This window comes from Equus caballus, chromosome 6 (assembly GCF_041296265.1).
Source record: "Equus caballus isolate H_3958 breed thoroughbred chromosome 6, TB-T2T, whole genome shotgun sequence".
NCBI lineage: Eukaryota > Metazoa > Chordata > Mammalia > Perissodactyla > Equidae > Equus > Equus caballus.
Genome location: NC_091689.1, coordinates 47,740,301 through 47,812,389, shown reverse-complemented (window position 1 = coordinate 47,812,389; position 72,089 = coordinate 47,740,301). Strand labels below are relative to the sequence as shown.

At 36.7% G+C, this 72,089-nt stretch overlaps 1 protein-coding gene across 2 annotated transcripts; it reads left to right on the top strand.

The window, feature by feature from the left end:
- Nucleotides 1–15,261: 15,261 nt before the first annotated feature.
- On the top strand, nucleotides 15,262–69,847 carry CD163L1 (CD163 molecule like 1). Of its 2 annotated transcripts, XM_005610905.4 has the most exons (20): nucleotides 15,262–15,452; nucleotides 18,720–18,812; nucleotides 25,254–25,574; nucleotides 27,125–27,445; nucleotides 34,212–34,532; nucleotides 36,759–37,079; nucleotides 40,351–40,671; nucleotides 44,704–45,024; nucleotides 48,962–49,282; nucleotides 52,489–52,803; nucleotides 52,907–53,221; nucleotides 53,584–53,676; nucleotides 53,754–54,068; nucleotides 54,697–55,014; nucleotides 59,145–59,453; nucleotides 60,017–60,046; nucleotides 60,670–60,777; nucleotides 61,552–61,647; nucleotides 66,512–66,617; nucleotides 69,268–69,847. In XM_005610905.4, exons 1-19 carry the CDS (start codon nucleotides 15,422–15,424, stop codon nucleotides 66,592–66,594), a joined length of 4,353 nt encoding a protein of 1,450 aa, XP_005610962.3. In that variant the 5' UTR covers nucleotides 15,262–15,421; the 3' UTR covers nucleotides 66,595–66,617; nucleotides 69,268–69,847. The 2 variants fall into 2 exon arrangements, with proteins under 2 accessions (XP_005610962.3, XP_070127059.1); XM_070270958.1 differs by lacking the exon at nucleotides 66,512–66,617.
- Nucleotides 69,848–72,089: the final 2,242 nt, after the last annotated feature.

Genomic DNA, 72,089 nt, shown 5'->3' with positions numbered 1-72,089 from the left:
ATCTCGGAGAGGACCGGGGCGGGGGAACTTTCAAAGGCGGGTCCGGCGACCCGGTGGGGAAGCGCCGGAGCTCCGCCAGGCAGCAGACAAAACTCTCTGTCTGCCGGTAGCAGAGGGGCCACGCTGAGCACTCAGGGCTCCCGGCAGAGGCCCGGACAGAAGCCCAGAGGGCGGGGCGACCCCCAGCTGCCGTTGCCCGCCCCGGGGGACTAGGGATTGCTGGAGATCTCGGAGAGGACCGGGGCGGGGGAACTTTCAAAGGCGGGTCCGGCGACCCGGAGGGGAAGCGCCGGAGCTCCCCCAGGCAGCAGACAAAACTCTCTGTCTGCCATTAGCAGAGGGGCCACGCCCAGCATTCAGGGCTCCCGGCAGAGGCCCAGAGGGCGGGGCGTCCCCCAGCTGCTGTTGCCCGCCCCGTGGGACTAGGGATTGCCGGAGATCTCGGAGAGGACCGGGGCGGGGGAACTTTCAAAGGCGGGTCCGGCGACCCGGAGGGGAAGCGCCGGAGCTCCCCCAGGCAGCAGACAAAACTCTCTGTCTGCCGGTAGCAGAGGGGCCACGCTGAGCATTCAGGGCTCCCGGCAGAGGCCCAGACAGAAGCCCAGAGGGCGGGGCGACCCCCAGCTGCCGTTGCCCACCCGGTGAGGCTAGGGATTGCCGGAGATCTCGGAGAGGACTGGGGCTGGAGAGAGTTCCAGAGACCCAGCTTAGTAGCCTAGGGGGAAACCCTACAGGCTCACAGAAGCCTTAGGGAAAGCCTCTGCACAGCACCAGTAGAAGGCACCCAGCCGCCAGCCACAAGGCTGGAAGACCCCAGGGCAAAAGCAGCATAGCTAGGTGTACTAACCACAGACTGTAGAAGATGCCAATAGCTCTCCTGCGACCCATAGAGGACAAGTGAGATTTGGTGGGTGCCGACAGCAACGGAGCGACAAATATAAGTGATCCCACCCCTGGCCGCTGGAAAAGCCCATAACACCGTTGCAGACCCCAAGGAGAGAGCGCATCTAGGTGGGCAACAACAGTAGGCCCCTGCAGCCTGAAGCCCCCCGTGACGGCCCCCACGGCAGAGGAGGGAATCCAAAGGGCCACTGTGGCTACGAAGAGGGGCCCAGGCCCAGTTAGCAACTACGGACAGGGTTCCTGGTTGGTGAAGTATAAACAGCTGCTCCCCCCACCGCAGCAGCTGAAACAAGTGAAAGGAGCAACTAAACTCTATCTCCATGCGGAGGCACAAATCAACATCATCAAGCAATATGAAAAAATACATTAAATCTCCAGAACAGAAAGAAAGTAACAAATACACAGAAAACAATCCCAAAGAAAATGAGATATATAACCTAAATGATGATGACTTCAAAACAGCCATCATCAAAATACTCACTGAGTTAAGAGAGAATTCTGACCGACAACTCAACGAGTTCAGGAGCTATGTCACAAAAGAGTTTGATACGATAAAGAAGAACCAAACAGAAATATTGGAAATGAAGAACACAATAGAGGAGATTAAGAAAAATCTAGATGCTCTGAACAGTAGGGCCGATAATATGGAGGAAAGAATTAGCAATTTGGAAGATGGCAATATAGAATTGTTGCAGGCAGAGGAGGAGAGAGAAGCAAGACTTAAAAGAAATGAAGAAACTCTCCGAGAATTATCAGACACAATTAGGAGATGCAACGTAAGGATTATAGGTATACCAGAGGGAGAAGAGAAGGAGAAAGGGGCAGAAAACCTATTCAAAGAAATAATGGCTGAGAACTTCCCAAATCTGGTGAGGGAGATGGATCTTCAGGTGACAGAAGCCAATAGATCTCCAAACTTTATCAATGCAAGAAGACCAACTCCACGGCATATAGTAGTGAAGCTAGCAAAAGTCAACGACAAGGAGAAAATATTAAGGACAGCCAGGCAAAAGAAACTAACCTACAAAGGAACCCCCATCAGGCTATCAGCAGATTTCTCAGCAGAAACTTTACAGGCTAGAAGAGAGTGGAATGATATATTCAAAAATCTGAAGGACAAAAACCTACAGCCGAGAATTCTCTACCCAGCGAAAATATCCTTCAAATACGATGGAGAAATAAAAACTTTCCCAGATAAACAAAAATTAAGGGAGTTCATTGCCACAAAACCTCCTCTTCAGGAAATCCTCAGGAAAACCCTCATTCCTGAAAAATCCAAAAAAGGAAAGGGGCTACAAAACCAAGAGCAGAGGAGATAAGTAGAAGGACAACAACAGAGAGTAGCAGCTCTACATCAGAACAGATTAAACCATGGGACGAGAAACAAAGGAAACTGAAGAAAACCGGAAAACAAGACACAAAATGGTAGTGGTAGGCCCCCACGTCTCAATAATCACTCTAAATGTAAACGGATTGAACTCCCCAATCAAAAGACACAGAGTGGCAGGATGGATCAAAGAACAAGATCCAACAATATGCTGCCTCCAGGAAACACACCTCAGCCCCAAAGACAAACACAGACTCAGAGTGAAGGGATGGAGAACAATACTCCAAGCTAATAATGAACAAAAGAAAGCAGGTGTCGCTATACTAATATCAGACAAGGTAGATTTCAAAGCAAAACAGATAAAGAAAGACAAAGAGGGACAGTATATAATGATAAAAGGGACTCTCCACCAAGAAGACATAACACTTATAAATATATACGCACCCAACACAGGAGCACCAAAATTTGTAAAGCAACTCTTAATAGAACTAAAAGAAGACATCAACAACAATACAATAATAGTAGGGGACCTCAACACACCATTAACACCAATGGACAGAACATCCAGACAGAAAATCAACAAGGAAATAATAGAATTAAATGAAAAATTAGACCAGATGGACTTAATAGATATATATAGAACACTTCATCCAAAAACAGCAGGTTACACATTCTTCTCAAGTGCACATGGAACATTCTCAAGGATTGACCATATTTTGGGAACCAAAGCAAACATCAATAAATACAAGAGAGTTGAAATAATATCAAGCATCTTTTCTGATCATAACGCTATTAAACTAGAAATCAACTACAAGAAAAAAGCAGAGAAAGGTGCAAAAATGTGGAGACTAAACAACACGCTTCTCAACAAACAATGGATCATTGAAGAAATTAAAGAAGAAATCAAATATTATCTGGAGACAAATGAAAATGAGAACACGACATACCAAATCATTTGGGATGCAGCAAAAGCAGTCCTAAGAGGGAAATTCATCGCAATACAGGCTCACCTCACTAAACAAGAAAAAGCTCACGTAAGCAACCTCAAACGACACCTAACAGAACTAGAAAAAGAAGAACAAACAAGGCCCAGAGTCAGTAGAAGGAGGGAAATAATAAAAATAAGAGCAGAAATAAACGATATTGAAACAAAAAAGACAATAGAAAGGATCAATGAAACAAAGAGTTGGTTCTTCGAAAGAATTAACAAAATTGACAAACCCCTAGCCAGACTCACCAAGAAAAGAAGAGAGAAATCGCAAATTAATAAAATCAGGAATGACAGAGGAGAAATCACAACAGATACCAATGAAATACAAGAGATCATAAGAGAATACTATGAAAAACTATATGCCAACAAATTGAACAACCTGGAAGAAATGGACAAATTCCTAGACTCCTACAATCTCCCCAAACTGAATCAGGAAGAAATGGAGAATCTGAATAGACCAATCACAAGTAAGGAAATAGAAACGGTAATCAAAAACCTCCCCAAAAATAAGAGTCCAGGACCAGACGGCTTCTCTGGAGAATTCTACCAAACATTCAAAGAAGACTTAATACCTATTCTCCTCAAACTGTTCCAGAAAATTGAGAAAGATGGAGAACTCCCTAACACATTCTATGAAGCCAACATCACTCTGATCCCCAAACCTGACAAGGACAACACAAAGAAGGAGAACTACAGGCCGATATCACTGATGAACATAGATGCAAAAATCCTCAACAAAATTTTGGCTAACCGATTACAGCAATACATCAAAAAGATTATACACCATGATCAAGTGGGATTTATACCAGGGACACAGGGATGGTTCAACATCCGCAAGTCAATCAACGTGATACACTACATCAACAAAATGAAAACCAAAAACCACATGATCATCTCAATAGATGCAGAGAAAGCATTCGACAAGATCCAACACCCATTTATGATAAAAACCCTCAGTAAAATGGGTATAGAAGGAAAGTACCTCAACATAATAAAGGCCATATATGATAGACCCACAGCCAACATCATACTCAATGGACAAAAGCTGAAAGCCATCCCTCTGAGGACAGGAACAAGACAAGGGTGCCCACTTTCACCACTCCTATTCAACATAGTTCTGGAGGTGCTGGCCAGAGCAATTCGGCAGGAAAAAGAAATAAAAGGAATCCAAATAGGTAACGAAGAAGTAAAACTCTCGTTGTTTGCAGACGACATGATCTTATACATAGAAAACCCCAAAGAATCCACAGAAAAACTATTAGAAATAATCAACAACTACAGCAAAGTAGCAGGGTATAAAATTAACGTGCATAAATCAGTAGCATTTCTATACACTAACAATAAACTAACAGAAAAAGAACTCAAGAACTCTATCCCATTCACAATCGCAACGAAAAGAATAAAATACCTTGGGATAAACTTAACCAAGGAAGTGAAGGATCTATACAATGAAAACTACAAGACTTTCTTGAAAGAAATAGGCGATGACATAAAGAGATGGAAAAACATTCCTTGCACATGGATTGGAAGAATAAACATAGTTAAAATGTCCATACTACCTAAAGCAATATACAGGTTCAATGCTATCCCAATCAGAATCCCAAGAACATTCTTCACAGAAATTGAACAAACAATCCTAAAATTCATATGGGGCAACAAAAGACCGCGAATTGCTAAAGCAATCCTGAGCAAGAAAAACAAAGCCGGCGGAATCACAATCCCCGATTTCAAAACATACTACAAAGCTACAGTGATCAAAACAGCATGGTACTGGTACAAAAACAGGTCCACAGATCAATGGAACAGAATTGAAAGCCCAGAGATAAAACCACACATCTATGGACAGCTAATCTTCGACAAAGGAGCAGAGGGCCTACAATGGAGAAAAGAAAGTCTCTTCAACAAATGGTGCTGGGAAAACTGGACAGCCACATGCAAAAGATTGAAAATTGACCATTCTTTTTCACCACACACCAAAATAAACTCAAAATGGATCAAAGACCTAAAGATTAGGCCTGAGACAATAAGTCTTTTGGAAGAGAATATAGGCAGTACACTCTTTGACATCAGTTTCAAAAGAATCTTTTCGGACACTGTAACTCCTCAGTTGAGGGAAACAATAGAAAGAATAAACAAATGGGACTTCATCAGACTAAAGAGCTTCTTCAAGGCAAGGGAAAACAGGATTGAAACAAAAAAACAGCTCACTAATTGGGAAAAAATATTTACAAGCCACTTATCCGACAAAGGGTTAATCTCCATAATATACAAAGAACTCACACTGCTTAACAACAAAAAAACAAACAACCCGATCAAAAAATGGGCAGAGGACATGAACAGACATTTCTCAAAAGAAGATATGAATATGGCCAATAGACACATGAAAAGATGTTCATCATCGCTAATCATCAGGGAAATGCAAATCAAAACTACACTAAGATATCACCTTACCCCCGTTAGATTGGCAAAAACATCCAAAACCAAGAACGACAAATGTTGGAGAGGTTGTGGAGAAAGAGGAACCCTCATACACTGTTGGTGGGAATGCAAACTGGTACAGCCACTATGGAAAACAGTATGGAGATTTCTCAAAAAGTTAAAAATAGAAATACCCTATGACCCAGCCATCCCATTACTGGGTATCTATCCTAAGAACCTGATATCAGATATCTCAAGAGTCCGTTGCACCCCTATGTTCATCGCAGCATTATTTACAATAGCCAAGACGTGGAACCAGCCTACATGCCCAGAAACTGATGATTGGATAAAGAAGATGTGGTATATATACACAATGGAATACTACTCAGCCATAAAAAAAGACGAAATTGGCCCATTCACAACAATGTGGATGGACCTCGAGGGCATGATGTTAAGCGAAATAAGTCAGTCAGAGAAAGACGAACTCTATATGACTCCACTCATAGGTGGAAATTAGCATATTGATAAGGAGATCTGATCGGTGGTTACCAGGGAAAAGGGGGGGTGGGGGGAGGGTACGGAGGGGGAAGTGGTGTACCCACAACATGACTAACAAAAATGTACAACTGAAATCTCACAAGGTTGTAATCTATCATAACATTAATAAAAAAAAAAAAAAAAAAAAGATAGTCCATTTTCTGATGGCCTCTTATTTCTTTAGACTAAACCAATTCAGTCTCTTTCCTCTTCCACTCCTAAGTTGTTTTTCTCACATCTTGTTCCATTTTGTGTTGTGTTTGTGATTAAAATTACAGGATTACCTTTGGTTTTGGTGTTTTCCTTCCCTTTATCTTTAATGCTATTCTTGAGCATTTGCTAACCCGTTCTGATGTATAGCTACAATTTTCTGATTTTGTCTACCTATTCATCTCATTGCTCCATGCTTTGTAACCCCTTTCTCTCTCTCTCTCTTTTTTTTTTCAGGTATGAAGGTCTTCTTGAGGATTTCTCATAGAGGGAATCTTGTGGCTACAAACTCCCTTAGCTTTTGTTTATTTGGGAAAGTTTTTATTTCTCCATCATATCTGTGTAGCCGCCCCTGATGCAGGAAGGGTTAATAATCACTGGAAAAGGCTTGCCAACAAACTGTGACCCAGAGGTGAGAAGACCGGTCAGCCAATGATGGGTAAGACCTCCAGGGCAGGGCAACCTAAGACAGGCGTGGTTGCCTGGGGGCACAGATGGAGACACGATATCGATATTGGGAGCAGGAGGGGCCGTTGCCTAGGAGACCTTGCCTGCTCCAAGATAAAAATATACGAGCACAACAATAGCATGATAATATCGAAACAGAGGCCCAGGGAGGGCTCCTTGAGAAATCACTAAGATTTCTTGGCGTTCGCTAATTACTTCATCCAGAACACCTGTGTATGTTTAACAGATGTAAGCTATGTATATATTGAAACGCTGGTTATAATAAACTCAGAGTGGCCATCAGCCCTCTCTGCATCTATCCTGATGTGTACATTGGATTGCGACACCGACAATCTGAAGGATATTTTCACTTGATAGAGTATTCTTGGCTGAAAGTTTTTTCTTTCAAAGATCTGGATATGTCATTCCAGTCTCTCCTAACCTGTAAGTTTTCTGCAGAGAACTCCACTGAAAGCCTGATAGGGGTTCCTTTGGAGGTTATTTTCTTCTGCCTTGCTGCCCTTAGTATTTTTCCTTTGTCATTCACTTTTGCCAGTTTCACTACTATATGCCCTTCAGTAGGTCTTTTTACATTGACATATTTAGGAGATCTGGTAGTCTATTCCAAATGGATTTCCATCTCCTTCCCTAGGTTTGAGAAGTTCTCTGCTATTATTGCTTTGAACAAGTTTTCTGCTCCATTCTCCTCCTCCTCTCCCTCTTGAATACCTATAATTCTTATGTTGCATTTCCCTGTTGAGTTGGATATTTCTCAGAGACTTTCTTCATTTATTTTTAATCTTAGTTCTCACTCCTCCTCTATCTGGAATGTTTCAACACATCTATCCTCGATTATGCTGATTCACTCCTCTATGATGTCTGCTCGAGCCTTCAGGTAATCCATGTTTTTTTTAATCTCTTCCATTGTGTCTTCCATCTCCAATATTTCTGATTAGTTCTTCTTTATAATTTCAATCTCTTTTGTGAAGTAGCTCCTGAACTTGCTGAATTGTTTCTTTACATTCTCTTTTAACTCACTGTGTTTTTTGATGGTAGTTATTTTGAATTATCTGTCTTGTAGATTACATATTTCTGTGTCCTCAGGACTGATTTCTGGATACTTGTCATCTTCTCTCTGGTCTGGAGATTTAATATAATTTTTGATACTGCTAGAGGGTGTGGCTCTGCTTTTGCACATCATGGTATTATTTGGTCATAGTTACCACCTATCGCCACTGGGTGGGGTTCAAGAGTCATGTGTTCTGATCTCTCTGGGTTCTGCTGAGGTCCCAGGCACTGGAGCTGTGCTGGGTGCATGGGGGGAAGGGTCACTTTCTTCTGCGTGCTCTTGGGATTTTCTCCCTCTACCCTCTCTATCTGCTGTCCTGGGGTGTTGACTTGATGAGGTCACTCCTGTGTTAGATTTCACCTCTGTAGGGGCTTTCTCCTCAGCTGCAAGGGCTCTCAGGGATCTTTGATGTCTCCACAAATGAATGTCCACATCCCTCTTGGAGGCCATCTGTGGTCCCAGATCCCAGTCTTCCCAGGAGGGAGTGAAGTTTTCTCTTACCCTCTTCCACCTCCTCCAAGGAGAGTGTCATCCTCTCTGCCCTCTGTTTTATGGCTGCGTGGGCCCCTCAGATATCTTTTGTGTTGTGTTTGGATGTCCTCTGTTGGAGTATGAATATCTTTTTCATTGTATGATGGAGCAGAGAGATTACCAGGAAAGCTCACTCCACCATGATGCTTACGTTCTCTTTCTTTTACTTTTAAAAATTATTTTATTGAAGTCACATTGGTTTATAATGTGTAAATTTCAGGTTCACATCATTATATTTCAGCTTCTGTATAGACTGCATCATATTCACCACCAAAGGTCTAGTTTCCATCTATCACTATACACATGTGCCCCTTTACCGTTTTTACCCTCCCTTCATCCACTTGTCCTCTGGTAACCACCAATCTATTCCCCTTATCTATTTGTTTGTTTACCTTTCACATTTGAGTGAAATCATACAGTACTTGCCTTTTTCTGTCTGATTAATTTCACTTAGCATAACACCCTCAAAGTCCATCCATGTTGTTGCAAATGGTATGATTTTCTTTTTTAAGGCTGAGTATTATTCCATTGTGGTGGGTGCACGTATATATATATCTTCTTTATCCACTCATCTATTGTTGGGCACTTGGGTTTCTTCTAGGCCTTGGTTATTGTAATTCTGAAATCAACATGGGGTACATATATCTTTTCAAATCAGTGTTTTCTTATTCTTTGGATGAATACCCAGAAATGGAATAGCTGGATCAAAAGTTATTTCTATTTTTAACTTTTTGAGAAGTCTCCATACTGTTTTCCAAAGTGGCTGCACCAATTTGCATTCCAAGCAGCAGTGTATTAGCATTCCCTTTTCTCCACATCCTCTCAGATATGTGGGGTTTCTCATCTTGGTAATTATAGCCATTCTAACAGGTGTAAGGTGATGTCTCATTGTAGTTTTAATTTGCATTTCCCTAATGATTAGTGAGGTTGAACAACTTTTCAAGTGCCTGTTGCCCATCTGTATATCTTCTTTGGAAAAATGTTCATATCTTATGCCCATTTTTTGATCGAGTTGTTATTTTTGTTGTTGTTGAGTTGTATAGGTTCTTTATATATTTTGGAAATTAATCCCTTGTTGGATATATAATTTGCAAATATTTTCTCCAAGTTGGTGGGTTGTCTTTTCATTTTGTTAATGGTTTCCTTTGTTAGGCACAAGCTTTTTAGTTTGATGTAGTCCCATTTGTTTATTTTTTCTATGTTTCCCCTGCCTGAAGAGACATGGTATTCAGAAAGATACTGCTAAGACTGATGTCAAAGAGCATACTGCCTATGTTTTTCCTATGAGTTTTATGGTTTCATGTCTTATCTTCAAGCCTTTGATCCATTTTGAGTTAAGTTTTATGTACGGTGTAAGATAATGGTCTACTTTCATTTTTTTGCATGGGGCCTTCCAGTTTTCCCGACACCATTCATTGAGGAGACTTTCATTTCTCCGTTGTATCTTCTTGGCTCCTCTATGGAAGATTGGCTGTTCGTAAATGTGTGGTTTTATTTCTGGGTTCTCAACCCTGTTCTGTGGATCTCTGTGTCTGTTTTTGTGTCAGTACCATAATGTTTTGATTACTATAGTTTTGTAGTACATTTTGAAGTCTGCCAGTGTGATACTTCAAGCATTGTTATTTTTTTCTCAGGATTGCTTCAGCTATTCGGGGTCTTTTGTTGTTCCATATAAGTTTTAGGATTCTTTGTTCTATTTCTGTGAAGAATGTCATCAGGATTTTGATTGGGATTGCATTCAATCTGTAGATTACTTTAGGTAATATGGACATTTTAACTATATTTATTCTTCAAATCCGTGACCACGGAATATCTTTCCATTTCTTAATGTCCTCAATTTCTTTCAATAATGTCTTACAATTTTTATTGAATAAGTCTCCACTTCCTTGGCTAAATTTATTTTTAGGTATTTTATTCTTTTTGTTGCAATTGTAAATAGTATTGAATTCTTGATTTCTCTTTCTGCTAGTACATTGTTAGTATATAGAAATGCCACTGATTTTTGTATGTTGATTTGGTATCCTGCAATGTTATTGTATTCATTAATTATTTCCCACATTTTTTTGTGGATTCTCTGGGGTTTTCTCTGTATAGAATCATGTCATCTGCAAATAGTAACAGTGACAGTTTTACTTCTTCTTTTCCAAGCTGGATCTCTTTTATTTCCTTTCCTGACCTGATTGTTCTGGCTAGGACTTCCAATAGTATGAGAGTGGTGAGCGTGGGCATCTTGTTCCTGCTCTTAGAGGAATAACTTTCAGTTTTCATCATTGAGTATGATGTTGGCTGTGGGTTTGTCATAAATGGCCTTTATTGTGTTGAGGTACTTCCCTTTTATATCCATTTTATTTGGAGTTTTTATAAGTGGATGTTGGATCTTGTCAAATGTTTTCTCTACCTCTATTGAGATGATCATGTGATTTCTATACTTCACTTTATTAGTGTGGTGTATCACATGGATTGATTTGTGGATGTTCAACCATTCCTGCATGCCCGGAATCAATCCCACTTGATTGTGCTGTTTGATCCTTTTAATGTATTGTTTTATTTGCTTTGCTGATTTGCATCTACCTTCATCAGTGGCATTGGCCTGTAATTTTCCTTTTTTCTGTTTCCGTTGTCTGGTTTTGGTATCAGGGTAATGTTGGCATCACAAAATAAGTTAGGACGCATCCTGTTCTCTTTGATTTGTTGGAAGAGTTTGAGAAAGGCAGGTATTAAATATTCTTTGGATTTTTGGTGGAATTCACAAGAGAAGCTGTTTAGTCCTGGACTTTTGTTTTTTAGGAAGTTTTTTATTATTGTTTCGATCTCTTTACTTGTGATTCATTTATTCAGGTTCCCTATTTCTTCTGGATTCAGCTTGGGAAGTTGCATAATTCTAAGAATTTATCCATTTGTTCTATATTATCCAATTTGTTGGCATACAGGTTTTCATAGTAGTCTCATAATCCTTTGTATATCTGTGGTTTCCACTGTAATTTCTTCTTCTTCATTTCTGATTTTATTTATTTGAGCCTTCTCTTTTTTTCTTGGTAAGTCTAGTTAAAGATTTGTCCATTTTGTTTATGTTTATAAAGAACCAGCTCTTGCATTCATTGATCATTTTTATAGTTTTTCTTTTTTTGAAGCTATGCTTTTTGGTGAGGAAGATTGCCCCTGAGCTAACATCTGTTGCTAATCTTCCTCTTTTTTTTTTTTCTCCCCAAGCTCCAGTACATAGCTGTATATCCTAGTTGTAAGTCCTTCTAGCTCTTCTACGTGGGATCCCACCACAGCCTAGCTTGATGAGTGGTGTGTAGGTCTTCACCCAGGATCCAAACCAGCAAACCCTGGGCTTCCAAAGCAGAGAGCGTGAACTTAACTACTATGCTACTGGACCAGCCCCTATTTTTTTTTAGTCTCTATTTCATTTATTTGTGCTCTGTCTTATATAATTTCCTTCCTTTTACTGACTTTAGGCTTTTTTTTTTTCTAGTTTCTTTAGGTATAGTGTTAAGATTGTTTATTTGAGGTTTTTCTTGTTTTTTTATGTAGGCTTTAATTGCTACAAACTTCCTTCCTAGTACTACTTTTGCTGTATCCCATACGTTTTGGTATGCTGTGTTTTTATTTTCATTTGTCTCCAGATTTTTTTATATCTCTTTTGATTTCTTCATCAATGCAATAATTGTTCAGCAGCATGTTATTTAGTCTGCACATATTTATGACTTTTCTAGTTTTCTTCTTGTAGTTGACTTCTAGTTTCACACTATTGTGGTTAGAAAAGTGGCTTGATATGATTTCAATCTTCTTAAATTTCTTGAGGCTTGTTTTGTTTCCCAATATACAGTCTATCTTTGAGAATGTTCCATGTGCACTTGAGAAGAATGTGTATTTTGCTGCATTGGATGAAATGTTCTCTCTCTATATATCTATTAAGTCCATCTGGTCTAGTGTTTCATTTAAAGCCACTGTTTCCCCGTCTTTCTGTCTGGATGATCTATCCATTGATATAAGTGGAGTGTTAAAGTCCCCTACTGTTATTGCGTTACTCTCAACTTCTCCCTTTAGCTCTGTTAATAGTTGCTTTATATACTTTGATGCTCCTGGGTTAGGTACATATATATTAATAAGTGTTATATCTTCTTGGTCGAATGTCCCTTTCATCATTATATAATGTCCATCATTGTCTCTTGATATCAGATGAATGTATTATACCCAGGTAGAGTATGTGAGTGTGTGTGTGTGTCTTTGTGTGTTTATTTTCTTCCTTGATGTTCTTTAAGTATGTTGAACCTGTGGTTTGGTGTCTGTCATTAATTCTCAACCCCCATTTCTTCAAATATTTCTTCTGCCCCATTCTGTCACTATTTTCCTCCTGGTATTCCAGTTACAAATATGTTGCAATGTTACATGCTGTCCCATAGCTTTTGGGTGTCCTGCTCAATTTTTCTTCACTCTTAGTTGTAAGTTCCTTACAAAATGGTTCCCAATTATGTCTCCAAGTATACATGCCTTGTATAATCCTCTCTGGGCTATACCTAGTGACTTGTTTCAAATTAGTGGAATATGGAAAAGTGCTGAGATGTCACTTTCAATATTTGGTTATAAATTACTGTGATTCTACCTTTCTAGTACTCTCTCACTTGCAGCAGGAGCTCACACTCTCTCTGCCCTGTGGAGAGGTCAATATGACAGGGAATTTAATGCAGCCTCCATCTAATTCTGCAAGAAACTGAGTCCTCCAGTACAACAGCCCATGAGGAACTGAATCCTGCCAACAACTTCATTAGTGACTGTTAGTCTGTTGGGCTGCTGTAACAGAATGCCACAGATTGGGTAATTTAAACAATGGACATTTATTTTCTCACAGTTCAGAAAATTAGAAGTCCATGATCAAAGTGCTGGCATATTTGGTGTATACTGAGAGCTCTCTTCCTAGCTTGTAGATGGATACCTTCTCAGTGTGTCATCACATGGCTTTTCCTCTGTATGTGTGCAAAAATACAGAGAGCATTCTGGTGTCTCTTCGTCTACTTATAAGGACACCAATTTTATTGGATTGGAGCCCCACCCTTATAACCTCACTTAAACTTATTACCTCCCTAAAGGCCCTATCTCCAAATACAGTCACACTGGGGGTTATAGCTTCAACCTATAAATTTTGGGAGGACTCAATTCAGTACATAATAGTGACTATGGAAACAACGTTGTGAATTTGCCAAGGTAGCATGAGTCAAGTCTTCAAGTGAAACCACAACCCCAGTTGACAACTTGATTACAGCCTTATGAGAGATCCAGCTACTGCCCAAAAGAGAAAGTTATCACATTCGTGATGCCTTCCCATTCCAAAGATAAGAAAGAGACTCAAATATTTAGGTTAGGATCAGCTGCCAAGTGTGTGAGTGAGATAACTTTGGAGACTGGAAATGGAAGAAGCCAAAAACAGAAGCAAATGTGTTGTGGAGGCAGGTCAAAGAACATCAATAGGTTCTGTCAGGTTCTATCAAAGAATAACAATAACCAGGTTTCACTGTTTTGGTTTTAGTTCTCACTTCTGTAGTTCAACGTTCAAGCATTTACCAGCAACAGTTTGCTCTGGATTGTGTCAGCATAAATATCAAAGAAGTGAAAATTTTCCAGTCATCCTGTATTTTGAAATTTTCAAGAAGTTGTGGCTGAGAAACAAGGTATCAGACCAAGTTTCAGTACCCTCCTCTTGTATCCTCCATTCCTTTGATCATATGACTTTGTCCTAGATAGTAAATCATATTTCTCCAATGTCTTGTTTCATTTCAAGCTTTCCTAGAAAAAGTTCTCCCTGTTTTTCTTCTGACTGCTTCTGACTTGAAGCAGTTACCTCTGCTCTGAGAAGATAGAAAGAGACTATGTCAGAGGCACAGCTAGTTCATACCTAGTAAGCCCTAAGATTTAATTAGACTTCTTAATAATACATTTGGTGTTAATTGCAACATAATTTTATTTAACCTTTGTTATGTGGTCTGCCATGTATCCAGGTTGACAAGAAAGGAAAAAGTTTTTGAATTTATCAATGGACATTTATAAGGGCTAAGTTATTTATCTGAAGTCTTTATTTTCTTACATCCTTTTAATTTCTATATGTTAGCTTCATTTTTATTAATCAACCTTCTCCACATGGAAGTATGCTATGAAAAATCTTGACAAGCGCTCTGACAGGCTTGTTGGCTTTTCCTTGGACCTGTCACTGTAATCAGGGAGACATGGGCTTGTAAGAAGATGTGAGCTCTAATTATTAACATATCAAACATGGAGAAGAAAAATAAATTTTCCCAAAGAAGTAGGGTAGGACATACAGGCCCGTGAGAACATAAAACAATAACTGTGAGCTGAGAAGCCATTTCTGGTTTTCTGCCAAATGCTTTAAAAATCATTTAAATTGATGTTTTCCAAACTCATTTGATAACTAAATAGCATTTTCTTTCATATTATCATTAACATTAAAAAATTAATTTTCCAAGGATTTCATTTTAAACATTTTCAAAGATTACCAAATATTTTCAAATGTGTTTATCCATGCCCATATTATCAGCAAGACTTTCATAGAAAATCCAGCTTTGAGCAATGTAATTTCCCTCTGGGACCTTTAACATAGACTGTTGTTATATGTAAGCTAAAGTAAACAAATCTGGCGATACATTTTTATCCTTTAAATAAATTCCATATAAATCTTTTAACACAAAATATGAATCTTTTTGAAAGTTTATAGTTCCCCTTTTCTGTGGGAGTTTTTAGGCAGATTCTTTAACTTCCTTTGTTGTCCCATATCCTGACATGATAAGGAAGTAACAAGGAAAAACCAACCTCAGCTTTTATAATGACTTCTCCTTTCAAGTACCAGTAGCTCAATTTTAGGGTCTTATTTCCAATGAACAGATCTGTTCGTACATCATGAGCACACCTCTGAGGGCATATATAAGAGGATCCAGGAATCACTTCTTAAGACTCAGGAAGAGAAATTCTCATAATGATGCTTCCTCAAAACTCTTGGCATATTGGTAAGGGTTTGCTTTTATTTTGTTCTGCCATTTGGGAGAGGGTGGATATAGTAGGGGTATGCATGTCAAAAGAGAGATATAAATATCATACAGTAAGGAAAAAATAGAGGGAAAATGAGAAATATAAAAACTATTGGAAGTTTTCTGAAGCTTATAGTAACAGAATGTTGGAGGCAGAACTGAAATCCAAGAAAAGGGAAAATAATTAATAAAGTCAACAAAAGTGTATAATAAAGGCTGGAGATTAGAAGTCACACAAGGATATGAAGTTGTGAAATGAAAAAGTAGTAGAAGTGAGAAACACATATTTATTGTTACCAAATGCCAGCTACTATGTTAAATACTTCATATCATTTCAATTTAATTATCACACGTAATCTATGAAGTAGATATCTTTGTCCCCATTGTTAGATAGAAAATGAACATTTATAAAGACTAACCAATATGTGTAAGGTCATATAGTAAATTCTAAAATGTAATTTAAACCAAAGACTAGCTAAGTCCAAACCCTTGATCTTTCTGCTATAAATTTTAGTAAGGACGAGAAATAAAATGGAAATTATGATGAGAAAACAAAGGACAAATCTTTAATGGACTCTGAAGAGTAAGGACAGAGAAAGAAAAATATAGTTAAGAAATGTTTCAGAATGCATTTGAAATTAGTGAAAATCTTTAAATTTACACTTCATAGACATTTAGTGGAAATAAGGAATGGTGAAGCATTATGGGGCTGAAGGAGGTTTTTTGCTGCATTTGGGACTTATTAGGCTTAAACAGCGTAAAGGCTTTTGAAAATGCAACACTGCTGTTAGTGCTGTGTCTCTATGCCACCACACCAGTGCACCATTACTGAGTCAATTTAAAATTTTGTGACTATTTTGATTATGGTTGAAAACCAGCAAATTTCTAGAAAATCAGCAGACTGTCTCATTTTTTTCAAAGACTCCTTTATGAGGAAGACCTATATAGTTTAAGAGCCATGGCTCGCTCATACCTAGCAAAGTTCAACTTAATGGACTACAGATCTTCATAATTCATGTGTGTTACTTAAAGGGTTACTTTAACCTTTAGCATGTTGTATGTCTTGTCTCTAATTAGAAAATGAACAAGGAAGATGAAAGTTGTGAATTTGGCAAGATGGCATTAGCTATACAGAGGACCACAAGTCTGGCAATAATACTTTAATAGTTGTCTCTCTTCTCTTATCTTCATTACTGCCCTACTTGTTCACATTCTCATCAGTTTTTGCATATGTTGGTATCAGATCATACTAACTAGCCTCCTTACAGCTTGTCTTCTGCTCTAACCACTTATGGATAGCCACTCATAGTTTTCTGGAGGAATTTGGGCGGGCAAAATGGCCTCCTAAGATAAACTTACCCATGAGGTTTGACAGAACTAAATATTCCTGTAATTAGGAACTGAAAAATAAGAGGAAAAAAAAGACCAACTTAATAATCATTTTGGACAATGATGGAAAAGAAGGACATTGGGGCACTAGTTGTGCATTCCACATCTTTTGTTTCTCCATCTTTGGTTCTATAGGGAGAGTTTTCTAACAGTTTGGGTACTCTTTCTGAGACTGATGGATTATAGTGATTGATGATAGTTATAACAATAATGTATTTTCTCTGGTTATTATCGATTGTTGCAGGAATCCAATTTGGGGTTACTTGTTCTTAGACAAGCCCTCGGGATCAGTTTCAGTCTCAAAGCATCATCTGGAAAAATAAAATGTGAGCCAAAGCAGTGCCACTCCAGGTTAGGGCTCAGAACTCTTAGTGCTTCTCATCCCGCCTTCTTCACAGCCCCAGTTGGTTGGGCCTTTCTCCTACTGGTCCTCCTCTCTGTGCTCTCCTACGGTTTCCATTTTCATTATCTGAAATTAAGTATATTCAGTTTAACTCTTGCTTCATCTTTCCTATAAGTACTAATAAAAATACTATTTAAAATAGTTCTTTAACAATTACAGATTTTCTATACCCCTCAAGTAAATATGATAATGTTTTACACTACCCTTGTGAATTTACCTTTATCCCTGTAAATCCCCATGAATTAATCCTCCTATCTACTTTGAAAGCAATCTTTCTAAAATGTTATTTATCATATCCTGATTAAATTCCTTGAAGTCACTAAATTACTGTCAGAATAAAGTCTTGATCCCTTTGGTTGTATGTTGCTTTTGCCTATCTCAACTTATTCTTTTCCCATATATTAACATATACTTTGCTAGGTGCAGAACTGAGAACAAATTGGAAAGGGAGAGAGAAGTGAGGAAAGTGACAAGATTCTGTAGATAAAATAGTGAGATGAGTTTTTGAGATATAATCAACATTTTGATTTGATACAATTATATACGCAGCAAAATGATTACCCCCATAACATGAGCTAAAATCTCCATCATGTGACATAATTACTATTTCTTTTTTGTGGTGAAAACATTTACAATCTACTCTCTTAGCAACTCTCAGGTACATAGTGCAGTATTACCAAATAATCGCCATGCTGTGCATTAGATCCCCTGAATTTATTCATCTCAAAAAAAAGCTGTAGAAAGAAAGAAAAAAAGGAAAGAGAGTGAGAGAGGAAGAGAGAGGGAAGGAAGAAAGTAGGGAGGGAGGAAGAAAGAAAGAAACGGCAGCTATTAAATTAAAAAAAATAGTGAGATGGAAGAAAAGTGGGTAGTTCTGGTAAATCATCATGACGTTAATCAGCAGTGATCATTAGAGTGAGCTACAAATGTTGGCTTGTTTGTACATTCCAGTCCGAAGCCACTGCGTAGAATGCAGGGAAGAATACTTTTAATCATCCTTCTATTCCCATAACAAAGTGTCAAATCTGGTGCATACTTCATACTCAATAAATGAGTAAACGAATGAACAAAGTGGAGTGATAAGGTCAGGAGGAAAAACATGGTAATAAAACTGAGGAGAAGGCAGACCAAAGAGCTGAGAAGTAAAAACAACTAGCCCAAAATACTAATTAAATTACCCCCAAAAAGCCACAAAATAGATTTGGACACAGAATGTAAACTTCTAACATCACATGCTAAAATACCCTGATGTAAACCATGTGGTGGCTTTGCATCACAAACAGGATCTAATCCTGCGACATTTTCCTAGGATAAAAGAAGTTTTTGTGCCATTTTCTTGACAGTTGGAAGAATCCTTTCACTGCTCCTACTCCGTTGTGGGTTTAAATGACTGAAGTCATCCACATTCCTCAGAAAGGCATGGAATTCCATCTCGCTATATTTTGTTCCTACAGGTTTTGGAAGATGCTGCTTTCGTCAGAGTCTTTTGCCCACTGTGGTAGTTTACATCCTGCTCCTGAATTCCTGCTTTCTCACCAGCTGTTTTAGTGAGTTCTGTGAGATGACTACTTTTGGGCTGTCTCTCCTTCACCCGACCTTTTCCCTACTCACTACCCAAAATAACTATTTTGAGGTCAATAGAACATGTGAAAATAATTTTGGAAGTCTCATGGAAAAAATACGGATATATAAACATAGTGTATTTTTGTAACTGGAAAAAGTTAATAAAGATTTGAAAAATACAGAAATCAGAGAGAATTAGACAAAATAAAACATAGGTAATATTAACACCCAGAGAAAAACACACCTCAGAATTTGAAATACCAATTTGTGGTATATTTTTATATGAATATACAATATTTGAGAGAAAGTTAATATTATACTATACTACAAGTTACTATCTGTATAGTTCTTTAACATTTTTATTACATCACATATTCACCTATGATACACAGTTTTATTGACTGTGAATGTTTCCATCACCTGGAAATACTCGAATGATTTAAATAAGACTCTACAGGTGATTATTGAAGTTCTTTCATTAAATTTTATATTTTAATAATCTTGCAAATACGTTATATTTCATAGATCTGACACAGTATCATTAAACAGTAATTATCTAACATGATACAGAAATTATCATTTTTATATGCTTTTCATATTTTCTATAATTTTAATTAATGCCAAAGTTACAGCCTGAATGTATTGTATTGTTTTAAGTGAACATTTTAAATGCTTTTGAGATTGAATCATGATATTAAAATGCTTATTTTAATTAAATTTTTAGTTTTTTCATGTATTTTTAATATTTCTATTTAACATTAGAATAGTATGAAAACAGTATTTCTTCTCATCATATATGTTTCAAATATTTTCCACTCATTTATTTGCTTTTTAAATTGCTTTAAATTCCTTTCTGCTGAATATAATATTTGATTAGACAAAAATGTCCATAACATATATACAATTTATTAACCCACAATGCACCAAATGCACAAAAACCCACCATTCAAACAGGAAACTGGATCTTTGCCAACCTCTTTTTTCTACCAGTTTCCTTCCTCTCTTCACTCTATCTGCCACCACCTCTAGAGGTTACTTCTATCCTGAATGGTGTATTTCTCATTATCTTGCTTACTAATATACTACACATAGATATATTTATAAGTAAATAATGTGTTGTTTAGTTTTGCTTGTCTTAAGCTTTATAAAATATCAAACTGCATTTAGTGTTCTGGGATTACTTTTATTTTTCAATATTATATTTCTAAGTTTCATCTCTGTTGTTACAATAGCTATAGTTAATTTAGTCTTCAGTCACGTAAGTTTACTTCACTCACAATATTCTCTTGTATAAGTAAAAATTCCCAATGAATTTATCTATTATCCTGTCAACAGTCGCTTGGATTGTTTATTACTATTATCAAATGTGCTGGTATAAATATTCTTGTACTACATATCTCTGGTGCATATTTTTAGGAGTTTATCTAAGATCTACAGGTAGTAGTGACATTGCCAGATGCTAGGATGCACGTCTTCAACCTTTCCAAGTAGGATGACTTCCACCCACAATGTATGTGTTTCCTATGATCCAAATCCTCTCTAACATTGAAATATTCAGAGGGCTTTGTTTTGCTAAACTAGAGAGTATAAAGCTATATCATGTTATCTTAATTTTCAGCCTCTAAAATGTTAAAGAGTTTCAGATCTCTTTATGTATTAATGGTCAGGTCTTTTGTTTCCTTCTGTGAAGTGTCTGTTCAAGTCATTTGCTCACTTTGTATGTTTTTATAAATATATGTATTTTTTAAATATAATATAAATACTAATCCATAGTCATAATTTATGTTGTAGATATATTCTCCAAGTTTGGACTTGTCTGTTCGCTTTTTAAATGATGTCTTTTGAAGAGCAGAAGTTCTTAATTAAAGAATCATTTTACTTAATAATTAGTACTCTTTGCATCTTGTTTAAAGAAAAGCTTATTTACCCAAGGTCAAAATGAATATTGCTTTTTACCCTCTAAATGTCATAAGGTGTTGTTTTTCACATATCTGCAAAGATCCAAATTAGATTTTCTAATGCATGAAATAAGACACTAATTTAATTTAATTTCTTCCAAGTAGATAATCTATTTTCCTAGCACAATTTATTGTAGACACTCTTTTTCATGCTAATTTGAATCACTGTCTGTACCCTATATCGTAGTATATGTTGTGTGAAACTCTTTGAAGACAGTCTATTTTCTTCCAATTAGTTGTTGTCTAATTCTACACCGATATCCCACTGTTTTAATTACTCTAGTTTTCTAATATATACTAGACTAGTTTTTATATATACTAGACCATGTACACCAAATTAATTTCATTTGCATATAATTCTTTATAACAGTCCCTTATGATCCTTTTTATTTCTGAGGCATCCATTGTAATGTCTCCTCTGTCATTTCCAAGTTTATTTATTTAATTTTTCTCCCTTTTTTCCCTGTCTAGCTAAGGGTTTGTCAATTTTGCTTATTTTTTTTAAAAAGCCAACTCTTAGTTTTGTTGACTTTTTCTATTGTTTTTCTATTCTCTATTTGATTTATTTCTGCTTTGATCTTTTTATTTCGTTTCTTCTGCTAACTTTGGTTTTAATTTGTTCTTCTTTTTCTAGTTGTAAATGTAAAATTAGGTTGCTTATTTGAGATCTTTCTTCTTTTTTTAATTTAGGCATTTGTCTGTATAAGTTTCCTTTTTAGTATTTCTTTTGCTGCATCATGTAAGGTTTAGTAAGTTGTATGTTCATTTTTATTTGTCTCAAGATATTTGTTAAATTCCCTGTCAATTTCCCCTTTGACCCAATGGTTGCTTAAGAGCGTGTTATTTAGTTTCCACATATTTATGAGTTTTCCTGTTTTCTTACTATTGTTGATTTCTAGTATCATTCCATTGTAGTTGGAAAAGATACTTGGTATGATTTCTATCCTTTTAAATTTGTTAAGACTTGTTTTGTGACATAACATTTGATCTATCCTGGAAAATGTTCCATGTGCACTTGAGAAGAATTTGTATTTTTCTGCTGTTGGGTTAAACGTTTTGTATACATAGTATGTTAGGTACATTTGGTCTAGGGTGTTTTTCAAGTCCACTGTTTCTTTACTGATTTTCTGTTTGCATGTTCTATCCTTTATTGAAAGTGGGGTATTGAAGCCTCCTATTATTATTGTGTTGCTGTCTATTTCTCCTTTCAGCTTTGTCAAGATTTCTTTTATATATTTAGGTACTCTGATTTGGGGTGCATATGTATTTACAATTATTATATCTTTCTGTTGAATTCATCTTTTGATCATTATTTAATGACCTTCTTTTTCTCTAGATACAGTTTTTAACTTAAAGTCTACTTTATCTGATTTAAGTATAGCCACTCTTGCTTTCTTTGGGTTATCATTTGCATGGAATATCTTTTTCCATTCCTTCACTTTAAGTCTACATGTGTCCTTGAATCTAAAGGGAGTTTCTCATAGACAGCATATAGTTGGAACTAAGTTTCATATCCATTAAGCCACTCTCTATCTTTTTATTGGGAAGTTTAGTCCATTTACATTTAAAATAATTATTGATAAGGGAATGTTTACTGTTGACATTTTGTTAATTGCTTTCTGTTTGTCTTGTAGTTCTTTTGTCTCTCTTCTTTTCTCTTTCTGTCTTCCTTTGTGCTTCTTTTTTTATGTATTGATAGGTTTTGATTCCTTTCTCTTTTTCCTTTATGTAACTTCTATAGGTATTTTCTCTAAGGTTACCAAAGCACTGACATAAAATACCTTAAGTTATACCAGTCTATTTTAAGCTGATATCAACTTAACTTCACTTGGACACAAGAACTCTCATTTTTCCTCTCTTCTTTCCACTTTATATGCTATTGATGTCACAATTACATCTATTTATGTTATGTATCCATTAACATAACCTAGTTATAGTTGTTTTTAATACTTTATCTCTTAATTTTTGTAGTAGAATTAAAAGAGGTTTACCCACCACTCTTATAGTAATACAATATTCTGCTTTGTCCATATATATGCCTCTACCAATGAGTTTCATCCTTTTTTATGCTCTCATGTTACTGTTTAGCAGTCTTCTTTTTAACTTGAAGATCTTCCTTTATAATTCTTGTAAGACAAGTCTATGGTGATAAACTTTCTCAGCTTTCGTTTGTCTGAGAAAGTCTTTTTCTGAAGTCCTCTTCATTTTTGAAGGATAGGTTTGCTGGGTATAATATTCTTCATTAGCACTTTGAATATGTCATCCTACTCCCTTCTGGCCTGCAAGATTTCTGCTGAAAAAAAACCACTAATAGTTCTATGGGGATTCCTTTGTACATAACAAGTCACTTTTCTCTTGCTGCTTTCAAAATTCTCCCTTTGTCTTTAACTTTTGACAATTTAATTATAATGTGTCCCAGTGTGGGTCTCTTTGAATTCATATTATGTGGTGTTCTTTTCACTTCCTGCATCTAGATATCTATTTCTCACCCCAGGTTTGGGAAGTTTTCAGCCATTATTTCTTTGAATAAGATTTCTGCCCCTTTTTCGCTCTCTTCTCCTTCTGGAACTCCCATAATGCATATTTGGTCCACTTATGATGTCCCCTAAGCTATGTTCACTCTTTTATATCTTTTTTTCTTTTTGTTCCTCTGATTGCATGATTGCCAATGACTTGTCTTTGAATTTGCTAATCTTTCCTTCTGATTGATCTAGTCTGCTGTTAAACTTTGCTACTGAATTTTTCAGTTCACTTATGTATTCTTCAGCTTTATAATTTCTATTTGGTACTTTTTACATTTTCTGTCACTTTCTTAAAAACTCACTTTATTCATACATTCTCTCTTGATCTCAGTGAGTGATCTTATGACCCTATTTTGAATTTCCTGTCAGATAAATCACTTATCTCTGTTTCTGGAGATTTATCTTGTTCTTCTTTTGGAACATGTTTCCATGTTACTTCATTTTACCTGACTCTCCATGTACATTTCTCTGCATTAGATGAAACAGCCACCTTTCCCAGTCGTGAGAGACTGGCCTTGTTTAGGAGATAAATGTCACCAATTAGCCCAGCCAGATATTCTGGGTGCCTCTCAAACCTTTGTGCTTGTCAAACTGCCATCTTTGATCTTATTGACCCCAACAGATTAGAGTTTGTTCAGTCCCATTGATGTCCTGAAGGCAAAGGAAGTGCCCATAGGCCCTTCATGCTCTGGAGGAGTACTAATTGCCTGCTCTATCAACTCCAAGCTACAGGCTAATTGGAAGCCCAACCTTCAGACAGAGGCTGGGAAAGTCAGGACAGTAGACATTCAGTCTAGCCCTTTCAGGGAGAAATATGGATGTGGGTAGGTTTGCCTACTGGCCCTGTGCTGAGTCATGGGAAATATCCACTGGAAGTGCTTATACAACCATTTAAAACCACTTCTTTCTTCTCTTTGTTTCAGAAGGATTTGAAAATGTTCTATGTGTCTCTCTCTTCCTTTTTCCTTCCCCTCTCTTTCTTCCTCTTTATCGCTTGTCTTTCTCCCTTTTCCTCACTTACTCTATCACAGTCCCTCACCACCATCATAGTCATGAAATTCATCACCATAATGTTTCATATTGCAAACTCATGGTTGCTTTAATCTTCTCTTTCCTCAAATCAGTTTGCCAATTAAATTCTAATGTCCGCTACTCAAAAATTTTGCTTGCAAATAGACTTGGGTTAAGGCTAACTCTACTTGGTCTCATGGCTTCAATGACGAAATTGTCCAAGTCATTCTTTGTTTTTTGATTTCAAATTTTCAAGGCAAGGAATATGAATAGTCACTGGTCATCCAAAGGACTGACTCTTCCTGAGGTAGCTGTCTGTTCCAATAACTGTGACTAGGGTAGGTAGTGTAACTTACTACAATCATGGATAACTAAGTCTTCTCCCACAAGGCTTATTTTAGTATATATTTAAAATATTTGGAGCTAGAAATATCCAAAAGTATTTAATGCTATAGATTTTATTGAGTTGGTTGTAAATGTGAAGATTATTGTGTCAACCGTACAAGATGTTTGCAATTATTAAGTTAAATAATGTAAAATATCTTTTGCAGACATGTGAAATATAATCCTCAGGTATAGATAACTTTGAAACTGACTAGCTAAAGTACTTTCTTGTCATCTTGCTGTGCAAAAGAAAACGTTTCCTTTACTATGGTTTATATTGATGGGAATATCACCAAAAGGAAAATTTCCTTCCTACTCTTGTTACTTTCGCTTTAGAATGCAAAATGAGATCGTGCTGTAAAGTGATCTTTAATTTTCTACAGGGAAAAATCCAAGATCATATTTTCATCAAAGCTTTTAACCTCAAATTTCCTCGTTTTTTCTAATAACATCATGCAGACTAAATTATCATTATTAGTCTCATCTACTTATATCATTTCTGCTTTCTAGCCTTTGCCACCTCAAATTTGTGTCTCTGTCTTTCTTGCAGATGGAACAGGTCTGGAGTTGAGGCTGACTGGTGGAGACAGTAACTGCTCTGGAAGAGTAGAGGTGAAATTCCATGAAGAGTGGGGGACCGTGTGTGATGATGGTTGGACTACTGCTGAAATAATTGTTGTGTGCAAACAGCTAGGATGTCCATTTTTTATCACCAAATTTGGTCTCGGAAATGCCATGGCTGGACGTGGAAAAATTTGGCTTGATGATGTTTCCTGTTATGGGAATGAATCAGCTCTCTGGGAGTGCCAACACAAGGAATGGGGAAACCATGACTGTAGTCATAGAGAGGATGTTGGTGTAAGCTGTTATGGTAAGAGTCTAACCAGAGTAAGAAGATAAGGTGAGGTAAGGTAAGATCTATCCTCAGGAAGCATTTTCTGGGAGCTGGAGATTTCTATTCAGACTTTAACAATGTCTCTCTGGAAGATGTAAAGAGGTATATTCTACCCTTTTTCTTTCTTCCAAAGTAATGTCTAATTATTGTTCTTTTTTTATAACTACAACTGAGATTAGATAGAAATGAAAAAGGGGCAGACACAGAGAAAGAGCATGCACACTGCAGTTACCAATGTAATTTCTGCTTTATAAAATCTTATTCCCTCTTAACAGAATAAATTTCAACTTAGCATTTTCACTTTGTACTCTCTATCTTGTTGCTGTTTATAATTTCATTTTTATATTTTCACATATTCATTTCTTTGTTTGAAATGATGTATGTAAATTTTTTAGTACATCTTAAGAACTGAAAATATGAGCTCATGTATCCCATCCTTCTTTTCTGCTCCACTCCCACTTAAGTGCTCCCACTAAATTATGAGCTTTATTAGGACAGAAAAAGTAGGTCTTATTTTTTTTTATTTGTATTATTCTTTATATTCATGCAGAAAACATAATTCTAGGGAATAGTACACTGCTGACTTTAGCTGAATTTAATTGTTACATCCTTGAAATTTCACTTTTGGGTGAAATCCAGGAGAAAGACACAATTACTTGAAAATCTTGGGTAGTGGCACTTTCAAACTCAGTATATATCTTTTTGTTTTACACATTCTTGTGTTCTCTAATAAGTTGTATATGAAGAGCAAGATCCAATGATTCATTCTTTTCTTTAACATATACTGACTGCCTATTTTATAAAATATCAAACATAAGCAACTGCCAGTGTTTGATGAGGTTTGGGCACAACAGAGTTGGGAAAACAGAGTTGTTTTCATTTTTAATTTAATTTCATTCAACACTAATTTAATGCTTAATATATATTTAATACTATGCATTATTTAAATAGACACTCAGTAAGTTGTCAGACATAGTTATGGACATGGGCATGATGAGACCTTAACAATGTTCCATGATTCAAAAATCTGTGAGCGTCATTACACTACTTTCTCTTTGGCTCAACCATTTTGCTGTCATTTTGGCTACTATATACTATACTAAAGTAACAATATTCAAATTTAATTTAAATGTTATTTCAAGTAATCCTGGCTAAATTTAAGTACTCTTTTAGTCATTTTATAAATTACATTCATAACCTTAGGAATAGCTTTGATTTAAATGTCTTTTCTCATGTGCTGAAAACACTGAAAGAAAAAATATTTTGTGAAGAACACAATATAGAATAAAATCAAAAAAATAAAGAAGACCGTGCTAATGATTGGGTTTTCACCCTAGGATGCTTCTTTGCCCGTGTATTCATGTTTCCGGAAAAGTCTCCTACACTGTCCCCTTTAAATATTTTTTAATAGACTTCTTTTTGTTCTTGGTAACTTCCTTGATAACAGGGCTATCTTCTAAGGATCCTTTTGATTTCATTTCAGACTCAAATTGGGCCCATTTCTGACATGTCTGTTTTTCTTATAGGTAAAGACAACCTGGGTTTGAGGTTGGTGGATGGAAGCAGCCCCTGTTCAGGGAGACTGGAGGTGAAATACCAAGGACAGTGGGGGACTGTATGTGATGATGGTTGGGACTTGAATGCTGCTGCTGTGGTATGCAGGCAACTGGGATGTCCATCTGCTTTCTTTTTTTCTGGACTTGTTAATAGCCCTGCTACATATAGCCCCATTTGGCTGGATAATATTTCCTGTAATGGCAATGAGTCAGCACTCTGGGATTGTGGTCACCATGAATGGGGGATACATGACTGCCATCATAATGAGGATGCCACATTGACTTGTTCTGGTAAGATCGCAAGACATCATGTGGAAGAAAGGAACAATTTGTTTGGAAAGAATATGTATGGAAGGAGAAAGGCCAATTATTTCCTGGATAAGAATTTTCTCTGGTTATAAGAAACTTCTGTTACTCTTGAAATTACTCTATTCTGGATTTATCCTAAATGCTTTTTCAAAACTGTTCTTCCTAATAAGTCCAAAGTACACTTGTAGTTTTAATATTTCTTCATCACTTTGCACCATTCCACATGCTGAACAGTCCCTTCTCCTTAAAACCTTTTTCAATGTATTTCTTGACACAACACTATAGTTTTTCCTTCTTTCTCTATGGTCTCTCATTCTTAGTCTTGTTTTACCGCTTCTCTTCTCTTTCCAACTACCAAAACTTGGATTTCATCAGGACTAGGCCCCTGATCTTCTCACTTTAAACTCTCTCCCTCAGCAATCACGTCTACTTTCATAGCTTCAGCTTAACCCATCTCAATTAAAATTTCAGGCCAGATGCCTCTTTAAGAGCTCTAGATACATATAGCCATCTGCCTATGATATGTCCAAAATACATCTGAACCTTAACATTTCCAAAAGTAAACTTATTATTCTCTCTCTACTTTTCTTCTAATCTTCCTAAACTCAGTAAATGACACACTCTCCCACTCAAATGCTCAAGTCATAAATCTAGGGGATCATCTTTAAGTCCGTTTTTTAATCTGTTAGCACCATACATTCATTACATCATCAGACTGAAATGATATATTTAGAACTGCAGGAAGCTACAAAGTTCTTTAATTTCTAAATTTTCTGTCTTCCAATGTCGACAGAGTTCTTCCTACCCAAAGTGGATAATAATCTGAAAGAACCAAAAGTCTTGGAGTAGTTCAAAGTCAAGGAGAATATTTAGATCCTACTATGAAGTCCTTAGAATTCCCCCATTCTCTCTTCTACAAACATCCATACATTTATAAACTCTGATGAGTGCTTTGAAAGAAAGGTACAGAGTGTTATAAGATTACTTAATAAGATTACTGACTCAGTACAGGCATTCAGAATTGGCTTCACTGAGTCCTGAAATATGAGAAGCAATGTTTCCAGGAGAAGCATTTCAGGCAAAGGGGCGAGCACAATGCTCTTAAACTAGGAAAGAACTTGGTGGCTTCCGAGAATAGAAAGAACACTGGTGTGGCTAGAGCTTAATGAGCAAGTTGAATGGTAGTTGATGGGCTGAGGGTTGGAGCAAGAGACTGGGGAGCTTTGTTAAGAGTTTTAAACTTTATCCTAAATGCCGAGGATATTCTTGGGAGAACTTTATACAGATAATTAGTTTTGAAAAGATCTGATTATTAAAGTATGTGGACTAACTGAATGGAGAGTAACTTGATGGGAGCCAAGCTTGGATGCAAAGAAACAAGAAGTTCTTTAAGGAGTCACGATAAAAGATCATGGTGGTTTGGACTAGGGCTATACCAGTAAGATAAAGATAAGTGGATGGGTTTGAATTATATTTACAATGTAGAATTAACTGCACCAGGAAATGTAGATATAAAGATGAAAGAGAAAGAAGAGTAAGAATTCTTCCCAAATTTCTTATGTATGCAATCAGGTGGCTAGTGGTACCATTTGCAAGAAAGATGATGATTTCTGTGTTAGAACATTTCTTAGGTACTTGGGAAATATACAGGTAGATATTCACACTGAGAATTCTCAGAAGAAAGGTATGAACTAGAGATATAAATTGGAAGGTGTCAGCATATCGGTAGTGCTTGAGGCCTTTAAAATTGATAAATTGTTGGGTGGTTTCAAAGGAATTGAAATAGATATATTTTCTTGGTTTGCAAATTTACTATGAAGGCAAATCCCAAGGAGATTCATAAAATATTTTTTGTAATTGCAATATTGTCTACCACATGAACATTTTGTTTAGATTTTTTAAATGCCATGTTTCCTAAAAATTCTATCATTTAACCCAGAATGTCTTTTAATTGTTAAATAGTTTAAAAATATATTTCTCTTCAGGACAAAATGAGGACGTTCAAAGCGCCAGATTACAATTTCAAATATGAGATAATAATACCCTTTATTTTACATAGATTTTTTGTGTTTATTAAACATTACTAAAAATATATCTTCTGATTATGTTTAATAATTTTGGCATATAACACAATATTTTATATATAATCAAATTTTTAAAATTCTGCTTCTGTAGAAGACATGCAGAATATAATTTATTATTCACATTTTACTTTGGGTCCACATGCTTATGGACCCAATGATTTGACCAGATTACTTAAATTTGCCAACATCTTCTGGCTACCTACAATCTGTGAAAGGGATATCAGCAGCAGAATTAGCAACTGTTGATTTTATAGTTTCACTACATTTAAGTGACCTCAAATGCCCCAAAAATGTAAAATAGTATATCAAACTCTTGCCAAAATTTTGAGAAATGAGCTATTCCACTCAGGCAGGTATATTATTCAGGCCTTATTCACTACTAAATTTGTAATAGAATGACACAGAAATAAAGTTCCAAATTATTGTTTTGCAGTTAGAAATATAACTACCAAGTAGATCAGAATGTATTTGATGGCTGGTCAGAATATACATTATAGGAAAATTGATACAGAAATTTATTACGTAACTGTATAATATGTTGAGTGAGAATTAACTAAAAGAAGCTAGGGAAGTAAGTTATAATTAATGATTAACCACTATCATTAAACATAGACAATTTGAAACATCTACAACTTGGAAATATACCTGCTTGAGCGGAAGGGACTGTCATGTTTGCTGAACAAGACTCACACCTGCTAAGCCTGACATTGTCAAAGTCTTGCTACCCGGCTTGCTTTTATCTTGATAACAGGCTGATAATATACTTTTTTCTGTGATCTCCATCTTTTTAGTAAAAAACAACCATACTCTAAATTCTCCATATAATATGAAATAGTACTTTTCTTTTATACCATAATTTAGCCTTTCCCTTTTGAGACTAAAAGCATATCATTGTGATTAGGTTTGCATGGTTCTAAAACATTTTAATTATGCATATACAAATGAGGAACCTTTCATTCCATGAAAATTTTATTATGTCCATTTCAAATAGCTCTTTGTGGAGAGCTTGCTTCAACCCTATTTTTCTCCATTGACTGAGGATCATATCATGAAAAGTTTTTAAATTACTTATGTGATTTTGGTACCTGTAAAATACAGCATTTGAGGGCATCCACAGATATTTCCTCAAATCCATTTCCTGGGGGTGTCTGTTTTCCTCCCGGGTACAATAAATCTTAAATGTGTCAGCCAAAAGATTTATGTTGCTTAAGTGAATGAGTACATCATTTGTGTGAATTCTCTTTTTTCTGGAACTGAAAGAACAGTTGTTTTAGTAAAATGAATTGAGAGGACAATATTTTGACATTAGAGCCATGAGTCTTGAGTCAAGAAGAAATATCCTATGGAAATGAAAGATGCTTTCAGAACCAGGAAGGCTGATTTTCCTTAATCTCATTTACGACCTACACCTCCATCTCTTTTGCAGATGGAAAGGATCTGTAGTTAAAGACGGTGAGTGGAAGCAAAGAATGCAAAGGATTGGTAAACGTCAAAGTCCAGGATCAGTGAGAAACTGTGTCATCAGAACTGGGTTGTTAATAATGTTACTATTGTTTGTAATCAACTGGATTGCCCCACTGTCATCAAGACAAATTTTCATCCTAATGGTGTTTCATCCAAGAAAATCTGGATTTATCACTTATCTTGCTTTTGAAATGAGTCAGCTCTCTGGGGATGCATACACCATGAATGGGGAATAATAATTGTAATCATAAGTAGGCTACTGGGGTGATCTGTTCTGGCAATCTGGTAATACTTTCAACCCATGGAAACCAAAAAAAAGGAAATATGTGTTCAAATTTATCATAATTGTTTATTCTTTAAAAGAGGAAACTAGCAATATCACCCTTAGAATTAATCTCAGGATTTTAGGCTGGTCTGGTTTCTTTTTAACATCTGGAAAGTATTGTTCCATATTATATGGTTTTCATTTTTTCTGTTGAAAAGTGAGCTGTCCTTATTGAATTTTCATCGAAGGTAATCGGTCTTTTTATGTCTCTGGATGCTTTCAAAGTTTTTTTCTATGTCTTTAGTTTCCAATAATTATACCATTATGTGCCTAGACATGGTGTTGTTGTTGTTGTTGTTGTTGTTGTTGTTGTTGTTGTTGTTGTTCTGCTTGGAGTTCAGTGGTGCCTCTTGAATTTTTGGCTATATTTGGAAAGTCTTCTTCATTTTTAGAAAATTCTTAATCATTGTATTTTCAAATATTTCTTCTGCTGAATTCTCTATCTTTTCACTTTCTTGGACTCCAATTACACATATATTAGTTCTTCTTACTCCATCCTCTATGCCTGTTGAAGTATTTTTTATGTATTTTATATACTTTTGACTCTTTCTCTTTGATTCTGTGCGTATCCTACACTACACTAATACTTTATTTTTCTGTGATAAATTTGCTGTTAAACTCATATATTGTGTTCTTAATTTAGTGATTATGTTTTTCAATTCTAGAATCTCTGTTAGGTTTCTTTTATGTTTTTTGTTTCTCTGCCAAAATTCCCAGTCGTGCCTTTTATTTTGTTGGACATATTAAGGATGGTCATATAAAGTCTGTTTCTGGTAATTCAATTACATATACCTCCTGTTGATCTGTGTCTTTTGCTTCTCCTGGTTTTAGAGTATGTTGTCTTCTGATATCTTTATTATTTATGAGACAGTGATAAACATGGTTTACGAAAAATTATAAAGACAATTGGAGGTCTAGGATAATTTTAAGTTTTTGGCTGAAGGAAATCTCGGAATACCTTAATCCAATCACAGCTAGAGAACATTTGAATACAGGCTTAAGTTCCTACAAAGGCTGGTCTGTTCCTACTCCTTACTCCTAGGAATGTACCCTTTGGGATACCTTCCCAAAGTCTGTGGGTTTACTGAGGTTTCTCCTTCTTGATGGGTTCTGAATTCAGGAAGATTTTACATAAATGGGTATATAAAGATAAAACTTGCCTTATGAGGGGGTTTTGCATATACTTAAAAGTATTTACAAATGATAGATACTTGAAAGAAAAACATAAGTTCCTTTCTTATGTCTACTGAAGAACCATATTTTGAGTTAATATTCCTTATCTAACTCCATGACTATAGAGGCAGAGGCTATTTCTTCTAAAACATATGATACTAGGACAATTCCTTCTTGAGAAAATGCTAATTTTAACTGTAGGCTTATAAACCTACTATATGGCTTCAATAAAACATCTGTTTTTTAATATTCTATGATAATCCCATCATCCACTGAGGTCATATACACATGCAGTAGCAGTGATAAGGATGGTCCTTCTTTCTTTATTTTTTTAAAAAATGTTTTTACCTTTGGATGAATGATAGGATGCCTATTTCCTTAAACAATTCTTGGGTTAGGAAAATATAATTTAATTTATTTAACTGAGATAAATGGGGACAAAAAGCAATTAGAGAGAGAGGATGTATTCTTGGCAGATGGAGGCAAAGACTGAGAGAAGGCCAGGAAATGAAATTCTTCTTCTGAATAATTAGAAATCTTCATAGCTAACATCAGATCTCTTCATAACTGTTAACAAAAACTCCAACAGTTTAGACTAAGGATTGAAATCAGTTCCATTTAAGAAGGCATTTTAATATCTGAATAAATGGCTGTGGCCAAAAAGGGATAAGATCTTTAATTAGATAGTTAATCTACACCTATGTTTACCAACAAATATATTTCTATCACAGTGGGTGAAGATGGACTCAGAATATGTGGTAGCTTTGCAATTTTTCTATCTTTACATCTGTTTATTTCAAGGCTCTTCACTAAGGTAACGTTGTAGTTGTGTTGATTCTAAGGAATGTGGTGATATGTTGTTTCAAATAATACATTAGAGAGAATGCATGCAGAATAGAAGCAAGAGAAAATTATGTGATATTTAAATTAGTGTCTAAAGATATCTTTCTATCTCTTCATTTCATAACTAGAAGTGACCACTGTAGATTTACTTAATGTTAAGATTCCTTTGCATATATATAACAAGAACACAGAGAAAGAGCATTTTGAATAGAGAATTTGGATTAAATCAACAAAGTACTGTAACAAAATGACAAGATGATAATTTACTGCTGGTCACACTTGCTTTCACCTTTGGAAGCTTTATTAGTCATTGGTATCTTTCAAGAGAATAAATCTAAATAAGATGAACTGTTAGAAGCTGTGTTACAAGAAATTGGACTTAAATGCTTGTTTAAATGAAGACTAATGACAATATTGAAATGGGTGAGATGATGATGATATCTCATCCCACTGCCTTTATTTAACACAATTGTAAGTTCTATTATATCCTCTGGCTAGGCGGAGAAGGCAGAGGATGAGAAGATCTCTGTTTCAAGAACAAATGGGCATGATTCTTGGCCCATAATTAGTTGATTCTTACCTCACAATCAGAAAGGGTATTTCCACTCTCTATTGTGCTTAATTCCCCAAACAACAGAGATTGTGGTATATTGTCAATATCATACTGTGATCCCTTCCCGGGAAAAAAAATTCTACTACATTAAACTTGTACAGGGATTTGAAAAGGCAAGGACTAGACATCCATTGAATCTCAAATCAAATTACAATATATTTGTGCTTATTTGGGGAAACAAGATTTGGAGTCTGAAGTGTCTGATCAAAACTTCACTTGAGATTTTTGTTTGTATCTCTGTTTCAGATGGTACTGATCTAGAACTGAGGCTTGTGGGTGGAAGTAACCGCTGTGCTGGGAGAGTAGAGTTGAAAGTACAAGGAAAGTGGGGAACCATATGCCACCATAACTGGAACAATGTTGCTGCTAACGTAGTATGCAAGCAGTTGGGGTGTGGAACAGCACTTCATTTCCCTGGCTTGCCTCATTTTGAATCAGGGTCTGGTACTATATGGCTTGATGATGTCTCCTGCTCTGGTAATGAATCTTTTCTTTGGGACTGCAGACATTCTGGAAGGGTACATTATAATTGTATTCATCAGAAGGATGTGGCTGTGATCTGCTCAGGTAAGACTTACATTTCTATGGTACGTCAGATAAAATATCTCTTTTGGAGAAACAGGAACAAGCCCTGAAGTTACAACCAATTGTGTATGTAGGAATTGACATTTTTCATTTTTCCTCAGGGGATGTTTCTATACCTTCTAGCATATTACATTGTAAATCTCCTATCTTGGGAATGAGGTTTATAATCTCTGACACCATTTTACTTAATTCTGATTGATGCAACAAAATATCCAATCTAGTCAAAATTATTATTAGTCTTCACAAATGCATGATTTATTAATATTCAGTAAAAGTTTTTAAATGTGTACTCTAATTACTTGGTATGTTCAGAGACACACAATATTTTTTTATAATGTCAAAATTAGGCTTATTTTAGCACTTCTTTTCACTAAAATAAACTATTTTCAAACAGTATCTAAAACTTTATGACGTCTTAATTACTTCATACTTTACACTAGTAAAGTTTTTGTCTGTAGCCATTCATTTTCTAGTTTTGAATTCTCATCTACAAGCAATTTTCGCCTTGTTGTTTACTTATAGCTTTGTATGGCCAGGGCTTGAAATATTCCCTAGCATTTATCTCACAACAGTGTTCTATGTTCAAAGATGTAAGAAAACCTGTCCACTCTCTTAGTAAAAGTAAATCTACACCTTCTAATATCCTTATGAAAGAAGAATCTCTAGATATAGAGTCAATTATTTTCCTCTGAAAGTCTCTTTTGTCATGATGGAAGGGGTTTCTTTAGTAAATTATTTTCTTTAGTAGCTGACGCTACTCCACTTGTCTGACACACAAGATGCCTTCATCTAATTTCCTGTAGAGTTTGAGATCAGGCCATAGATTTTAAATAGAGTTTTGCTTAAGTCTAGAAGTGCAGGGAAATGTGCACATAGGAAAACACATATAGGCAGTGAGATTTATTGATTACTGTAGCTCTCCATTCCATCCTCAAAGGACATTTGAGAATGAGACTATATTTAGGAAGTCTTTTCACTTTATTTTTTCTTTTTACACTAGTTTGCTTGCAAGTTTTGTCTGGGGACCAACCACTTCCACCCTGCAAAAGAAGAGTTTCCCAAAATATAGTTAACTAATCCATCACTTATTACATAAATGGACAGACTAGAAAGGGAAAGAAAAACTTGGGGAAGAGAGGAGAGAGACATGAGAAGATGAGATGAAAGGAGAGAGGGAAGGAGAAGGAAAGAGAGAGAATTTCAATCATTTTGATTAAACATAAACTTTCTTACAATATTCAAAATTGAATGCACAGTAGTGCACTTCTGACATAATATCCCTAATTGTGAGAACATTTGCATTTCAAATTCTGGAATCTCTAGAATTGTGTGCTTCTGAAAGAGTAAGGGAAAGCCATAAAGGAAGTTATGTGAAAATAAAATTAGAAAAGAGTCCCAATAATGAGGACAGACACACTGCCAACCATGCGAAGATGGGTAACTACGTACGTTCGTCTTCTCCTCAGCCCCACAGTCATAGGGACTTTTTTACCAAACAGATATAGTCTGTAGTTTAGAATCTGTCGTTTGATAATTATGTGACTTTGTATAAATCAGCCTCTAAGCTGCCGGTTTCTCATATTGTAGACAGGACAACAACGTTAAGTAAAATAGTGCAAGGAAAGTACCCAAAATGTGTCTGGAAATCAGGAAGGTCTGGTAACTACAACAAATATATTTTATAAAGGAAGTTTTGTTTCTTCATAGAAAACATAGTATGAGAAAGAATATGTTTTCCTTTAAATCCAAGTAAAAGTTTTTCCTAATGCTGCATTCGTTTTGTACTTTTTCCTCCTGAAGTTACTGAAATAGGATATTTCCCAACACTCTCTTCATTTTATTTTACTCAGTTAAAAATAATTAATCTAGTATTGTGAAAATTAATATAATTTATAATAAAATAGGATTCTAAGGCTTTCCATTGTGACGCGTAGTTTCTTAAATTTTAGCCAAGGTTAAAGCAAGGTTCTCTTAGGTTTATGATTTCAATTTTCATGTCGAAGAGAGGATTGTTTCCAAAAAGGCAGACATACATTTCCATATTGAAGAATTTTTGTTAAAATTCTAGAAAAAATGCATTCTCATGTTTCATTTTTCTCAGCATATGAAAGATACATCTTATCTTCACACGGTGGGGCTAGGGGGTGAAGCAAGCTGATGATCCTGTCCCAAACACGACCGAGATATTTCTCTGCCATTTTGTTCTAGATGGAGCAGATTTGGACCTGCGATTGGTGGATGGAAGAAGCAATTGTTCAGGGAGAGTAGAGGTGAGAATCCATGGACAGTGGTGGACAATATGTGGCTATGACTGGAGTAACAAACAAGCCACTGTGGTTTGTAAACAGCTAGGATGTCCAACTGATATCACTGGCAGTCTCTATGCTAAATCCAGTAGTGAATCTAAGGAAATTTGGATAAACAGCATATCTTGTACTGGAAATGAATCAGCTCTCTGGGACTGTGTGTATGATGGAAAAGCAAAGCAAGCATGTGTCCGAAGATCAGATGCTGGTGTAATCTGTTCTGGTAAGGTTCAAAGATCACGAGAGTATACGATTTCGAATTCTCAGGTATAATTTGTTGGGAGGTGTAAACACTTGATATCTTGGAGGGAGGCTTTTTTGGATCTTACAAAATACCCTAACATGGGGCTGGCCCCATGGTCAAGTGGTTAAAGTTCCAAGCTCTCTAATACCACTGCCTAGGTTCACCGTTTCAGATCCTGGTGTGGACATACTCCACTCATCAGCCATGCTGTGGAGGCATCCTACATACAAAGTAGAAGAAGATTGGCATAGACGTTAGCTCAGGGTTCATCTTTCTCCAGCAAAAGAAGAGGAGGATTGGCAATGGATGTTAGCTCAGGGTGAATCTTTCTCACACACACACACAAAAAATACCCTCAAACTGCAGGAAAAAATTTGTCTTATAGCTTTCTTCAGTGCTGTGCTACTTGCTTTTTATTCATGAGAAAACACTGATTAATCTTCATAACTCAAGCTTAGAAGAGATGAAATCTAGAAATATAATTTGAGTCTATGAGTGAATCCCACTCTAATATACTAACAAAAGATAGTTCCACGTCATCCTGCCTTTAACATACCTTGACTGACTGTATTTTTAAGTGCACATTGTAAAAAAGAGAGCTTTCATTGCCTCATCAATCTTCCCTGAAAACAAATGCAGCTGGTTTCCAAATGTATCCCTATATTTAATCTGTATCTCTAAAACAATTAGGAAGTTCCTCCTAATATAAAGCTAAATTTTATTAATTCATAGTTTTCTTCAAAATGCAAAAAATTAAAAAGAATCTTTAAAATCCACTTGCAGTGCCACCATTTATGTAAAATTTTTTTACAATTTTGTTGTTTATGTTACAAGATCATGGATACATAACTATGTGTCTGTGTGTGTGACTCTTTTTGCTGAATAATATATCACAGATATATGCCACATGGCCATTATTAATCTATCATCATGTTAAAGGCTACTTAGTATTTTGCCTAAATGTACTGCAATTTATTAATTATTTCCATACTGTTAAGTTTTTAAAAGCTTTCAAGTTTTCACCATTCAAAATATTGCTATATTGGATATACTGAAAAATACATTTTTCACACTTTGATTATTTACTTTGCTAAGCACTTAAAAATGAGATTGTTATATAAAAGAGTATGCATCTTTTCAAAGTTTGGAATTATATTGACAAATCACCTTCCAGGAATTTCATTTTTTTCTCTTCTACTAAATCTCTCTTTTTTCTTTTTTTTAAAGATTTTCTTTTTTTCCTTTTTCTCCTCAAAGCCCCCCGGTACATAGTTGTATATTCTTCGTTGTGGGTCCTTCTAGTTGTGGCATGTGGGACGCTGCCTCAGCGTGGTTTGATGAGCAGTGCCATGTCCACGCCCAGGATTCGAACCAACGAAACACTGGGCCACCTGCAGCGGAGCGTGTGAACTTAACCACTCGGCCACAGGGCCAGCCCCATAAATCTCTTTTTTCTACTATCCCACTTCATCCCACTAACACTGAATACTTTCATATTTTAAAATTACTGTCAGCATGATAAAAAATTATAATAATAATATCAACTAACACTGTTGAACATCTACTGTGTGCTAGGCTTTGTTCTATTTGCTGTACATATATGGTTTCACGTAATCTTCATGTAATCCCAGGAGGTAGATACTATTCCAGCCTCTGTTTTACTGTGAGGGAGTAGAGGTACTGAAAGTAACTCACCAAATGTTACTCAGCTACAAGGGCAGTGGGGACACTGGAATTCAAATATAGGCTGTTTGGCTCCAGAGTCAGTGCTCAAAACTGTTTTAACAACAAAGAAGAATTTTTTCCCCAATTCTTCATTGGAAATTTATTTGTATTTGTTTGTGGATTGTCTTTTCTTGTTCTTTGGCCAGTTATCTATTGTGTGATATGTCTTTGTCTTCATAATATGAAAACAGGGGCTCTATTTTAGAGTCTCTGCAAAATACATGATCCTCTCTTCTATTTTCAGAACCATGGTGTTCTAATTATTATAGCTTTCTACTGGTTAATGTGTATTGAGGCATATACCCCGTAATTATTCTTTTTTTTTCATAAAATTCCCTTGCTATTCTTCCATATTTACTCTTCTAAATATGGGTTAAAATTGGAATTGGCTTTAGGTAATAAACATATGAATTGGCTTGATTTTGGAAGAAATTATATTATTACAACAGCTAGTTCTGCTATAGGAGAAGAGAATACATTATTTCATTTATGTGTTTCTTTTATTTGCCTCAGGAAATTAAAATTTTTTCTTTCCTTTGTTTCTATGAATTTTTGTTTGGTATATATGGAGATTATATATTATATATTGTATGTATATATTGTATGAATATATTTAACTTACACTGAGAACATTCATTTCCATTATAATTCTCTTAGAAATAATTGGGGACATACTCAAACTTTATGGGCAAGAATGTCCATGGCAGCATAATTTACAAAAATGAAAATTGATCAATAACTTGAATAACCAAGAATTATGTATTAATTAAATAACTTAGAGAATCCCTGTGTGATGGGGTACCATGAAACCATTAAATATTGTATTTTAAAAATATATATACACCATGGTGAATAAAGTGGAAGATTATTATATATATACAATAGATTTGTCTTACTGAATATCCAGTAAAGGAATTGGAAAGCTTTGAGAATTTTTAAAGTGGTCTGCTATAACATGTTATATCTTTCCTACATAATAATAATAGCTGGTTAGAAAAATATTTCTTAAGTGCTTTGAACATTGGAAAAATCAAGATAAAAAGAAATTTATTTCATGAAAGGACATTTTCATGTACTCCCACCTCCTTTACTTTATAAAACATGGGTGGACAAACTAAAATGAAGAATATGAGGGGATGAGCCAACACTGAACTCCACTACAGAAACGTGCCAGAGTTTTAATCTCCTGAATACACCCATGCCTCAAAGAACCCCTACCCGTGATTCCATGTTGCCTTCGTTGTCCAAATCAGTCATTCTGGGAGGCTTTATAATGATCCCAGACTTAACTTCAGTAAATTTGTTTCTTTTGTTTCATCCTGTAGGGACATCCTCCGTCCAAAATTTAAATAAGAAATTATCACAAGAAAGAAAAACTGTCCATCAATACATATGCCTAATATATTATCTCTTAGCCTAAAGTCTCAGAGTGTTGAGTATATTAAATGAGGAAAATGCCACATTTAGTCTTCCGAAAGGGTCCTATCAATTTTATCTCAAACGTGCAGTTTTGTCTTTCTTGCAGATGAGGTGGATCTGGACCTGAGGCTTGTGGGTACAGATAATCACTGTTATGGGAGATTGGAGGTGAAATACCAAGGAGAGTGGGGGACTGTGTGCCATGACAAATGGAGCACAAAGAATACAGCTGTTGTGTGTAAACAATTGGGATGTGGAAATCCTGTCCATATATATGGTATGACCCATATTATGGAAGCATCAGGACCTATCTGGTTGGATGATGTTTCTTGTAGTGGAAATGAGTCAACTATCTGGGACTGTGAACACGCTGGATGGGGAAAGCATAACTGTGTACACAGAGAGGATGTGACTGTGACCTGCTCAGGTAAGATTCATTTTGTTTATTCTATCCTGACAAAAGGAATAGTATTCATAAGAATGGCACTTCATATGGTTGAGGCAGAATAGAAGGAGGGGGAATCCACAGACTTTATAACATGGGGTATATAGTTAGAAAACTCTCACTGTTAAATCAGAAAGTATTAGCAAAAGTCATTGTCTGAAGAGAGAAAATGCTATCTTCTACTCCCCCACCTCATTTATTGCTTTTACTCCCCTTCATATTCTCAGTCTTGATTTTAAAACATCTGTTATCTGTAGCCTTGTAGTTTTCAAAGATTGTCTAACTAGGAATTTCCCAATAGCACTAAAAGAAGGAAAGAGGAATTTGAAGTACATTTGAATCAAAAAAATGAAAATATTTCATAGGGATAATACAGGGCTAAGAGATATTACAGATGGTTCCCGCCTTACAATGGTTCAGCTTATGATTTTTTGACTTTACAGTGGTGCAAAAGTGATGCATTCAGTAGAAACCATACTTCAAATTTCAAATGTTGATCTTTTCCCTGGCTAGCAATGTGCGGTACAATACTCTCTTGTGATGCTGGGCAGTAGCAGCAAGCCACAGCTCCCAGGCAGCCACGTGATCACAAGGGTAAACAACCAATACACTTACAACCAATCTGTACCCAGGCAACCATTCTGTTTTTCACTTTCAGTACGGTAGTCAGTAAATTATGTGAGATATTCAAGACTTTATTATAAGATAGGCTTTGTGTTAGATGATTTTTCGCAACTATAGGCTAATGTAAGTGTTCTGAGTACATTTAAGGTAGTAGGCTAAGCTACGATGTTAGGTAGGTTAGATGTACTAAATGCATTTTCAATTTACAATATTTTCAACTTAAAATGGGTTTATTGGGATGAAACCCCATCACAAGTCAGGGAAGATCTGTATAGTATTTGATAAAAGGTAAATATTTAGATTTTCTTTTAGAAAATATTATTAGACCCTGAATATTTATAACTTATTGTGAAATAGTTGGATTAGTGACAATAGATATACAAGAGCCTTATTCAAATAATTAAGAAAATTATTTTTAATTGGATAAATTATTAAATAATTAAGAAATGTCATAGAAACACATTCATCTGAATTTTAAGTAATATCAAACATATGTAGTGATGTTCCTCCTACCTCTGTATATACGCTTGTGGTTAGTAGTATTCCTGTTAGACTCAACAAGGACCCCTGAACAGAGTGGAGAACACCCTGGACTTATTGGGCAGTGAGAAAATAATGCTTAAAACTCATTCAGATGCATAGATCATCAAGTACAGATCACCTTCAACTTACATTGGGGTTACATCGCATCATAAATTGAAAGTATCATAAATAAAAAATGCATTTAATACACCTAACCTACTGAACATCACAGCTTAGCCTCGCTTAATCATGGCTAGAACACTTACATTAGCTTACAGTTGGGCAAAATAATCTAACACAAAGCCTATAATAAAGCGTTGAATATCTCAGGTAATTTATTGACTAATGTACAGAAAGTGAACCTAATGCAGTATTAGGAAAATATTGTATGGCTAGAACCACATAGGATGAATTAAAAGGTGCTGCAGTTGCATTGGGAAACGTCAGGGTGTGAGGAATTGTAATGGGCAAGTCTTCCTCAGAAAAGTCATGTTCAAAATGCCACTTGAAGATAAGGAGAGTTGATATATTCCTGATGTAGGACAGCGGAGGTGCACTGTTGGCCTTGCCAGCTGAAAGCAAACTGCTTCTGGTGGTCTTTTTAAAAAGATATTGAGGAAAAAAAGCATTTGTCAGATCAATAACTGCATAACAATTACCAGAGGATGTATCAATTTGCTCAAGCAATAGAATCATATCTGAAAAAGCAGCTGCAATTGGAGTCACCATTTGGTTAAGCTTATGATAATCCATTGTCTTTCTCCAAGACTCGCATGTTTTCTGCGCAGACCAAATAGGTGAGTTGAATGGGGATATGTTAGGAATCACAACTCCTGCATCCTTCAAGTCCTTGACGGTAGCACTAAACTCTGCAATCATTCCAGGAAAGTGGTATGGATTTTGGTTTACTAATTTCCTAGGTGGAGGCAGTTCTAGTGGCTTCCACTTGGCCTTTTACACCATAATAGCCCTCACTCTACAAGTCAGGGAGCCAATGTGAGAATTCTTCCAGTTGCTAAGTATGTATGTTCTAATTATGCATAATTCATAGTTAGAATTAACGAATTCCAATTAGCTATGGATCTGGGGAAACAACCACAGAATGAGTTAGGGAACCCAGTGGGCCCACCGTGAGGCAGACCTGTACTAAAACCCCATTGATCACTTGACCTCCATAAACCCCTACACTGGCTGGTGGACCGACAGATGTTTTGGGTCTCCTGGAATTAATGTCAGTTCAGAGTGAGTGTCCAGTGGTTCTTAAAAGGTCTGATTATTTTCTTTTCCCAAATGCACAGTCACCTTGGTAAAAGATTGTAGGTCACTTTGGGAAATGTTGGGAGAAAATTTAAAAGTATAAATATTTGGTACTGTGACTGGGTCCATCCTCAAGGTGATCTGGCCTCCCTTCCTTCATGGGATTCTGGGTGTGTAAACTGACTCAAGTCTGGGAATCAATTGAGGGACCATGAGTCTCTGTTCCTATGATTCAAGTTAGATTTATATTTGCTTGACCTAGAACTCTTCTACTTATGCAGATCAAGAAGTTAATAGACCGCCTGCCTATTTCACTTCTATAAACACCATTATCAACTAGCTGATGCCATAGGTCTCTGCAAATCAGACTATTTTCATTACTGCTTTGAATGTACTATCTATTATGGTAACCACGCCCACCTTGCCTTTGACAGTTAAGCGCCCATCTCTTGTCCTCACCACCTTGGAATTCAGTTATCCCCACTGTATTTAAGAATTCGAACTCAGTGGCAGCAGTTTCCATTGTAATTTCTTTCTGACCTGTATGAAGAGCAGCTACAAATCTCTTCAAGAATGATGGGCTCCTCTCACAAATTTATTTCTCATAGTCATGGTAAAAGGTGTGTTCTCTGGACCCTCCCAGGGTGGGTGAGTAGATCTTACATGATAAATCCACTCTAACATTCCAAGCTACCTAAGCCTTTGGATTCTTCCTCTACCATATACAGAGGCAGTTCTGGCATTTTAACCTCATTTAATGTAGGCCATCTTTTGGTCAATGTTTCAGCCAACCAATCAAACTATTAGAGCCCTTTCTAACCACCTGAGCTGCTTCATTAAATCTAGAATATCTGCTTAGTGGGCCTATATCAATAAATTCAGCCGAATTCAATTTTAATTTCCTTCCGCTGTTATCTCACACCCTTAATATGCATTTCCACACACATTCCCAAGATTTATGTCCATATAAATTTGAAAAATCATGTTTTTTCTGTGCACTCTTCCACATGAGTCACATTTTGTACCTCACTTTGGGACCTACTGGGTCTTGAGTCTAGTTGTAGTTCTAGAAATAAAGAAGGCTAGTGGGGGTGGGTCCTGAGGAGGATCAGGAGGGTCATGCAAAGCAACTACCTCAGGGGAGGAGGTTATATATATATGAGAGACAGAGAGAGAGAGAGAAAAGGAAAGGGAGAGGGAGAGAGAGGGAGAGAGAGGGAGAGATTGACGGAGTGAGAGAGAGACTGAGGGAAAGAGAGGCTTTAAGGAATTATGGGGTTCAAATCCAAAATCTGTAGGGTAGGCCAGCAGACTGGAGAGCCCAGAAAGAGTTGATCTTGCAGATTTGAGCCCAAAGACAGTCTAGAGATAGAATTCATTCTCTTCTCTTAAAGTCTTCAACTAATTAGATGAGGCCAACCCACCTCATGGAGGATAATCTGCTATACTCAAAGTTTGCTGAGTGAAATGTTATTTACATCTAAAAATAGCTTCACAGCAACATCTGGACTGGTGTTTGACCAAACAACTCAGTTCCGTAACCTAGCCAACTTGACACATAATATTAACCATCACACCCACTAACTACTTGCTTCACTGTTTTTGATGTAGATAATACAAAGTGGAGCCTGAGGCTGATAGATGGCAACAGCCGCTGCTCAGGAAGACTGGAGGTGTACTTTCAAGGACAGTGGGGCACAGTATGTGATGACAATTGGAGCAGTAATGCTGCTGCTGTGGTGTGTGACCAGCTGGATTGTCCATCTTCTATTATTGGCATGGGTCTTGGAAATGCTTCTGTAGGATCTGGAAAAATTTGGCTTGATGATGTTTTCTGTGATGGGGATGAGGCACAACTCTGGGCATGCAGCCACAGTGGGTGGGGAAATCATGACTGCAGTCACAGTGAAGATGTTGGAGTGACCTGCTCTGGTAAGACACCCAAACCAGGATTTCCTATAAAAGTGCCTGGGCTCTCTAACACACTCTTTTTTTCCCCTTGAATGGGTACCTGTATTGCAGAGTACTCATTTCTCACTTTTGCAAACTACTGATAACTCATATCCTCATTCAGATTTTTAATGCCTCTTCCTATAGTACCAAACCCTCAGGAAATGAAACCTTATGTTCTAATATTTGCCAAGATTTTCCCAAGGTTAGCTTCCCCAGACACTAGCGTTACAAAGGATTCTACAAAAAGAAATTATCCATAGTCAGATTAGTTTAGGAAAAAATAATAAAAATTCAGTCATTAAGACACTTAAACACTTGTGGTAAAACATCCACATACTTGAAAATTCTTTCCCATGATTACCCAAATATGCATTCTTACCTGAAAGATTTATTTATGTAAAATTTATACCAATAGCATTAAAGCAAGTGAACCTCATCTAAAAGTCTGGGCTTATGGTTTATATGATTTCAAAAATGTCAAGAATTCCCCTTCAGACTCCTTCTCCAAGGCCAAAGTTTTAATTAGACAACTTTCAAATGGTCCAAAGAAAAATTTCATGTATACCTATGCAGGTAGTACAATTTCAGAAGAGTTGAATTCCCTTACTTTTTATATACTGTTTTATTAGTCTTGGAGTTTCCTTATGTTCAGTGAATCCCAACATCTTTATCTCTTACTCTATATGTTCCTTTCTGAGATAAATGAGTAAGACATTGAATTGTGTTTTAAAGAATCATTAAACTCCAATATAAATCTGAAATTTACCTCTTAAACTTTGACCATTCTATTCTGCCTTTCAATTTAGGTAGATCTACAGTTACAATTTACAAATAATTACAATCCTTCCTCAGAGGAGCTATTCTTCCAACTTGAATTTTTCACATGTCTTCTGGAAGCTTGTTCTGCCACTGAAACAACCTCTTTTAAGGGGAAATTTTGCTTCCCATGGCCATGAATATCAATATGTTTTCCTTTTTTAATTTTTATATTTTTTTAATTGACATAACATTGGTTTATAACATTGTATAGATTTCAGGTATACATCATTTTGACTTCAGTATATACTGCATCCTGTTGACCACCAAAAGTCTAGTTTCCATCTGTCATTGTACAGATTTCCCCTTTTTCCCCTTCACCCTTTCCCTACCACCTCTCCCCTCTGGTAACTACCAATCTGTTCTCTGTACCCATGCGTTTTGTTGTTTTTGGTTTATCTTCCATGTATGAGTGAAATCATGTGGTATTTTTCTTTCTCTGTCTAACTTAGCATAATACCCTCAAGGTCCATGTTGTCACAAACGGCAGGGTTTCATCTTTTTTATAGCCAAGTAGTGTTCCATTGTATATACATACCACATCTTCTTTATCCGTTCATCCATCAACAGGCACAAAGGTTGTTTGCATGTCTGGCTATTGTGCATAATGCCACAACGTATCTTTCAATAAAAGAATTCAGGTTCCCTGAACATGAGATCCAACTCTAGTCCATAGAAACTATCCACATTTTTTTTTCCTGTGCTTGTATCTATTATAGTAAACTTCAGACTCCTTTAGAGGGAGATGTTATTGTTTGTTTATATTAAAGATGTGTAATTCAGGAAGACCTACATGTCAATGTGATGTTACCTTCTCATGCTGAACCATCTACTACAACTGATTTTCTACCTAAGCCTGTCTCACAGTGAATATATGTTGCTACCCAGCAGTGAAATATGTTTTTCCCTATATTTAGAGTACTTTCTTAGGGCAAAAAATTTTTATCTGCTTCTAGACCACCTTTTCAGGTAATCTCAATCTTCTTAGAGATTCCTGCAAGACATATAGATACTCCCCAAAAGCATAGCTCTGTAAATATCAGTACCTAAAATAAGTCCCATTTGTAAAAATGTCTTTTTACTATTATGGAAAAGTTGAAAATAACTGCTCTACCAACCTCAAATGATTACACTTTCAAAACCTCTGCTAACTATGAAAAGATCTTAACCCTTGCTTCACAAACACTGTCACTGAGCCCCAATAACACAGAGAAACATATAGGCTTAAAATGGAAATACACTGCAATTTTATTTCTCTATTTAATGGGAGTTTTACTTAGAGAATCATTCCATATCCACTCAAACATAATTATGTCAAAATAACTAATATAGTAAAATCTTACTCAGCAGTGTTGTAAGCATCAGGCAATGGGGCTGGCGTGAAAGGAAAGGGCAGACATTGCAAGGTCCTCTGGAGCATATTAATTATGTTGTTCCTCTCCTCAAGGCCAATCGGCAGTAATTTGGTCACACTAATAGAACTGATTTTCTGACATGTCAGATCTTTCAATATTAGTAAGTTAGATCTATTAATATAATTTAATAAATAAAGTAGAAAATACGGAGTATGAATTCACATAGATATCATATTTATTAATATTAATTTTATTTTTTAATTAAAAATAAGATAAAATAAGTTGACATCATCCACTATTCATTAAAAATTAAAGCATGAATTAGATAAAGAAGTATTGCATGCTTAGCATAATTAAATATATTACTTTCACATCAGTAGGCAATATTATTTGTTTCACAAACTATATCACAGCACACCAGAAACTACTAACATGCCCTAAAAGAGATAAATCAGCTTTGCTAGAACAGGTCTCATTCCATTTCACATCGATACTTGTGAGACTTGCCTTCAAAAGCTGACTGTTTTGGGCCAGCCCGGTAGCATAGTGGTTAAGTTTGTGCTCTCTGCTTCAGTGGCCCAGATTTCGCTGGCCAGGATCCCAGGTGCAGACCTACACACCACTTATCAAGCCGTGCTGTGCCAGGCACCCCACATATAGAGGAAGATGGGCACAAATGTTAGCTCAGGGCCAGTCTTCTTCAGCAAAAAGAGGAAAATTGGCGGCAGATGTTAGCTCAAGGCAAATCTTCCTTAAAAAAAAGAAAAGAAAAGCTGACTGCTTCAACTTGGCTCAGAATTAATTTCCAGTTTCTTAATTCTTCAAAAAATCACATACAGTAAATTTCATATTTTCTTTTCGTAGAGGCCAATGTCTTTTTAAGATTATTTTCATCTAGCATCTCTAACAGATTTAAGTTTATTCTAGCTTTTCCTGGATTTTGTAATATCACAGATGTGTGCGTTTCTTCTTTGATTCTACATATATTATATCACCTTTCCTTAATATTCTCCTGAGTCTCTAGCAGATGACATGTAGTTATTCAAAATTCAGACAAAAATTAAGACCATTAAGTAACGTTATTTTTTCTATTTTTTTAAAGTTAATTTTTATTGAGTTTATGATAGTTTACAATCTTGTGAAATTTCATTTGTACATTATTTTTTGTCAGTCGTGTTGTGGGTGTAATGTTACTTTTATCCAAAGTCTCTGTTCAGATTTTGTAGGCAAAGTGATATCCCTTCTTTTCTCTCTTTTTTTTTTTTTTTTTGAGGAAGATTAGCTCTGAGCTAACTACTGCCAATCCTCCACTTTTTGCTGAGGAAGCCTGGCCCTGAGCTAACATCCGTGCCCATCTTCCCCCACTTTATATGCGGGACGCCTACCACAGCATGGCGTGCCAAGCAGTGCCATGTCCGCACCCGGGATCCGAACCAGCGAACCCCAGGCCACCGAGAAGCGGAACGTGAGCACTTAAGCACTGCACCACTGGGCCAGCCCCACTTCTTTTCAAACCAGAAATTTTCATGAGTTTGGAGCATACCTGAGTGATACATTTTTTTAAATCCAATAAAAAGGAAACATGAACTTTGAAGGAAAACATAAAATAAAGTTATTAAACACACTAGAGAAGTCAGGACCTGGACAACCTCTCAGCTTTTGATCACTGGTTTATGAGTGGGAAAGAATCTTAAATGTCTTATGTGGTACACTTCTCTAAAATCACTCTGGTGTTTTGATTACAGATGAATCAGATATGGAACTGAGGCTTGTGGGTGGAGGCAGCAGATGTGCTGGTAGAGTCGAGGTGGAAGTCCAGGGTGCCGTGGCAACTGTGTGTGCTACCCGCTGGGGAATGAACATTGCTGCAGTTGTTTGCAGGCAACTTGGGTGTGGCTCTGTACTCAGTATCTCCAGAGAGTTTCATTTCACTGGGAGAACATCACACATCTTACTATCTACATCTGGCTGCACTGGAAATGAAGCCTCTCTCTGGGAGTGTGCCCATTGGAAGTGGATACAGACTACATGTCTTTCTCATACAGAAGCTAGTGTGATCTGCTCAGGTAATTTCTGGGCAAAGAAAAATACATTTATTCAACTATTTATTCTTTCATGTATTTAATCAATATTTATGGAGTGGCTATTTAACAATACTAGGTCAAAAGTAGATGAGCTAAATAAAAGTAGCTCTATTCTCTTATATAGAAAAGAAGACGATAGGTGTATAATGAAAATATATAATGAAATAATGATTGATTTAAAGTTGTATGAAGTAGAAGTACAAGATGAAATGAGAAGGCATAATTAGAAGATATTACCTATTTGCAGAGTCAAAGAATATTTCTGTGATGATATTTAAGAAAGGACCTAAAGTATGAGTATGACTTAATCAAGTAAAAAAGTGTTAGGAAGATCATGGAAAAATATAGATAGTATTTTATTCAAGTACCAAAGGTGGAATGAGCTTGTCTGCCAGGAACCAAAATATGGCTGAAGGAAAAGCGTTAGACCTAAGTGAATGAACAAGGGGAAGAGGTTCCAGTAAAGCCTTGAGATGTAGGCAAGGGCAAGATTATTTATGGAGTAGAGATTTTGGTACTTTATTCTAAAGTGAAAGGGAAACCATTGAAGGGCGTAAGCATGAGAAGATACATTTTAAAGAGAAAAGTCTGTAGTGTGTGTGTGTGTGTGTGTGTGTGTGTGTTTGTGTGTGTGTGGAGGTGGTAGGGGGCTATAGGATGCAGGACGTCAAGTTGTTTGATGATTCTAATGAAAGCATGAAGTTCTGAGTAGGATATTCATTGTGGGTCTGTTGAAAAGTTAACGGATCCAAGAAACATTAGTTGCTGGAACAAAAAGAACTTGATAATTCATTGAATGTAGGAGTTTGGATAAAGAAGACTCAAAGATTGCTCCAAGATTTCTGGACTAAGCAAACAGATATACTGCAGCTGTGTCATCTAAAAAGAATATCCTGGTAGAGGAGAAAGTTGGAGAGTGTGGAATGATGAATTTAGTTTTGTAAATGTTGAGTTTGTGGTATTTGTAAAACAGTCAAATAAAGGGGGTGGCAGGAACATGGATATAAGAGTTAGGTGATCAGAAGACTTTTCTTGGATGGAGAGATAAATACTAGGATGTGGATGTTAACTAAAACCTAGGGATAAAATGTAAACTAGGAGTAAAATAAATAGACCCAAGAAAAAAGAGTTCTTATCCCTGAGGAATAACAATATTAAATGGTTTATCAACTTCAAAGAAGCTGGAGAAGGATACTGAGGAGTCGTGGTCAGAGAATGTCATGTCACTGAAATCAACGGAAGAGGACATTTCAAAAAGGAAGGCATTATCAGCTCTGTCAAAAGTTATTGAGAGGTTAATATAGATGAAACTGAACATTTTCCACAAAGTTTAGTAAACTTAACAAAAGCAATCTTGTTGCATTGAAAAAAAAGATAGTTTCAAGTTGAACAGTTGATGGGAATTAGGATGTTGGGAAGACAATTATACACTATTTTTCAAAGAGACAAATTTTAAGGGGAAGAGATAGCTGAGGCGATGACTAAAAAGGAATATAGGTCCAGGGAAATTGCTTAATTTTTTCTTTGATAGAAGAGTTGAGAGTAGCGTTGTTCAATAGAACTTTCTGTGATAGAGTAAAATATATACAATTATCGGATGTTAAGGGCTATACAAAAAGAAAATAAAACAAGAAAAATGGGATTCAGATTGTGTATGGGACACAATATAATTCAAATAGGATGTCTGTGATAGGCCTTATTCAAAAGGTGAAACTTGAACAAAATTGAAGGAGGCAAGAGAGTTAGTAATGTGCATATATGCGGAAGAAAAATACAGGTAGAGGAAACAGCCAGTTCAAATGCCTTATGACAAGATTATGCCTGACATGTTTGAGGAACAGTAAGGAGTCCACTGTGGGTTGAAGAGCAAGAAGTAGAACAGTTGGACATGGCATCAAAAGAGGTAAGTGGGGACTGGCCCGTGGCTGAGTGATTAAGTTCACCCACTCTGCTTTGGTGGCCAGGGGTTTGGCCGGTTCGGATCCCGGGCACGGACCTGGCACTGCTCATCAGGCCATGCTGAGGCGGTGTCCCACATAGCACAACTAGAAGGACCCACAACTAGAATATACAACTATGTACTGGGGGGGCTTTGGGGAGAAGGGGAGGGGAAAAAATGAAGACGATTGGCAACAGTTGTTAGCTCAGGTGCCAATCTTTTAAAAGAAAAAAAGAGGTAATTGGATGAGGCAGGTTATTTGGGAATAAGTAGGTCAAGAATTTAGGTTTTTACTCTGAGTGAAACATGGAGCCATTGGAGGAGCAAAAACCTGATAATGTCTGATTTCTAATTTTAAATGACCTCTCTGGCTTTTTAATTAAGAATAAACTATAGAGGATCAATGATGGAAATAGGGAATTCATAGGAGTCTACTGCAGTAATCCAGGCAAGAGATAATGGTGGCCCAGTCCAGGTGTTAGCAATGGAAGGGTGATAAATGTTGGGATTATTAACACAGTTTGAAGATACATAAAACAAAATTTCCTAAACGGTGGAATATACGATGTGATAGGAGTGAAGAATTACTCCAATATTTTTTAATATCTGGAGTGATGGATTTCCATCAACTGAAATATGGAAGACTGCAGTCTTAGAAGATGCTTGAAAGGACAGTCAAGAATTCAGTTTGAGATGTCTGTAAGAAATCCAATTGGAAATGCTAGGTAGCAGTTGGATAAATGAGTCAGGAGTTTGGAAAAAATATCTGAATTGGAAGCAGATATCATAGATTATTAATACAAGTAGTTATGCTACAAACGATGGGGTCAGGAAAACAAGGCAATATTTTTGTTTGTTTTTAGATTACTAAAATGTGTTTCTCGGATCTAACCTTCTATTTTTAGATTACATCCTCACCTTCCTAAAAGGATTACAAAATCTTAATATCTCTTGTTTAATGCTGAAGTTTACCCAGTCAGTACTTTTTAATGTAAACTAGTTGTGCCATTCACTTCCTTCAGAGGAGTTCTAATCCTGGATTTGTGTGTTACCAAGATATAGAGAGTAAACAGATAATCTGGATCTTAGGAACCAAGTCTAAATTACATAACATCATTCTCTGATTCCCTGCAAATGGAGCGTTCTAATGATCAATGGAGAAAAAGTGCCCTGGAGTTAGATATGGAGATTAGAGGACAGGGATAGAATTGGAGACTATAAAAACTAACCTCTGAAATATTCTTTGTAGTCCACAGGCAGCCCAGGCTGGTTGGAACTGATATTTCCTGTTCTGGACGTGTTGAAGTGAAACATGGAGACACGTGGGGTTCTGTCTGTGGTTCTGACTTCTCTCTCCATGCTGCCAATGTGCTGTGCAGAGAATTAAATTGTGGAGAGGCCAGATCTCTTTCTGTGGGAGCTCACTTTGGAAATGGGAATGGTCCAATTTGGGCTGAAAAGTTCGAGTGTGAAGGGAATGAAACTCACCTTGCATTGTGCCCCACTGTGCCCCATCCAGAAGAGACTTGTAACCACAGCAGAGAAGTTGGAATTGTCTGTTCTCGTAAGCTATCTAATGAGCTTAATTGGCTGGGGCTGGAGATGGAGAATGCGGGGCTGGAGTTGAAAAGTCATGGCCTCTTCTCTAAGGCTTTATCTCCTCTTAGGCTATACAGACGCCCGACTTGTGAATGGCAAATCCCAATGTGAGGGGCAAGTGGAGATCAAGGTGCTTGGATATTGGGGCTCCCTCTGTGACAGTTACTGGGACCTGGAAGATGCCAATGTCCTATGCAGTCAACTCAGCTGTGGGGTTGCTCTCTCAACCACAAAAGGAAAATATATTGGAGAAGGAAGTGGTCGTGTTTGGGGACACAGATTTCATTGCTTAGGGAATGAGTCCCTTCTGGATAATTGTCAGATGACAGTCCTTGGAGCACCTCTCTGTGCCCATGAAAATGTCATCTCTGTGACCTGCTCAGGTAAGGGAACAGTGCTCCTGGTCACCTACTGGCAATATAGCCCAGAAGTGCTGGAGGAGGTAAGGGATTAAAGGAAAGATAGATAAGAAAATGGGGCCGGGGTGGGGAGTGGGGGTAGGATAGGCATGACAGTCAAAAAGTAACATGTAATGAATAATGATGACTGGGGACGCTCCTAGGGCAAAGGTAACTCACCTCTCCATTTGGGGTTTGCAAGTAGACATTAATAAAGACAATTTTTATTGATCACAAGAGTTTGAAGAGTCCTTACCATGATTGCTTATTCTATTTTGTCAGTGAACTGTTCAATCTTTTTATGTATTTTGACCTTACTTTTGCCCCATTTCCTACACCCCCACCAGGAAACCAGACCCAGCCATTGTTTCCATGCTCTGCAAGTTTATCTGACTTATCTGTGTCTGTAGTCCCAGAAGGTAGTGATTTCATCTGCTCAGGTAAGTAAATCACAGTGCCAGGAAGTGCTTTGCAACTCTAAAAAATGTCACCTGTTAACTGGACTTTCACCTCTCAGAGGACAAACTGCTCCGCCTGGTGGATGGGGGCGGTCGCTGTGCCGGCAGAGTGGAGATCTTTCACCAGGGCTCCTGGGGCACCATCTGTGATGATAACTGGGACCTGAGTGATGCCCACGTGGTGTGCAGACAGTTGGGCTGTGGAGTAGCCATTAATGCTACCAAATCTGCTCACTTTGGGGCTGGATCAGGGCCTATCTGGCTGGACGACCTGAACTGCACAGGAAAGGAGTCCCACGTGTGGAAGTGCCCTTCCCGGGGCTGGGGGCAGCAGGACTGCAGGCACAAGGAGGACGCAGGGGTCATCTGCTCAGGTCTGTGCTGCAACCTTCACACCCTCCCCTATACACACGCACACACACACACCCCCACATGGCACAACGGTAAAGTATAGTGAAAATGTACTGATCTGAGAATTGATTTTAATCCTGTTCTTACACTGATTTCTTAATACCCTGCCAAAATATTTCATTTGTTTGAGTGTCCTTTCATAATTTAGGAAATAGAGGGTTGATCTTAGAATCAGGGAAAGTTAGACCCCAAGAAAGGGACCTTACATTCTATCCACTCTGGTGTTAAGAAGCCAAAAGACCTTGAGTAATTTGCCCCAAAACGCATTCCAGTAAGTAGCAGAAATGAGATTAACCTGATTATTTTCTGACTCTAATTTATGTGAGAGAGTAGAAGGAAGAGAGATACATTTTAATTTGATACAAGTTTAAAGCTCAAATACCATCCTTGGGAAATCCATATTAACCCTGAAATCACCCGAGATCCTTAGTTTCCCCTGGAGACATTCTGTTAATATGTTAGTATCGTTTATGAAATTGTATTATGAGCCCTAAAAAACTATTTCCAGGAAAAAAAAAATGGATCCTAGGGAGGAATACTTTTGAAACTCTAAAGGAAATAATTAACTCTAGATTTTCTATTTCTCTCCAGAATTCACAGCTTTGAGGCTCTACAGTGAAACTGAAAGGGACACCTGTGCTGGGAGGTTGGAGGTCTTCTACAATGGGACCTGGGGCGGCGTGGGCAGGAGAATCACTGCCGTCACAGCGGGGATCGTATGCCGGCAGCTGGGCTGTGCAGAGAATGGAGTTGTCAGCCCGTCCCCTTCGTATAAGACAGGCTCTGGCTTCATATGGGTAGATGACATTCAGTGTCCTAAAATGCATATCTCCATATGGCAGTGCCCATCTGCCCCCTGGGAGAAGAGAATATCTAGCCCAGCAGAAGAGGCCTGGATCACGTGTGAAGGTGGGTGTCCTTCTGAACACTGGCTGCCATCTGAGGCCCTGTGAAATATAATTTGCCACTAACAAATATCTAATTTTTCAGTTCAGGAGCACATGGCAAACTCACGAAAAGTATATGACAATAAATGCTGATTTATCACTTCTGTCCCACAGTGCAACTTCGTTACTCTGGTTTGGTATTTTACAGTTTGTTCGGCTTTTGTAGTGTGTATTGTCTTGTTTGCTTCCTTTAAGGCCCCTGTGAGCAGCTGGGTGGAAATCGTACAAAATTGTGGTGGTGTAGAAACTGAAAAATATAATATGTCTTCTTATTATAAATATATTTCTTAAATTAAAATATTATATTAAATATACTATAAATAAAATATAATTTGTCTTAGAAATTCTAGACATCTTAGAACTTTTGGGAAGTATGTAAATTAATTGGGGAGATTAAAATGTTCCATTGTTTCCTGCAGAAATTTCCAGTATGAAAAGTTGATAATTTGTACATTTATAATTAGCTTTATTCAATTAAAATTTAACGTTTATTATAGAAATTTAGACATTTTTAAAATTACAAGTAATAAAATGCATTCCACATTTAATCCTACCATCAAAAATAGCTATCACTGGGGGCTGGCCGGTGGTGTAGTGGTTGGGTTCGCACGCTCCACTTCGTGGCCTGGGGTGGCAGGTGCGGACATTGACACCGTTTATGAAGCCATGCTGTGGCAGGCATCCCACATATAAAGTACAGGAAGACAGGTATGGATGTTAGCTCAGGGCAAATCTTCCTCAGCAAGGAGAGAAGGATGGGCAGCAGATGTTAGCTCAGGGCTAATCTTCCTCAAAAAAATAAAAATAAATAACTTTCTCTAATATTCACAAGTATTGACTACTGGGCTTCCTTTCGTACAAAACTCTAATTGTGATTATGATTGCATATAGGAAATTTAGATATACTATTTATAATCTTTACAATATAAAACTTTATAATATAATTTATGTATATGTTTATATAGTATAGTATATATACATGTAATGTATAGTATTACACTATATTTATTTAGATATATATTATACACATTTTGATTTTTGTATCCTTTTTCATATAAAATTATGCTGTGAATATATTCTAATTTCAATAAGTGGTCTTCAAATGCCATAAAATATTAAATAATCATGTCTTTATTGGTATTAAGACTATTTCCCAATGTGAAACCAGTATAAATAACACCATTGTAAACGTTCTTATCCATTTTGGTGAATCTCTGATTATACTTGAAAACTGTATGTCTAATCTTGTAATGAAAGGGTACAGGCAATGAACATTTTCAAGATTTTTTATACATACTAGCTAATTGCCCCTACAGAAAACTTGTGTATTAATTTCCATTCTTATGATCAGTATACGAGAGAATCAATTTCCTCTTACCCTCCAACCAATGTTATACACAGAGAGAAACACACAGAGATGTACGCACACTTTCCCAAATTTAAATTTCACCTATCTCAACATAATTTGAATGGATTTTATTAGTAATGATACAGACAGTTTTCATGAATATTTTCCATTTGGGGTTCATATTTTTAAATTTCTTGCTTCTTTTTACTATGTGACTTTTATCATAACATAAAATCTCTCTCAAAACAAAAAAAATTGAAAATACAGCAATCATGAAAGACACAAATAGCTATAATCTCATTGTTAACTGATGATATATTAGCTGATTTTACATTCTTGTGTACAGTACATTTGCATATATTTTAAATACATATATTTTGGTACAAGAAAAGTTATACTATGTATATTTCTGTCTCTTGCTCTTCTGATTCAGCAACGTTTTTTCATGTTAAAGCATACTTCTTTACAGTATGATATACTCTGATTCAGTGCACCAAACACCTGTTGATGGACGTTTGGAGAATTCAAGTTATTTTTCCATTTTAAATAACACCACATAAAAAAATCTTTAAACATATAGAAAATCATTTTTAAGCATACTTCTTAATATTTTCTAAGAAAAATCAACTTACCTATTGAATCATCAATTGCATTAAGTAAAATTTTGGATTTCAACCATCTTAACTTTTAATTTGCGAATATTTTACTTAGAAATTTTGCACCTGTAAAAGATACTGTGCCATAGTGTTCCTTTAACACTCTTTTTATATTTGCTGGTTTTAGGGTTGTGGATTTGTTGCCCCATAAAATTCATTAGAACAAATTCTACCTTTTATGGTCTTTAATAGTATATTGACCATAATAATTGTTTTAATATTTGAAAGTGAATATCTGCTACTGCTTTGGATACCAGTTTATTAATATCTAAGAGAATACCAAATATTATTGGATTATTTTAGTTTTCTCGGTCTATTTTGTGAAAAGATTAAGGAAGATAGGATTATAAACCATACTTTGAATTTATGATGATATAGGCCACTTGGTGATGCACTGTGTATTGGTGGAAGGTAAAAGGTAGTCTAGAAGGGTTTATTAATAAATAGGAAATTTTAAAAAATGAAGACAAAAAATAAACCAAATTCTTTCAAGAAGTTTTGCTGTAAGGCAGAAAACAGATAAAATGGTAGCTGGAGAAGGGTCCTTATGACCAGAGGAAAGGAAATTTTTTAAAAAGCACATGTGAAAACTATCAAGTTAATGTGCTTAGGGATGTAGAGTTCAGGTCAAAACCCCTCTGGTAGAAGCCAGATTACCTAAAAGCTAATTATCTTTTATAACTGTGGCTTTTCCCAAAATATTAAGTGAAGTAAAATCCTGAGACTCCCCCTCTTGATCTTCATGTAGTTGGTGGGCATTGATAAGGAAAGGTTTAGATGTTAAAGAACATTAACAAAGTAATGAAGAATGAGAAATAAAGTTAACTAAAAAGAATGGTAAGACCATTTAAAAATATTGAAGGTTTAGCATAATTTTTAACAATAATTTTATAATGACACCGGTTATGATTATCTGCAATTGTAGAGGACTAAGAAATTTTCTTCTATTCTTCTAACTTCTTCTGGCTGATCTAAGAATTAAGTTGACATGAGACAGAATAACAGGAAAAGCAAACAGAGTTTAATTACATGTACACATGAGAGAAACCCCGGAAAACTGAGTAACTCATCAAAATGGCTTAAGCCAGCACCTTAAATATCATCTTCAACTAAAGACAAAAGAGAATGTTGGGGGTAGTGGTTTGGAACTTCAAGGGGGAGGAAGGCAATTCACACGGAGGTGGAAAAGCAAATGTTTGGTAAACAAATGTTTGCCATGCCGGGCAGAAACAATGGGACATGGAGAGGACTTGGATCAAATGGGCCTTGCTAGGTTCCTCCCTGTCTACCACACCTAGTTCACATTATACTATGGTTATCTATGGTGATAGCTCCTTCCTGAAACAGGCCTTCTATTCTTTTAGGCAGTTAGGGGGAAGATCCAAGTTTCTTCCTGAGTCTTATATGGTTAAAAATAATCAAGCCAAAGAGACACATTTTGGGGTGGCAAATTCTGCTCCCCTGCAAATGAAACTCAATATTTCAGGAACTGACTCAAAAGAAGTGGACAGTTAACCTTACCCTGTATTTATACACAACCATGCGGGTATAATGGAATGTCAGTAGTGCCAAGAGTCTTTTACTTGGGCAAAAGAATGTTTGTAGTTATGATCATAGCCCATGTGCATTATAGGCAGGGAAGTGAAGGCAAGAAGAGATGATAATTCGAGGGAATAGGAGAATCAGTGGTCTGTAGATCGGACTTCAGTCAAACAAATGTTATATCTGGAGTAATTATGAAAATGAGAGGGACAGGATAGGAAGTTAGGGTCAGATGATAAGACACAGAAATTTGGAAAATGAAATCAATGTATTTTGTCTTTAAATATCTAACAGTAGAAAACAAATAACCAGTTTCTGCCAGGTTGAAGATTTTCCACCCCTTGTTCATAACCAGGACAAACCACAGCAATGTGTAGAGGCTTATGCTCCTTACAGATTATTCTCTAATTCGTGTAACATTGGAACTCTACCTTCCTCACCACGTCCAGATTCATCAATCAGGTTTACCACTTTCAAGTCTTTCCACCACAGCATTCATCCACAACGACTTTCAGGATTAATAACAGCCATTTTGTGCCTTTCTAGATAAGATAAGAGTCAGTGGAGGCGACACCAAGTGCTCTGGGAGAGTGGAGATCTGGCACAAAAGCTCCTGGGGTACAGTGTGTGACGATTCCTGGGACCTGGCAGAGGCTGAGGTGGTGTGTCAGCAACTTGGCTGTGGCTCTGCTCTGGCTGCCGTGGGGGAGGCAGCGTTTAGCCAGGGGACTGGACCTATCTGGTTGGATGACATACAGTGCAAGGGAAATGAGTCTTCTCTGTGGGACTGTCAGTCCAAGCCCTGGGGACAAAGTGACTGCGGACACAAGGAAGATGCTGGTGTGAGGTGCTCTGGTAAGTGTGAAAAGGCTGAATTTAAACTAGGAGCCCTGCTAAGAGTGAAAGCATTGAGAAACAGCCTCAGATAGTTGACCTGGAGGATACTAGGATTTCTTGTTAAAGAAATGAAAGGCTGTGTTAAATTATCCTTTTGTGGGGCTGGCCCCGTGGCCGAGTGGTTAAGTTTGCGCACTCTGCTGCAGGTGGCCCAGTGTTTCGTTGGTCCGAATCCTGGGCGCGGACATGGCACTGCCGACTAGAAGGACCCACAATGAAGAATATACAACTATGTACCAGGGGGCTTTGGGGAGAAAAAGGAAAAAATAAAATTAAAAAAAAAATTATCCTTTTGCCTAACTAAATAAGATAACATTTCACTGTTCTCTAAACCTTTTCATCACTTTGAGGGGAGAAAGCTGGATTTAGCCTCAGACTTCCAATTGAGAGGATTCGGAGTGATATTTTAAAGGACACTCTATACACCCAGGGAATGCAAAAAGAAATACCCAGTTCCGTTTTGATTTCTATTTCATCTACATTTATGTGTCTCTCTTTTTCACTGTCTCTTTCTTTTGCAGGACAGTCGCCAAGATCCCTTGAAGTCTCAGGTACAGTTTTCTGCCCATCAGAAATGTCACTAATAACTAAGACAATATGGGAGGTCAAGGGAGAGAGCAAACTGCAATGAAATCAAAGGAGGCTGGGGACTTCAGAAATTATGAAACTATGGATGGCAGTGGTTGGTATCGACAGCTCTATGAGTCTACTCTGGTGTGCAGAACTTCTCTATAAAAAAGTAACTTTTTAAATATGGAGAAGGATAAGGAACGCTCATGCTACCCTCAGAAAAAAAAGTTATCTCTGCAGGTTCTCAAATATTCTTTATAAGACAGGCAAAAACAGCTCAAGCCCTGGCTATTTTCTAGGACTGGTGTTTTAGTGGTGAATGCAATGCAAGAGATAAGGCTTAATCATCAAACCTTTTGTATACAATTGGAGAGAATTTAGGACAATAGAATTATGGAAAGCTCTGTAGAAGATTAAAAGAAATCTACTGTTTAGAGATATTTTTTATCTGAGATAGTTCTCAGAGATTGTGCCATTTGTGAATATGCAAAAACTTATAGCCCTCATTCTTCTCAGCAGCTAGAAAGTCGGTTCTTTTTCAGTGTATAAATTCGCAATTGATATCTACTAGTTAAATGCCTATCAATGTTTAATTTCTATACAGGTCACTCAGCATTTATTTTATCTGGTATCCTTGGGCTCCTCCTGGTTCTGTTTATTCTATTTATTCTTGTGTGGTCTCACGTAGAGAAGAAAAAACATCTGCTCAGAGGTGAGAGCCCCATTAGAGTTGCATAAAATGTGGGTTATCTGGAACCAAGGGCACAAGGAATGGGGAATTCCCGCAGGGAGAAACAAAACCATTTGCCACCTTGAGTGAGTTGGGTGGAAAGTGGCAGCCAAATAGAGAAGCACGTGGAATGATCAAGAATCAGCCAATCCACAATTTCCTTTTGTAGAAATGTGATCACTTGGAAGCTGTAGTATACAATAGAGATGATGTATCAGATGGGCAATGATCTTAGCTGATGAAAGGAAGGTAATTGTGTACTTTGGTTCAGGCTCCAGATTGCAGAAATAAGAAACAGCCAGTGGGAAATGGCGAACCGTGGTGGAGAATTAAAAGCAAAGATGTCCTGGGTTTGAACCTCAGCTATTTATCATTTACTAGCTGCGTGACCTTTGACTAGAAAGTTTACTTTGTCAAGCTCCAATTTCCTAATCTGTAAAGTAGAGACAATACTATTGTTACCTCATTAGATTATTATGAGAGTTAAATGAATTAATCATATATAAGAATGGTGGCCAGCACACAGTAAATGTTATATAAAGGACTTGGTAATAAAAATGGAGGAATTTCAAGGGCTCAGCAAAAGGATAATGAATATTAGAAACATTGAGAATTCACTAGCAGAAATTGGTGCTGAAATGATCTTTAGATTTTAACTCAGAGGGATCAATATATTTCAAACCTCGTAGATATATGTCCTAGTGTAAGAGATCAGCCATTTGAATTTAAATCCTAACCATGGGGCATCATTCTCAGTTTCATCCAGAAGAAGAGATTCTCTAGAGGAGGACCTATTCCATGAGATGGATACCTGCCTTACCAGAGAGGATTCACGGCAGATGAGCACTTCAGGTTTGTGACTCCAGTGGCCTCACTCTATAGAGAGGGTGGGAATATGAGGAAATACCACTGATATTTAGATACTCTTACTTGATTGAGATTTATCTCAGCCTCCTATACAAAATACTTCATGTGAAAGGGAAGCAAAAGGAGGAGTTGATGAAATAAAACACTATTCAAAATTAAGAAAATTAGAATCTACACCCTCATTCATTTCATCTTCAGCATCATATTTAGTCCATGGCAGAGGAACCAAGTGGAGAGAATTAAAATGAAAAGTGTTGAACTGCTTCAGATGTGAGCAGTCAAATGCCTGTCCTCAGTTTTATTACAAAGCCAATAAGCAATAAACAATTGTTTTCAATTTTATTTTATTTTCATTTTTATTAATATGGCTATCTTCCTTGGGTATTATTTTTTGTACATTTATGATTATTTAAAATGTTTTTATGACATATAATATATGTACAAAACAGTTCATAAAGGTTTTAATCATTTCTTTGAAGAAATAACTATAAGTAGAATTGCTGTGACTACATAATAAACAGAGTCTGGCAAGTGGCTTTCCACTAGTTATAACAAATTTTACTCCTATAAGTTATAAGCGAAAAGGTATTTTGCTGCATAGTCTCTAACACTAAATATTTTCACCTCTTTTATAATTTTGCTAATTATTTGATAATGGTATCTCACTGTTATTTTAACATTATTTCAATTACCAAGGAGATACATTATTTTTTACATATTTGTTAGCCAATTTTAAAGCCTTAAGACTTGCCAGTTTTTCCTTTAACATTGAATACATGTCTTAATTTGCAAGTACTATTTTAATATTAAGACTATTGATTCTTCTTCTATGTTATCCATTATATACAATTTCCCAGTTTGTCACTTGACTTTAAAGTTTTTAAGTGGATTTGTATTGCACTGGAGGAAATTTAGGGCTGTTAGGTACAAAAAAGAGAATAGACAGTGCTTTCTTTCAACAGTGCTCTACATTTTATCTGATTGAAAATTTGGAGCCCACTTATCTCATTGATGGTGGTGGGGGTTATTATACTGTGTTAGTTTTGCTGGAGCCGCCATAAGAAAGCCACCATGGATAAATTAAACAACAGAAATTTATCTCCTCACAATTCCAGAGTTCAGACGTCGGAAATCACAGTGTCAGCAGAGTTGATTTCTTCTGAGATCTGTCTCCTTGGCTTGAGGATAGCCGGCCAGTCTCTGTGTCTTCATATCTTCCCTCTGTACCTCTCTGTTTCTTAAATTCCTCTTCTTATAAGAAGACCAGTCATATTGGGTTAGGGCCCACCTTAATGACCTCATTTAAAATTATCTCTTTAAAGACCCTATCTCCAAATACACTCACGTTCTAAGGTACTAGGCAGTAGGACTTCAACATGCGAATTTAGGGGGACGTGACTCAGCCCGTAACCTGTACCTAGTAAAAGAATTGTGCCAGTGTAGAGTATGCTATCTCAAAATTGCTAGATACATCTAGTTGTTTTTTGAAGTGATTGTTTCCATTTACACTTCCAACAGCAGTCTAGGAAAGTTCCTATTGCTCCACATTTTTATTAATTACCGTCTGACCATATTGACGTGATCTGCAACTCTGCTGTCTGCCAGAAGATAAAGTGAATCTTCTCTTGAGGGAAATAATATCATCCAGAACATCTAAAATGTTAAACACAAGATTCAGTATTTAAAAAAATGCCAGGCTTACCAAGAAATAGGACCAAATGTAAAAAAATACAAAAGAACCAGAACTGAAGGTGACTCAGATACTATGGTTATCAGATATTTTAAAATAACTATGATTAATGAATTCGAGAAAAAATCTGGCCAGATAGAGATTTCACCACAGAATTGGAAGTTATGTATAAGAATGAAATAGAAATCCTATAAATGAAAAATACAAAACTGAAACTAAGAACTCAATAGATAAAATTGAATAGAGCTTAAAAGAGAAAGAGTGAGTTGTATGATAGACCAATAGATAATAATTGGACTTACAGAAAACAAAAAAAAAAACAAAGGATGAAAGTATAGTAAAACTCATAAGAAGAAAATTGGGTATGATTAAAATATCTAATAAATATAACTGGTGACATCAATTTCAGGGAGGATGAAATAAGCCAACTGTAGCCTATATATCCTACTGATTATAACTAAAATCTCTGAGCAAATATGAAAAACAGCCACCTCACCTCAGACCCATTGAAATGGCTCCTACTAAAGAAAGAAATAAATAAACAAACAGAAAATAACAAGTGTTGGCAAACATGGAGATATTGGAACACTCATGTATTGTTGGTGGGAATATAAAATGATACAGCCACTGTGGAAAACAGTATGGTAGTCCCTCAAAAAATTTAAAATAAAATTGCCATATGGTCTAGCAATTCCACTTCTGGGTATATATCCAAAAGAATCAAAAACAGGTCTCTAAGAGATGCTTGTACACCCGTGTTCATAACAGCGTTATTCACAACAGCCAAAACATGGAAACAACCCAAGTGTCTATTGACAGATGAATGAATAAGCCAAAGGTAGTATATCCACACAATGGAATATTATTCAACCTTAAAAAGAAAGGAAATTCTGACATGCGACAACATGGATGAATCTTGAGGACACTATGCTAAGTGAAATCAGCCAATCACAAAAAGACAAATATTGTATGATTCCATTTATATGACATACCTACAGTAGACAAAATCATAGAGACAGAGAGTAGAATGGTGGTTGCCAAGGGCTGCAGGGGAGGGGGAATGAGAGTTATGTTTAATGGGTATAGAGTTTCAGTTTTGCAAAATGAAAAGAGTTCTCAAGATGAATGGTGGTAATCGTTGCACAAGAACATGAATGTACTTAATATCACTGAAATGTACACCTAAAATGGTTAAGATGGCAAAAAAAAAAAAAAAGAAAGAAAGAAAAATCCTTAAGACTCTGAAAAGTAAATAGCTTGAGAAGGATCTTAAAAACTGAAGAAAGACTATTACGGCTGTGCTGGTGAATTTCTTGGGGTTTTTTTTTCCCTCCTGGTCCGCCAGAGAAGCCCATCCTTCTGGCCAGAGGACTGGGGAAGGGAAATCCAGAGATATGTGGGAATCCTCTGGTTTTTTTCCTTTTTGCTCTCCTGGCCCTGCCCCTAGGCTACTTTCAAAGGCATATCTGTTACAACGCTGTTGATTTTTAGTATTTTGTTAACTCTTTCTTAGAATTTCCATCTATCCGCTTATGTTATCCATATGTTCTTGCAGGTTGTCCACTTCTTCCGTTAGCATATTAATCATAGTTATTTTAAATTCCTGGTCTGATAATTCTAATATCTCTTCCATAATCAGTCTGATTCTGATGCATGCTCTGTCTCTTCAAAGTGTATTTTTATCTTTCTCTGTGCCTTGCCATCTTTTGTTTAAAGCCAGACATGAGGGACTGGGTAAAGGAAATTGAGGTAAATAGGCCTTTGGTATGAGGTTTTATGTTTATCTGGCTAGGAGTTGGGCTGTGTTTACCATTTGCTATAGGTTTAGGTGTCAGAAGCTAAAGTTTCTTCTGGTATCTCTGTTTTTGTCTCCCATCTCGTCTTCAGGGTTCCCTAGTGACTTCTTCTTGAATAACATCTCAGATATGCAGCTCTTCCACTTGTATTCCCCAGTTATTATATAGGAGCCCTATTGGTGTGCTAGTAATGTGAAGGAGGGGAAGCGTTGTACAGTCCCATGATTTGGTCTCAATTTTCTAGTGAGCCTGTGCCCTTGGGCTGTGACCTTCACAAGTGCTTCTCGGGTTTTCTTCCCCTCTTAGCTCACTGAGACAAGAAGGCTAGAGGGGGCTGTGGCTGGATATTTCCCTTCCCCCAGGTCATTTAGGCTCTGGTAAAATCCTAAATCCTTAGGTTCTGATAAAATAGTTTCTCTTAAAGGCAGGCCTTGTTAAGAAGAACAGAATACTTTGTGTATATTTCCTGCTGGAATCACACAAGAATTTTTCTCCAATCTTCCCTGTGAGAATGTAGTAGAGCTCCTAGAGGTAAAACTAACAAAATTGTAGGAACCCTGAAGATTTTAACACTCAAGCTTGTCCACACTGAATCTCCAGCAATTTGTCAATTACAGTTTAGGTTTTCCTACCCCTATTACTGGTTCCCACAAAGGTTTCTGTTCATGCACTTCTGCTCCAGCAATTTGTAATTCTCTTTCTCTGCCTGTCTGTCTCTCCAATTTTGAGGGCAGTGGTTTCCCCTGTGATCTCAATTCTCTGAGGGATCTAAGAAAAGTTGTTGCTTTTCAATTTGTTCAGCTTTTTTGTTGTTGTATGAATGGGAGTGATGACTTCCAAGCTTCTTACATTCCAGATGGGAAACCAGAAGTTCAGGCAATCACTCTTACAGATCCAGTCATATTCAACCTTATTAATATTCAGTTATCTAAACTTTTCCATCCATAGACAACAATTCTCCATTTCTCTCAATTCTGCTAAGAATGGGATGTTTCCCTCATTACAACTTATTGTACCTCCTATCTCTGGACAATGACTCTTACCCTTGAGTTTGCTTGTCCTTTTTTTAAATCAAAATATAAATTTCACAGTTCTAGGCCTTCAAGATACTGGGAGCAAATCTGATCATCTAATTATAGCTGCACTGTTAGTGATGATAATAGCTTAATGGTTTGACCTTTTAAATTTGATAATTAAATGTTTTCCTTCAAAATAATAACTGAGGATGCTCTTCAGTCATGTGATAAGCATTCCTTGCTCGATTGTATTTTCCTAGCTGCTCAAAGACTGCGTTTAACAGCTCTTCCCTCTGCAGGGATGTTTTCTCCTACTAGGTAATACAGATTTTGCCTTTTTTTTTTAGATAGCACCTCCATCCATGGTTGTGCAGATGTTGGCCACATAACACTGCTGGAAGTTCCTCCTGTCTTGGAAGCCACAAAATGAATTTGGGCTTCCAAACCCACTAGGTAATTTGAGAACATTGCTCTGTCACTAAAGCTCAACACACACAGATCTCCTACCCTTACAGAATTAAACACAATTTTTCCTACCTTTATGTTACCATATATATTATGGGACTGGTCTATATCCCCAGTCTGTTGAGTATTCAAAGTTTCCCTCTGGAAAAGAGAATGGATGATGAGAAAGTTGTTCCTATAGGAAGCTTAAAGAGTTTATCAGGATTATTTCTGATCATTGGCTGAGGCTGTGGATAGTCTGTCACTAAGAAAGAGGATGATTAGATCCCAGCTTCAAATACTGCTCATTAACAACCTCTGTTTCTAGGATTTCTGTTCTTTTTTTTTTTTTTTGAGGAAGATTAGCCCTGAGCTAACATCTGCTGCCAATCCTCCTCTTTTTGCTGAGGAAGACTGGCCCTGAGCTAACATCCGTGCCCATCTTCCTCCACTTTATATGTGGGATGCCTATCACAGCATGGCTTGCCAAGTGGTACCATGTCTGCACCCAGGATCCGAACCGGCGACCCCTGGGCTGCCAAAGCCGAATGTGTGCACTTAACCGCTGCACCACCGGGCCAGCCCATCTGTTCATTTCTATTACGCAGAGTAGGATCTTCGTATTTAATTAAGTACAGCCCAGATTCAGTGCATTAATATTGCCCATTATTGTTTTGATCTTCAGTGCCTAGCATATAATACATGCTTAATATTTGTTAAATGTAGGTATCTTTATCTGATGTGAAAACTTTAACATAATAAACAATGGAATCATGCTCTAGAGACTTAGGAAAACAAGCACTCATTATATGATGATGTTGCATATATATATATATATTTAAAGGGAAATTCTAAAACACCTACCAGTACCAAGACAAAAAGAGACAAAAGTCAAAGTCAACTGGAAGTCTGGCAGGAAAAGAGCAATATTGTCTCTCAAATTCTAAGAGCATCCCTTATTAGAATAACAGCTTGCTGGTGCTTTTTGTTAAATTGTCACGGAATCCCAAGGTTTAACAGGACATGATTAATCACTGCCCACACCTAGCAGAGAGTGGGTGGTCCAGGCATGATGGAGAGAGGAATTGAACTTGATGAAGTCACAGCACTGGAAAGCACAATGCTTTATAAATAGCATTGAGAAAACTGTCTAATTTCCAGCATGGGTGAACCAGCAATACCGAAAAGAGCATTCCTAGGTAATCCAGAGCCAATTATGAATTTTTTTTATGGGAATAGATGGTAGGGTGCAGACATAAGTCCTATCTCCTGATTTTTATTATAGAATATTTAGGTATCACCTGCACAAAACTATTTCACATTTGACCGAAGGATCCAAGTGAATGAGCTTGAGTTCCTCTTTTTTTTTCCCAAAAATATATTGTTACCAAAATAAGAGGAAAAATGTTAGAAAAATCAGAGGCAAAGAACATGAAAACCATTTAGATGGTAACTAGCCCCAACATAATTTAGTAGGAACTGTTTTAAGTAATACTAGAACTTATTTGTATTTATAGTTGAAGCCTCCTTTCTCTTCATATGCAATATCTTAGTTATTGATAAGGATACTAATTTCTCTATCTGGAAAAGTTCAGTGAAAATCTTGAATGAAAATGTTTTCTTTAAAAGTGGATTTTATATTTCCATCTGCATGATATAAAGAACAAAAGATTGTCTAGATTATTCTAAACCAATTTTAATAAACAGTAATTTGTATTAGCAGAATTCTATGCAAAGAGTATGAATGTTGCTCTTAAAATACTTGAAACTAAAGTTTTATATTAGAAAACATTTTCCTCCAGCAATTCTGTTTAGTTTATTATTGTGTTTAGCGGATGTATTAGCTTGCTAGCGCTGCCAAAACAAAATACCGCAGACTGAGTGGCTTAAACATCAGTAATTTATTTTCTCACAGTTTTATAGGCTAGAAGTCCAAGATCAAGGTGTCAGTAGGTTTCATTTCTTCTAAAGCCTCTCCTTGACTTGTAGAGAACCATAATCTCTCTGTGTTCTCACATGTTCACCCCTTGGTCTGTGTGTGTCTGTGTCCATTCTGTTCTTTTAAGGATGCCAGTCATACTGGATTAGGGCTCACCCAAACGACCTCAGTTTACCTTAGTTACCTCTTTACAGTCCCTATCTCCAAAGTCTAAGCTACTAGAGATTAGGACTTCAACATATAAATTTTGAGGGACGTGATTCAGCCCACAACACTTAGCAGATTTATTATTGTATGATATAAGGGAACGCCCTTGCCCTGTCTAAACATCGTTAATCCTAAATTCTGAGTTAACAGAGTCCAAACCATAGAATTTTGAAAGAGTAATTTCCAGAGGCATTTCAAAAGCAAACCCATAAACAGTTTTACCTTCCTCTTTCATTTTGATGTTATTTAACTCTCCTTCTTTGACAATTAAATTATATTATTACATGCTGGAACTCAGAATTCTAGATTGACTATGGGGTCAGGAAGAAAACTGACTAAGATCTGGGTATAGAAGGGAATATTAGGACCTAACACCTGCTAGATCTGTCCCAATTGATCAATTCTTCATGCTGTGTGTGTGTGCGCGCGCGTGTGTGTGTGTTTGTCTTTATATACAGTAGTGGCTTTGTTTAGAAGAAGAGGAACTTATTGCCTCTTGTTTTATAATTTCAGATCAGCTTCCAAATGTTTTTGAAAGAGACAGCAATTTTCAAATGAGTGAAGAGGAATTCAACTTACCCTGTGGAAAGTTGGTCCAAACAACATTTCCTGATCAATAAGAGAACAGCTAAATTGGTAAAGACTGGTGATAATAAAAGTCAAATTATGTGTATCACTGTTATGGACTAAATTTTTGTGCCCCTGCCCCAAATTCATATATTGAAATCTTAACTCACAATATGATGATATTAGGAGGTGAGGCCTTTGGGAAGTAATTAGGACATGAAGGCAGAGGCCTCATGAATGCAATTAATGCTTTTGTAAAAGGGATCCCAGAGAGCTCTCACTCTCTTTTCACCGTGGGAGGATACAATGAGAGGTTGTCAGTCTACAGCCTGGAAGAGGGCTCTCACCAGAACCCGAGCACACTAGCACCCTGATCTCAGACTTCCAGCCTCCAGAACTTCGAGAAATAAATGTCTGCTTTTATCAGCCACCCAGTCTATGGTATTCTATTATAGCAGCCCAAACTGACTAAGACAATCACTAAGAAACACTCCTACCATAATAAATTGAACAACGAAAAACATTACTTGAAGCTGATTTGTGGCTGTTCTTATGGATCAAGTGTGCTTAATTCCATAGAGATTTGAATGTAGAAAGCATCATTTTCAAAATTGAATGTCAGAATAGTCACTTTATTTTTATCCCTACTAGATTTATTCATTGATGGCTTTGTTCAATTGCTCTTCCTTCTAGCTTAACATCTTCAGATTTTGAGAATATCATTGTTCCCATAGGAACTGCAACAGATATATTACAGTGATAAATACCTATCTCAAAATTAAAATAATTTTGGAAAAAGCAATAGGCTTCATGGAGCTCTTAGAGGGGACGTAAAAATAGGAAAAGAGGACTAGTTTGTTATAAGGGAAATTTTATAATCTTTATGTCCCCAAACACCTTTTGTTCATTTAGGGCCTCTGCTTTCAAGGAGTTGGAGAGGCTACAAATCAGGACACTTTGGTCCATAAATCTTATCAGAAAGAATAATTCGCTCCATTCCAAAAGAAGCTTGTTTTGAAAGCTTTTTCTCAAGAGAGAGCAAGATCTTAGATTGTCCCTTAGATTTAAAGTAAATTCTGGGGCCCAGCCATGCATTATATTTGCAGTAAATATTATGAAAAAATGTAGTAGAGAGTTTAAATATTATCATTTAACCCTGACCAATATTTTGTCCTTCAGTAAAAATATTATGGGTTCCTATATAAAAATGCAGAGCTATCTCTATTTCTGTTTCATAAAAAATATGGAAAATATTGAAAGAGTAATAACAAATACTAATAATTCTACCATTCTGAGATAATTACTGTTAACATTTTGGAATGTTTCTGTCCATCTTTGTCTACCTGTGTCACTCTTTCTTGAATATAAATGAACATATATTGTCCATCTGTGTAAAATAAAGATGCCTCATTCTTATTACATTATTTTTCTTTAAACTTCCACTAAGTCTAGCATAAATCATATGTGTTCTTGTACATGATGAGTCATTTTTCTCTTGCTGTTTTCAGGATTTCTTTTTGTTTTTCAACAATTTGGTTGTGATATGTCTAGGTGAGGATTTCTTTCTGTTTTTCCTCCTTGGGATTTGTTGAACTTCTCGGATTTCTAAATTAATGTTTTTCATCAAATTTTGGAAGTTTTCAACCATTATTTCTTCAAATAGTTTTCTGCCTCTTTTTTGTCTCTTCTCTTTCTGTGCCTCCCAGTACATGTGTGTTTTCATTCAAGCTCTGTTCATTTTTCTGCAATCTCTTTTATCCATGTTCTTTAGATTGGGTTGTTTCTACTGATGAAGTTTATTAATTTTTTTCTTCTGCAATTTCAAATATGCTGCTAAGCCACATTAATAAGTTATTGTTTCAGTTGTATGTTTCAACTCCAGAATTTCTATTGGTTTTTTACAGATTTTATCTCTTCTTATTTGCTGAGTCATTGTCATCATACTTTTCTTTAATTCCGCACACATGATTTTCTTTAGTTCTTCAAACTTATTCATAGTAGTTGCTTTGAAGTCCTTGTCTGCTCAATCCAGCATCTTGACTCACTTAGAGATAGTTTCCATTGATTGCTTTCGTTTTTCTTCATGAGTATGCATCATACTTTCCTGTTTCTCTCATGTCTCATTTTTGTTGTTGTTTAAAACTTTGTATTTTAGATAATATATTGCTGCAATTCTGGTTTCTACTTTGTGCCCCAAGGCAATTGTTGTTGTGATTTGTCTGTTAACTTGCCTGGACTACATCTGTGGAATCTATCTCCCTTATGTTGTGCAGTCACTGATGTCTATACTTAGGGTTTTTTCTTGTTTTTTTTTTTTACACCTGGTTTTGTGGAGATGACTCTTCGATCTGCAATGCTTAGGGGTCAGCCAATTATTGGTTAGACGTGCTCAGACACAGTGAACCAGTAAGGCCGCCTTCTTCTACCACTGGATCTGTGTGTTTGAAGAACTTATTCTAAGTTTAGGCATTTTAAAGTCTGCCCTTGCTTTTAATTTCTGCCAGAGCCTCTTGTGTTTCTTCCGCATGTGTGTGCAACCTCCAGTGAGTCAGAGATGTGTGAAGATCTTATTTGACGCTTCTATTGCTGTCTCATTTCCCAGATCTCCCTGTTAAGTATTTACCTAGTCCACTGGGTTTTTTGGGTGGCAGTGGGATAATTGGGATGGGGGAGTGAGAGCTATCCCAGGCAATAATGCCACAATTTCTTACTGTTCTTACCCAAAGTTCACGATAGACAGTTCTCAAATTGATTTTTTTTTAACTACC

Excerpts from the sequence above, each read along its gene's own strand:
- CD163L1 (XM_070270958.1), top strand. The coding sequence starts at position 15,422 with ATGATGCTTCCTCAAAACTCTTGGCATATTG. Across the intron at positions 45,025-48,961 it reads TGTTGGAGTGACCTGCTCTG|ATGAATCAGATATGGAACTG; the intron begins GTAAGACACCCA and ends TTTTGATTACAG. Across the intron at positions 49,283-52,488 it reads AGCTAGTGTGATCTGCTCAG|TCCACAGGCAGCCCAGGCTG; the intron begins GTAATTTCTGGG and ends TATTCTTTGTAG.